This window comes from Helianthus annuus, chromosome 12 (assembly GCF_002127325.2).
Source record: "Helianthus annuus cultivar XRQ/B chromosome 12, HanXRQr2.0-SUNRISE, whole genome shotgun sequence".
NCBI lineage: Eukaryota > Viridiplantae > Streptophyta > Magnoliopsida > Asterales > Asteraceae > Helianthus > Helianthus annuus.
This window is the reverse complement of record NC_035444.2, coordinates 21229193-21301281: the sequence shown is the minus strand read 5'-3', so window position 1 is coordinate 21301281 and position 72089 is coordinate 21229193. Positions and strand designations below refer to the sequence as shown.

Here is a 72089-nt window from a genome sequence, read left to right as displayed (position 1 = left end):
ACCGTTTCCGAAAGGGTGCCCATATCCATATATATAACCATCAGAACATATTTTTCTTTTTTTCACTTGGTTTTATTACCGATCAACAAGCCCTTTAACAATTATCAACCTCTTTTTAGCAGCAAAGCGACGTTTAAAAAACCCACACCGTTACATGGTTCATATTGACCACCGATTGTATTAACAAAAGTTTCTTCCTTGTTCTTTCATCCCCTTCTCCCAATTCCCCCCCCCCCCCCCCCCAATTCAATGTATTACGCCCACAATGAAGAATACACATGAACAACGGTGCTAAGATGACTCAAAGCGTCACTATAATTACTACTACAATCGATTAGGTCTCATCATTGAAATCAATTCTTCACCCTGGACGATCAGATGACAGCAACCCTAATTCTCCCCGATGAAGAAGACGAACCGTACAATCGAGTAAGTTTTCATCCATTTATATCCAGTTTCATCCGAAAAAGTATAAGATTAGGGTTTTAAGTGAATATATTGTTCAATCTTCCAATAATTTCTTAATCGTGAGTTAGCGTCAGGTGGAAATGATAACAGGGTTAGTGATTACGTTACTTATCTTCTTGAAATACTATGAACATACGACTGCTATGAAAGCAATTGCGTGGTCCCACATATTTTTGGACTTCTGGCCTCTGGTGGGGGTATTGCTGATCGATGTATTCGGTTTTGGAACACAACATCCAATTCTCATCTTAGTTGCATGGATACCAGTAGCCAGGTGATCTTTCTCAATTATATCTTATTCTATTTTTTTCAAAATTTTCAAGCTAAAGTTATCATTATGGCCCTCGTGACTAAAAGAATTGCCTGAGTAATGTGTGTGTATATTTATATATGGGTGTTGGTGCATATTGTGTATGTTCGCCACTGTGCGAATAGGCTAGATAGAGCGTGTGTTGAATATTGTATAGAATAGTGAATAACGGATAAGGTTCTGTTAGTGTCATAGTCCATCCGGACGGATGAACAACATGTTCCTCCGTTAATTACCCCATCCGAATAGGTTCTGATATTGTTATAGTCCATCCGGACGGATGGACGCTAGCTCATTCGGACGGATAGGCTGTTGCCTATAAATAGGGATGTGGGGTTCCCATTTGGACAAGCTTTTGTTTCCCTATGGGGAGATGCTGTCAAACTGGTTTCGCAAGTCTGTAACTGTCATATTTCAATAAGAAACCAGATTATAAGTAATTGTTCGGTGTCGTTTCTATCTTCTACTCATTTCTTATCACCAAACCGATCATCTCGGGACCAAAGCTCCGTCAAACTCGGCGTTTCCTGGATTATCAAGTGGTATCAGAGCTTGGAGGCCGGATTCAGAGAAGATTATCACGAGATACCAGAGTTCTACATCAGATTCTTACCGATTTTGATCTAACTTTCTCTACTTCTACTCACTTCTCAGTTTTTCTTGACTTTCTCATACAAAAACACAAATAGGACATCGAATTCACAGACAAATTCACCTGATCTTTGGACAGTATGTGCGAAATGTGTTTTTGAACAATCCTTCAAAGTTTCAGATCATAATTCAAACTAAAACTTGTTAAAATCAGTAAAAAACCATGAACTTCGGAACTAAGTTTGCTTACGTCATCGCCCATCCGGACGGATAGACTTTTCAGTATTGTAAATTGTTCAAGGTGTTTGCTCATCCGGACGGATAGACTTGTTCATCCGGACGTATAGGCTTTCAAGTGTCCATCTGGGTGATATTTTCTCATCCGAAGATTAGTCCATCTGGATAAAGTTCATCCCGAGATCTTGTCCATCCGTGAACAGTCCATCCGGACAACGGCCATCCAGACGAGTATTGTGTTAAGTTTGATTTCAAAAGTGTTTGACTTTCATTGACTTTTCAGGTATTTTCAAAGATAGTAATCATGTCTGACGAGTTCTACAATGAGTTTTACGATGCTTTCACCACATCAGCACCGGCGTCTACTTCCAACCCGAAGAATGTTTCAAGTGTCATTTCCGAGAAACTAAACATAGATAATGCATATGGAAATTACTAAAAGCCGCCAAAACTTATGAACATCGAGGAATACAATCGACGCGCTCTGAGATTTATCAATTGGCTGAAGGCTGATGCGTATGAGAGTTGGAAATATTTAGAAACCGGGTATACTTTTCCAGCAACTCCACAAGGAGAAAGAATCCCATTTACAGCTTTGGGGAAAACCGATCAGAAGAATTTTGCTGCTGAACAAAGAGGGATCGCTCTTATTCACCGATCGGTTAGAGACGACATCATATCGTTGCTTCGATATGATAATACAACAAAAGGGTTGTGGGAATCTTTGAAAAAGAAATGTACTGGTGGGGACGAAATAGTTAAAAACAAAAAATCGTTACTTAAAAAGGAATTTGACTATTTCAATTGTATGAAAGGTGAAGGGGTTAAGTAGATGATTGAACAATTCTGTCACTTGAAAGTTGAACTGGATAGATTCGGTATTGGAAAGACAGATGAAGAGGTTAACGAAAAGTTGATCGATGCACTGCCAAACGAGGATGATTGCCAGTTTACGTGTTGATTCTGAAACATAATCTGAATTTGAGTACGGTCAGTCTTGATACTCTGATTGAGAAGTTAGAAGGGCATGAATTGGATATTAGAAAACAGAATAAGTCAAATACCTCTAACTATCAACAGAACGTGAATCTCTACTACCGAGGAAGTCTACTGTCACCAAATGTTCAATCACCGAAGATAGGGACGGCCTTCATCGTCTGATTGATATCCGTTGGTGCATGGCGAGTGTTATCCGACGAGCACAAAGATTTATGGAGATTACGGGCAGAGTGTGTGGGTGGTCTGAATACCAAACTGGGATTCGACAAGTCGAAGGTCACTTGCTTCAAATGCAAACAGAAGGGGCAATCCAAACGAGAATGCCAAAATCAGAATGTGAACGACACTATCAACCCATTCCATGAGGATTACTATAAGAAGGCTATCTACCATCGCAATAAGGAACAACCTCCGAAAATCAACCTTCTGCAGATCGAAGAAGGATCATCGTCAAAAGATAAAATCAGGGCGTTGATTGTCACACAGGAAGATGAGGGGGAATATGTTCAAACAGTGTCAAAAGCAAACCCGGATCATCAATCAAGGGGGAATCTATTGAAGATTTCAAGATGCCTGATTGAAGTTACAGAATATGAGAAGTTGTAGAATATTCAAACACAACTCAATGTTTTCAACGAGACGATTCGACAGTGACGGCCAAGGGGGAATCTGTTGGTGCATATTGTGTATGTCCGCCACTTTGCGAATAGGCTAGATAGAGCATGTGTTGAATATTGTATAGAATAGTGTATAATGGATAAGGTTTTGTTATTGTCATAGTCCATCCGGACGGATGGAGTCCATCCGGACGGATGGAGTCCATCCGGACGGATGGAGTCCATCCGGATGGATGGACAACATGTTCATCCGTTAGTTACCCCATCCGAATAGGTTCTGATATTGTATAGTCCATCCGGACGAATGGACACTCGCTCATTCGAACGGATAGGCTGTTGCCTATAAATAGGGATGTGGGGTTCCCATTTGGACAAGCTTTTGGTTCCCTATGGGGAGATGCTGTCCAACTAGTTTTGCGAGTATGTAATTGTCATATTTCAATAAGAAACCAGATTATAAGTGATTGTTTGGTGTCGTTTCTATCTTCTACTCATTTCTTATCACCGAACCGATCATATCGGGACTAAAGCTCCGTTAAACTCGACGTTTCCTGGATTATCAATGGGAGAGTTATCTTGAGAACGCTAAATATTATAAGAACCGTGAGGATGAATGAAAAAACCAATCAAAATCATTTTTTTCAATACAAACCTCGTTGTAATTAAAATACATCATTAAAAAATGAATTTACTCTTTAAATAGTTCATCTCCCCTCTCAAGATAACTTTTAATAAGTTTTTTACACATATGTAAATACAACAAATTTACGCATGTGTAAATGGCAAACTTAAACATGTGTAAATTTTCTTTATTTACAAATATATGTAAATTTAAACGTGTTGTATTCGAATAATAATGACAAGTGTAAACTTTTGTTTTTTAAATTGAATTGTCTTTTACCAAGTTCTCGCGGTTTTTTCATTCGTTCTCACGGTTCTCACAATAATATCTAGCGTTCTAGAGATAACCCTCCTCTATATATATATAACTTGCCGACTGGGAAAAAAATAGTAAAGTAACTTTTCTCATAACATGAGCTACAAATCATTACATGCCATCGTTGCAACCTATTGATTATATTGACCTTGGTTCACAAGATCCTCCTTTTCTGTCATTCTAAAGGGTAGTTTAGACATTTGGAAAATAAACTGCTAAACTTCTCATGTTGTTACAATAGCAGGTATGCAATCTTGTGTGGTCAAAGAATGTCAACAAACTCGTGAGCACCCACAGATACTCTCAAAACTAGATTATTGTCTGGAGATACCCTACTATGTAGAAGGTAATATTTTTAGAGCGGGTTGGTAAAAAAACATATGATTAGAGTTGGCAAAATGTGCGGGTTGGGTAAAGGGTCTAAATGGATAAATATCTATGCAGTTGCCCCATAAAAATTTATGACAAGTTTTTTAACACCCATTTGTTATCTGTAATGCAGCTCGCGACACTTACGGGCACACGTATAGAGTTCTCTACCTCGCAATCTCACCAGATGGACAAGTAGATTTTAAGTTACTTTATGATTTTTAAGTTTAGAGAGTAATAATCATAAGTTTAAAAATATTAGTTTTGCAGACGATTGTGACTAGAGCTGGAGACGAAACACTTAGATTCTGGAACGTGTTTCCATCACCCAAATCTCAGGTTACAAAAAAAGGGTTCATAAGTGACCTTAAAATAATATTTTTTGTATCTTTTAGCTAAAAAGTAACTAAAACATATGTATGATCCATGTTATGCAGAATACAGAGAGTGAAATTGGTGCATCATCTTTTGGCAGAACGCACATTCGTTAACCCCGTTTCACATTTGGGATTTTCAGGTCGCCGCTGAAGTCACGAAGTTCAAGAAAGAACGATTATAACTTAGGGTTAAGGAGTTTACCATGTTGATCAGCTTGATCATGCCATTGCAGATGCTGTAGAGCTTAGAGTTGGCTGTACTTAACTTGTTAACAACAAGATATTAGAAACAACGGAAAACAAGCACAATGGTGTAAACTAGCGTTTGATATATATTTACTTATGCCTATCTTTTTTATATACTTCACTATTTTAAGTACGTTATATCATAAAATCAAGAATTTTATAATCTTTCATCCAATTAGTTGTAAATATATATTTAAACCAGTTACAAAAGTGTCTATAACATCTACGGCTATTTTTTCGTTGAATGGAATAAAATGTTAGAAACCTGGAATGGGTTGTGGTTCGTAATAGGCATGATAATTGAATCTAATATCAGCCGGTACATCCGCCTAATTGAATCTGATATCAGTTGGGACACCCGCCGCAACGCGCGGGCTTTCCCACTAAAGTATTACGCACATATTCACGGATCATAAGAGTCTTCAACACATATCCAATCAAAAGGAATTAAATATGCGCCAACGGCGTTGGGTGGAACTGTTGAGTAACTATAACTGTGAAATCAAGTACTATCCGGGCAAAGCAAATGTTGTGGCGGATGCTTTAAGCCAGAAAGAACAAGTCAAAACATTACGAGTGCGAGCCTTAGAAATGACAATTCAGACGAACTTTACGGCTCGAGTGCACGATGCACAATAAGAAGCCCTAAAGCCGAAAAACATTTAAGCGGAATCCTTACGGAGAATTGAGAAACAAATGGAAACGAACAAAGATGAAACTTTATTTTTCATGGGAAGGATCTGGATTCCATACTTTGGCGGTCTACGAGACTTGGTGCTGGACGAAGCACACAAGTCAAAATATTCAATACATCCAGGATCCGATAAAATGTATCAAGATTTAAAGGAATATTATTGGTGGCCTAATCTCAAGGGAGATATTGCGTCCTATGTTGGGAAATGCCTAACTTGTGCAAAGGTCAAGGCCGAATATCAAAAGTCGTCTGGCTTATTACAACAACCCGAGATTCCCGTTTGGAAATGGGAACAAATATCAATGGATTTTATTACAAAACTACCAAGGACCTCATGAGGTCATGACATGATTTGGGTTATTATCAATCGGTTAACCAAGTCAGCTCACTTCTTACCAATCCGCGAGAAGGACAGTACCGAGAAGTTAGTTGAACTTTACCTTAAGGAGATTGTGGCACGTCATGGAGTGCCTATTTCAATAATCTCTGACCGAGATGGTCGCTTTGTATCAAGGATTTGGCAATCATTTCAAGCCTCGTTTGGATCTCGTTTAGATATAAGCACAACATTTCATCCGCAAACCGATGGTCAAAGTGAGCGAACCATCCAAACTTTGGAAGATATACTTCGTGCCTCTGTGATGGGTTTAGGCGGAAATTGGGATACTCACTTACCTTTGGAAGAGTTACTCATATAATAACAGTTATCACACGAGCATTAAAGCTGCCCCATTCGAAGCATTATATGGATGAAAGTGCCGATCACCGCTATGTTGGGCAGATGACAAACAACTTATTGGCCCTGAACTAGTCCAAGAGACTACCAACAAGATATTCAAGATACGAGACCGTATCAAAGTGGCTCGCGATAGACAAAGAGCTACACAAACCATTATCCTTCGAGGTCGGAGACAAAGTCTTACTAAAAGTCTCACCTCAGAAGGGCGTAGCTCGATCCGGGAAGCGCGGAAAGCTAAACCCGAGATACATTAGGCCTTTTGAAATTCTGGAAAAGATTGGTACAGTTGCTTACAAGTTAAAATTGCCAGAAGAACTCAACGACATACCGACAAATTTCATGTGTCGAATCTCAAGAAAAGTCCAACCAACGAAACAGTTATTATCCCAGCGGATGAAATTCACGTATACGACAAACTCCAGTTCACCGAAGAACCTGTTGAGTTTATGGACTAGAAAGTCCACAAGACAAGGAGGATTCGTATTAAGCTAGTCAAAATCCGTTAAAACTCACGTCACGGGCCCGAGTATACCTGGGAACGTGAAGATCAGATAAAGACAAAGTACCCCACCTGTTCTTCATTCATAGGATAACTCAAAGTGAATTTCAGGACGAAATTCTTTTTAATAGGGGGAGTATGTGACAAACGGCAACTAATTGGTAACCCTGTACAATCTAATCACTATTTTTATTACATAATCTCATGCATTTTATTGTAATTTAATTACGTAACGAGGTCGTACTTTATATAACAATGATAGGACAAGTTAAATATACTATAACATATATTGGTTTTCGTCACGACACGAAACAAAACAAACTATGTCCTAAAATTATTGGTAGAAAGTGTTGGGATCACTATTTACGGTTAACCTATTCATGTCAGCAAAGTTGCTAAAACGAAACAGAATTGTGAAAAACGACATACGAATGACATAACCGAGTCTATATATACATAAAAAACCCTAATGTGAGAACCTCACTTGCAATAATACATAACTTTATGTTATAACGCTCGAATCCGAAAATTGTCCGTTTCGGCTATAAAAGTAACAATTTTAAATCGTCCGCAACACTAATTCAGCATTTTCGGGACTCCAAAATTATACAAAATAATGACAAGCACCTCAAAACAATATGAGGATATCAAAAATACATAAAAGACATCATTTCCGGTATTACGACAAACAGTGCACAACTTGATCGGAAAGCAACCGATTGTCGAACCGACGAAGATTTCAATACCCGATAGCCTCGTACATTAATCTAGAGAGCTAGTTAAGCTTCATTCAGGATCCGTAACCCCTTCATACAACTCATGGTTGCGGAAATGGGACTTGTGGAAATATTCATCGGTTGAATATAAAAGTGCTGTTATCGGACTGATAACTAAACGAAAGCCGTTTATGCTATCAAAATACAACTTATACGAACTAGTTAATACCATTTAGCATCTTAAACCCCTAATTACCCCCTTAATGATGCAAGGCAACCCTAAACACCATACTTAATCTAATCCCCTAAATATCTATATAATTAAGACTTTTCATAAGAATATTACACTTAACCCCCTCCCCCCCCCTTATAATTTCGGTCAAGGTGGGCCCCCACCCACGTTGCCTCATATGGATGAAAGTAATGCTTGAAGCATGGCTTAAGGATTTGGTGGAATTATTGGAAGATATTTAAAAGTTATGATACACCATATCTTACATTACTTACATAAAAGAAAAATCAAAACCATAACACCCTCCTTGCTTTCTCTCCCTCATGGCTCCAACCCACCACCACAAACCACCATCTTCCACCCTTTAAACACCAATTTTACTCACTTTCAATCCATAACAAGATCATCTAAGGAACAAGCAAGCATGGAGGAGCATTAGGGCTTTCTTTGGAGCTTAATTGTCTTCTTAATCTTCTTCTAATTTTGTGCAAACTTGTAAGCCAACCTTTTACCATTTTTAAGCACATTATTATGTGTAGAATAAAGAAGTACATGTTGATCATCTTGAATTGAAAAATCAAACCTAAAACCCTAATCTCACCTTAATAATCTACTAACCATAACTTATTATGTGTTGATTATGTGTATTAGTGATAACTAGTTAGCATAATTGTTTGATTATGTTAAAGTAAGTTGTTTAAAGATGAGATTTATGATGATCTTGTTGTTTATTTAGTGTAGTATTTCATAAGTATGATGATCTTGCCATACGAGACTTGAAAATATGATTTAAACATGTATATGTTTAAATCATACAAGATCATCACATTGAGAAACTCATGAGCTTCATGAATGTATATATACATAAATCATATTCTTGATTCTTGAAAGTTGATCTTGAAAACTAGTAAACTTGATTTTTAAACAAGTTATATAAAAATGGTGATAAAAAATGTCCATAAAGTCTTGATATTTTTGATGATCTTGAAAGACATGGGGTTTTAGGGATTTCTAAAGTATAAGCATAAACATAATCAAGTTTATACAAAAATGCTCTATAAAAGATGAACTTGAAAAATCGGTTACTTTAAAGCTTTGGAAAATATGTGTAAGTGATATGCTCATGAAAAGTTGAAGGTGAAAGTATGTGATTTATTTCTTCTAAATGATTTTGTTAAACTTGATGAATTGGTGATGATTTTGGAAATTGAATTATGGTTTAACTACGTTTTTAAAGCGTGGGAAATTGAATGATGGTTTATGTCACACCCCCAAAATCCACGTGCGGAGTATCACCGCTTGGGAGCGTGACATGACCAGGATCAAGCCACCAATCATATTGAACATATAAATAAATAGTAAATGTCATCCATCAATACGAAAGGTGTTTATCAAAACCAATGTAAGTAAGTGTAGCGGAAGCATTAATGTAAGACCCAACATAAGTATTAATGTTTGAAACGTCATAAGCGTTTAATAAGTAATCACGATCCATTTGCCCACAACGACCTGCTCCTCCTTGTGCAAGCTCCATTAGTACCTAAGGTCCTGTAAGGCATGCAGCAGAGAGTCAACAACTAGTTGAGCGAGTTCACAGAAAGTAAATGCGTAACAGTAAGTTCATGAGTATCAAGTGGCTCTACTGGGCCGTTAGTACGTTCTATTGACTAGACTATTCATAACCATAAGTGTTCTTCACAATCCGAGAACAGTAGCAGGTATAAGTTCACGCAGGTCTTACGTTTGTATCCTTCACATCCGAGGATAGTAGTGAGTATAAGTCTCCTTCACAACCGAGGATAGTGATCAGTATAGGTATCCTTCACAACCGAGGATAGTGATCAGTATAAGTATCCTTCACAACCGAGGATAGTGATCAGTATAAGTATCCTTCACATCCGAGGATAGTAATATGGTAGTCTAGTCATAGTGTCAGTACGAATCTATTCAACCTTATCCTTTCAATCCCATTCCCAACACCCCGGGAATCCCATGCATTGGTAAGAGTGTGAACTCACCTTGGGTTGCTCGGCAGATACACACAAAAGGGTTTCTTGAACTAAAGGTGGTCAACCACGTCCTAACAGGGTTACCACACAAGTCAGGTTTTGACTCCAAGTAATGCACGTATAAATCATAGCAACACGTATAGCACGTAAACAGTCAAAGTATAACATTCACCACTTGTGCGTCTCGGATGGCTGGGCCATTGAGCTTGTGCGAGCCCAACCATCTTGTGCGATTCAATGTCTAAGCCCAACTACTCCTGGCCCAACATACAAGCAAACAGTCTAACATACATGGCCCAAATAAATAGTGCATGCGTGCCTTGTGCGATCCAGTTTGTGTTGTGCGATCGGACGAGCCCAACCCAGCAATTAACATACGGCCCAACAGTTAAGAAGTTCATACAACAATTTCGGCCCAAGCAAACAAAACAGTCAGCTTGTGCGATCAGGAAATACACACGGCCCAACTTGCATCTGATCGGGTTGTGCGATCAGGTTTGGGCTTGTGCGACCGGACACTTGGGCTGTCCGGCCCAACAGTTTGCGTGTTAGTGATTTGGGCCCCCTTGTGCGACTAGACTCCTTGTGCGAGTGGCTAGTCTTGTGCGCTCAGAAGGTCTTGTGCGACCAGCCATGATGTGCGATTAGTTTTAAGTTACCCGAATTACATGCTTAATTGGTTACAACACTTATCAGTTTCCAAGTTTATCATGATTACCAATTAACAAAATTCCAAACATTCAGTTACTCTAAAATCGATCAAACAGGGATTTTTACATTAAACCTCATGAACCCTAACATGATTAAACATGAACACCAATATATCATAAAACATATAATCGGATTAAACTTTATAATCTAACCCTATTACCCGAGTTCAACTATATCACAGCCGATTGATTCAAGCATCCCAATCCGAACATAGTATGAATCCCAATTAACCCAAACGTATATCTAATGCTCAATTGCTAACCGTTTTCATGAACATAATAACTAATCCAAACCGAACACATATATGGCCAATAATTCATTCATGCATTAACACTTATCATTCAACCGAATCATAACAATACATCACCATGTAAGTGTATATAACATATCATCATAGAATTTACGGAGGCAAATAGTTGTATACTAACCGATTAGGGATGACAAGGTTTGATCCGAATAACAAAAGATCTCCGATAGGGAAGATGCTTGCCGTCAAGTTGAGAGAGAGAGGAACCGAACTAGGGTTTGAGTGTGTAGGGTGTTTTGGTGAAAAGTGTAGGATGGTTACAACACCCTAGGTGTTATGCGTATAAGGAGAGTGGGCCGAACTCAATCATGGGCTGCCTTATGGTCCGGATACAAGTGATACAGCCCAAAGGGCTTGTGTGATCGAGTGTGCAGGTGTTGTGCGGTTCGAGTTTCATGTAACTTATATACATACACATAACGTATCATGTACACAATCATTAAAACACATATCACATAACATTCAATAATCATTCGCTTAGTCAATCAAGTTCACATATGTTACACAACGATAGGTCCTAAATACGAGTTGTCACATTATCCCCAACTAAAAAGAAATTTCGTCCCGAAATTTGGTATGCACTCACTGAGAAAGCTAGGTAAGTTCAATCGTTCGTTCACTGATTTTCCTGGGGTGTCACATCCTCCCCCCGTTGATCTGGAATTTCGTCCCGAAATTCCGAAGTAGTAGCTTTAGCCTCAGTAGTGGTTGCATTGGTTCCGAATAACTGGGGGTACTTTTCTGTCATCCTGTCTTCGCGTTCCCAGGTGTACTCTGGGCCACGTTTGGAGTTCCAACGAACTCGAACAAGAGGGATTCTCTTGTTTTTGAGGACCTTTACATCCCGGTCCGTGATTTCAACTGGTTCCTCGACGAACTGCAACCGCTCGTCGATAGTGAGTTCTTTGAAAGGAATGATAAGGGTCTCATCTGATAGGCATTTCTTCAGATTCGACACGTGAAAGACATTGTGAACTGCACCGAGTTCAGCTGGTAGATCTAGCTTGTAGGCTACTTTGCCTATTTTCTCTATGATCTCGAATGGTCCGACATACCGCGGATTGAGTTTGCCCCGTTTGCCAAAACGAACCACACCCTTCCAGGGTGAGACTTTAAGTAAAACCCGGTCCCCGACCTGAAATTCCAATGGCTTTCTACGCTTGTCCGCGTAGGCTTTCTGACGGTCGCGTGCTGCCGCCATGCGTTGTCGTATTTGTGCAATCTTTTCGGTGGCGTCCACTACAATCTCTGGACCCGTAATCTGACTATCCCCCACCTCTGCCCAACAGAGAGGTGACCGGCATTTACGTCCGTACAATGCCTCGAATGGAGCGGCTTGTATGCTGGTGTGATAACTGTTATTGTATGAGAACTCCACCAAAGGGAGATGCTTTTCCCAGCCGTTGCCGAAATCAATAACGCATGCCCTAAGCATGTCTTCAAGAGTTTGGATTGTTCGCTCAGACTGCCCATCCGTCTGAGGATGATATGCTGTGCTCATGTCTAATCGTGAGCCAAAAGATTTGTGCATCGCTTGCCATAGCTCTGACGTGAATCGTGCATCCCGATCCGAAATGATGGAGGTGGGCACCCCGTGCCTCGAAACAACTTCTTTGAGATAGATGTCTGCGAGGGTGGAGAACTTATCCGTTTCCTTTATAGCTAAGAAGTGTGCAGACTTGGTGAGTCGATCCACGATCACCCATATGGTATCATTCCCCCGCTGGGATCTAGGTAGGCCTGTAACGAAATCCATGGAAATTTCCTCCCACTTCCATTGCGGTATCGTAGGTTGTTGAAGTAGACCCACTGGCTTCTGGTATTCGACCTTGACTCTCGCACAGGTCAAGCACTTTCCAACGTACATAGCGATGTGGGCCTTCATGCTAGGCCACCAGTATGTTGTTCTGATGTCGTGGTACATCTTGTCCAACCCTGGATGTACCGAGTAGCGAGACTTGTGTGCTTCGTCCATCACAAGTTCGCGTAGACCGCCGTAAAGTGGGACCCAAATACGCCCCGTTAAATAGTAGGCGCCGTCTGCCTTCTGTTCTAATTGTTGTCGTGAGCCGCGTAAGGCTTCAGCTTTGACGTTTTCGGGTTTCAATGCTTCTACCTGAGCATTTCGTATCTGTGCTGGAAGGCTAGACTGAATCGTAAGCTGTAGCGCTCGCACGCGCCGAGGTAAAGTGTCTTTCCGACTGAGGGCGTCAGCCACAACATTGGCCTTGCCTGGATGGTACTTGATAGCGCATTCGTAATCGTTCAGTAACTCGACCCATCGCCGTTGACGCATATTCAAATCCTTCTGCTTAAGAATATGCTCGAGACTCCTGTGATCGGTGTAAATCGTGCACCTGGTACCGTACAGGTAGTGTCGCCATATCTTAAGCGCGAAAACAACAGCTCCCAGCTCCAAATCGTGCGTCGTGTAGTTCCGTTCATGAACCTTGAGTTGACGTGAAGCGTAAGCAATAACCTTTTCCCGCTGCATCAATACACATCCAAGACCATGGATGGATGCATCACAATATACTACGAAATCGTCCGTGCCCTCTGGCAATGAGAGAATAGGTGCGCTGCAAAGCCTATCCTTTAGGTGCTGAAAAGCAGTCTCCTGGGGTTCTCCCCAGCGATAGGTGACACCCTTCTGTGTCAGTAGCGTAAGCGGCTGTGCGATCTTGGAGAAGTCTTTTATAAATCGTCTGTAGTAACCCGCCAAACCCAAGAATTGGCGTATTTCTGTTGGTGTACGCGGTGCAGGCCAGTTCCTGATCGAATCTACCTTGGATGGATCGACATGAATCCCATCCCTGTTCACCACATGGCCTAAGAAGTGGACTTCACGAAGCCAGAAGTCGCATTTGGAAAACTTAGCGTACAGCTGTTCCTTCCGTAGGAGTTCCAAAATAAGGTGTAGATGCTGCTCGTGTTCCTCCTGACTCTTGGAGTAAATCAGAATGTCGTCGATGAATACTATGACGAACTTGTCAAGATAGGGTTTGCACACCCTGTTCATAAGATCCATAAATACAGCAGGCGCGTTCGTTAACCCGAACGGCATGATAAGAAACTCGTAGTGGCCGTAGCGTGTTCTGAATGTTGTTTTGGAGACGTCCTCATCCCGGACTCTCAGTTGATGATAACCAGACCGTAGGTCTATCTTGGAGTAGTAACACGACCCTTGCAACTGGTCGAATAAGTCGTCTATGCGTGGTAGAGGATAACGGTTCTTCACCGTTACCTTGTTCAGTTCCCGGTAGTCTATGCACATCCTGAAGGTACCGTCCTTCTTTCTCACGAATAATACTGGAGCTCCCCATGGCGAAGAGCTTGGACGAATGAAGCCCTTTTACAAGAGCTCTTGCAGTTGCTTTGACAATTCTTCCAATTCTGATGGAGCTAGACGATATGGTGCGCGAGCTATGGGTGCTGCTCCTGGAGTGAGCTCGATTTGAAATTCGACCTGACGATGCGGCGGTAATCCAGGTAAATCTTCAGGAAACACCTCACCTGAGGGTAGTCGCGAACAATTGGAATATCCTCCAATTCCTTTTCCTTTGCTGATGCGTCTGTAACGAGTGCCAAGATTGCGGTGTGACCCTTCCGCAAACACTTCTGAGCCTTCAAGAAAGAGATGATGCCGACCACTGCACCACTCTTGTCACCTTGAACTTCGAGAGGTTCTTGACCAGAACAGGGAATGCGAATAATCTTTTCGCTGCATAAGATCTCTTCCTGATGTTGAGATAACCAATCCATCCCTATGACGATGTCGAAGCTTCCCAAGGCTATGGGAATAAGGTCGATGGAGAAAACTTGACCGGCTAAGACGATACTACAACCCCTGACTATCTGTGTGGCTTCTAAACTCTTACCATTAGCTAGTTCTACGACGTGTTTAGTGTTTAGGGGAGTTAATGTACGTTTTAACAATTTACTCATTTTCAAAGACATGTAACTTGTATCCGCACCCAAATCAAACAAAGCAGTAACGTAAATGTTGTCGAGAAGAAACTTACCCATAACGACGTTGGGATCATTCCTGGCATCACCCTGCCCTAACACAAATGCACGACCCCTTGCCTCGTTGCCGTTGTTGTTTCCCCCGTTGTTGTTGTTGCCATTGCCCTGATTGTTGTTATTGTTGTTGTTGTTATTGTTCCTGTTCAGCTGAGGACAGTGCCTTTTTAAGTGCCCTTCTGCGCCGCAATGAAAACATCCTTTGTTGCCCTGTTGCTGATTCTGTTGTGCCTGTGGCTGCTGCTGGTTCTGGTTCGCAGGACGAGGGCTTCTACAATCCTTGGCCTCATGACCCATCTTGAGGCATCTTTGACAGCGACCCCTGTTACACTGGCCACTGTGGTGTCTGCCGCAGTTGTTGCACTTTCGGAGGTTCCCTCGATATCTGCCCTGCCTGTGACTACCTGAGGAATGCTGGCTGGGACTCTGATAACTGTCAGTCTTCCGCTGCTGGGCCTGAGACTGAACTGAATCTGATCCCTTGCTGGAATCCCCATCCCATTTTCTCTTACTGTCACTGGGAGTAGCAGGAGTAGCTGAAGTAGTAACGGTAGCAGTAGCGCTGATACGTTTAGGCAGTTTGTTCTGATCCACTGCCTGGTCTGTGATGCGGTGAGCGAGGCGTTGAATATCCTGGATGTTATCAAGATTAGCCGAAGTAACGTGGCTCTGGATTTCTGGCGCCAACCCTTTGAGATACAACTCAATGCGCTTAATTGGAGGGTCCACCATAGTTGGACACAGCACGGCCAGTTCGTTTGACCTTTTGGTGTAAGCTTCGATTTCCGATCCAGTCATCTTCAGATGGTACAACTCATCTTCCAACTTATGAATGTCTTCCCGAGTGCAGTACTCTCTCTTGATCAGTTCCTTAAAATCATTCCAGGGTGTGGCGTTAGCAGCTGCCAACCCTAAGATCTGAACTTGGGCGTTCCACCAAGTTAGTGCTATTCCTTCTAGCGTGCCAGTGGCGTATTTCACCCTGCGAGCCTCAGGGCATTCACACATCTCGAACACAGACTCGAGCTTTTCAAACCAGTGGAGGAGTCCAACTGCCCCCTCTGTGCCGTTGAAAGTACTTGGACGACAGTCCATGAAGTTCTTGAAAGTGCAGACAGGTTGCTGCGCGTGTTGACCTATTGTGTACGAATAGGGCAAAAATTAAATACAAGGGCTAGTTTAGGAGTGTAGGATCTAAAGATCCTAGTGTAAGTTATGACTACAGGATATACTACCTGCTTGAGCAGCTGCAAGTGCCGCAGCAACTTGAGCTTGAACGAGAGCCTCTAGCTGGGCTTGTGTCATGTTAATTCGTCCAGACATGATCTTCATAGTAAAAGTAGCGTAAGTGAGAATGGTTCGCGAGTAAGGCGATGACAGAAAAGTGTAAGCACGTAGGTATTCTCAGGCAATAGTATCATGTGTATCTAAGTGTACTACAAGTAAAGTTCTATACGTTTCTAGCAAGCAGGTAATAAACATAAACCTTATTACCTAGGATGTCGAGTCTTGCACGTGGAGCGAAGCGTCGTTGTCGATCGTTGAGAGCACTGTTCTGGTTATAGTCTGGTTTTAATAAAAACGTTTTCCCATATTAAAACCAAGTTCTCTATAACCAATGGCTCTGATACCAATCTGTCACACCCCCAAAATCCACGTGCGGAGTATCACCGCTTGGGAGCGTGACATGACCAGGATCAAGCCACCAATCATATTGAACATATAAATAAATAGTAAATGTCATCCATCAACACGAAAGGTGTTTATCAAAACCAATGTAAGTAAGTGTAGCGGAAGCATTAATGTAAAACCCAACATAAGTATTAATGTTTGAAACGTCATAAGCGTTTAATAAGTAATCACGATCCATTTGCCCACAACGACCTGCTCCTCCTTGTGCAAGCTCCATTAGTACCTAAGGTCCTGTAAGGCATGCAGCAGAGAGTCAACAACTAGTTGAGCGAGTTCACAGAAAGTAAATGCGTAACAGTAAGTTCATGAGTATCAAGTGGCTCTACTGGGCCGTTAGTACGTTCTATTGACTAGACTATTCATAACCATAAGTGTTCTTCACAATCCGAGAACAGTAGCAGGTATAAGTTCACGCAGGTCTTACGTGAGTATCCTTCACATCCGAGGATAGTAGTGAGTATAAGTCTCCTTCACAACCGAGGATAGTGATCAGTATAAGTATCCTTCACAACCGAGGATAGTGATCAGTATAAGTATCCTTCACAACCGAGGATAGTGATCAGTATAAGTATCCTTCACATCCGAGGATAGTAATATGGTAGTCTAGTCATAGTGTCAGTACGAATCTATTCAACCTTATCCTTTCAATCCCATTCCCAACACCCCGGGAATCCCATGCCTTGGTAAGAGTGTGAACTCACCTTGGGTTGCTCGGCAAATACACACAAAAGGGTTTCTTGAACTAAAGGTGGTCAACCACGTCCTAACAGGGTTACCACACAATTCAGGTTTTGACTCCAAGTAATGCACGTATAAATCATAGCAACACGTATAGCACGTAAACAGTCAAAGTATAACATTCACCACTTGTGCGTCTCGGATGGCTGGGCCATTGAGCTTGTGCGAGCCCAACCATCTTGTGCGATTCAATGTCTAAGCCCAACTACTCCCGGCCCAACATACAAGCAAACAGTCTAACATACATGGCCCAAATAAATAGTGCATGCGTGCCTTGTGCGATCCAGTTTGTGTTGTGCGATCGGACGAGCCCAACCCAGCAATTAACATACGGCCCAACAGTTAAGAAGTTCATACAACAATTTCGGCCCAAGCAAACAAAACAGTCAGCTTGTGCGATCAGGAAATACACACGGCCCAACTTGCATCTGATCGGGTTGTGCGATCAGGTTTGGGCTTGTGCGACCGGACACTTGGGCTGTCCGGCCCAACAGTTTGCGTGTTAGTGATTTGGGCCCCCTTGTGCGACTAGACTCCTTGTGCGAGTGGCTAGTCTTGTGCGCTCAGAAGGTCTTGTGCGACCAGCCATGATGTGCGATTAGTTTTAAGTTACCCGAATTACATGCTTAATTGGTTACAACACTTATCAGTTTCCAAGTTTATCATGATTACCAATTAACAAAATTCCAAACATTCAGTTACTCTAAAATCGATCAAACAGGGATTTTTACATTAAACCTCATGAACCCTAACATGATTAAACATGAACACCAATATATCATAAAACATATAATCGGATTAAACTTTATAATCTAACCCTATTACCCGAGTTCAACTATATCACAGCCGATTGATTCAAGCATCCGAATCCGAACATAGTATGAATCCCGATTAACCCAAACGTATATCTAATGCTCAATTGCTAACCGTTTTCATGAACATAATAACTAATCCAAACCGAACACATATATGGCCAATAATTCATTCATGCATAACACTTATCATTCAACCGAATCATAACAATACATCACCATGTAAGTGTATATAACATATCATCATAGAATTTACGGAGGCAAATAGTTGTATACTAACCGATTAGGGATGACAAGGTTTGATCCGAATAACAAAAGATCTCCGATAGGGAAGATGCTTGCCATCAAGTTGAGAGAGAGAGGAACCGAACTAGGGTTTGAGTGTGTAGGGTGTTTTGGTGAAAAGTGTAGGATGGTTACAACACCCTAGGTGTTATGCGTATAAGGAGAGTGGGCCGAACTCAATCATGGGCTGCCTTATGGTCCGGATACAAGTGATACAGCCCAAAGGGCTTGTGTGATCGAGTGTGCAGGTGTTGTGCGGTTCGAGTTTCATGTAACTTATATACATACACATAACGTATCATGTACACAATCATTAAAACACATATCACATAACATTCAATAATCATTCGCTTAGTCAATCAAGTTCACATATGTTACACAACGATAGGTCCTAAATACGAGTTGTCACAGTTTAACTACGATTTTAAAGAGTGGGAAAACGTCATAGTTTAGGGGAAACTATGACAAAATTTTCTGAAATTCTAATCATGATAAGTGGGTATTAAAGTGTGATTAAAATGGTTAATCACAATTAGGGATCTTAAACATGATTAGACAAACTTTTTGGTAAAAAGTTTAAGTGTTAAACTCCTAAGTATCTTTCTAAATACTTATGGTAATTTTTATAAGTTAAAAATGGAAACTTATAAATATATATTTTTAGGAAAATATATATATACTTAGAGAAATCACCAAAGTGTATATGTTTATGTGCTAAGTGTATGTATTTAGACGATAGCAGGATGATCTAAATAATACACAAATACATGCCAAGAAAATATGGGTAAGAAAACAAGTATAAAAATACTATATAAATACATGTACACTAATATCCTCAAAATACCAAGGAAATGCTAAGACATTGGATATATACATAAACCTTACTTATATTATATCCTTAAACGAATAAACGGATGAGCGGACAATTCGGACAATGGACGGATCTGTAAAAATATATTCCTAAGAAATAAAATATATTTCGGCCGACCAAATAAGACATATAAATTATTCGGTAAATAAAGGAATATATAACGTTCACCAACGACAAACGAGCATATCGCCATCACGAGGAGCTACTACGACATTTGTGCGATTTTCGACACGAATATATATATATATATATATGTCGGGATTTGGAGAAAACGGTAGAAAGTGTGAGAACGGTGAGAACGCTTATGGATCGTCCGATTAAAACAATCTATGGACTAGATTGGCGCGGTGGCGTTTTCGTAAATAACATCAATTTTATTACGTGTACGCGCCTCATTAAGGGTTAAAGCATCTTTACACCTCTATACCAAAACACCATACTGATGAATAAAACGCCATTACGGACCAAAACACATCGCTATATAAACAAAAACATCCCAGACATAAAAAACACACCCCAGAACCTGAAACGCCATATTTTCTACTATATACCATTCAACTTACAAACGCCAAAATCCCCAAAACATCAAACACAACTACTCAAAAAACGCCATATTTTCTACTATATACCATTCATCTTAGAAAACGCCAAAACACTCAAACATCAAATATTCCAAAAAATCGACGATTCTTTCAGATACACTATTTCCTCAGTTAAACGCCAAAAATGCCAAATATCGTTTCTTGTATATTCAAATATTGTTCTACGCCAAAGTTTCGGATAACGCATTCTTCCCTAAGGTGTTGTGACTCAAATAACGTTTTGCTGCATGAGATGAACAAATCATAAACAAAAAGATGTTGGGGTCAGACTTATGTCATTTTTTGTGTTTTGTTCTTGATGAATATTTTAATGGCATGAAAAGATGAATGACACTAATGAGTTGTTTGAAGATACATATTAAAAAAAAAAACTCATGTCATTTTGTCTTTCCAAACAGCCACAAAAACACAAGCATGGCTAAGCCAAACCACCAGCGAACATGATTCAAAGAAGAAAGAGACTGATGATAATGAAGATTTGGAAGATGAATGTTTTTATTTTTATTTTTTTAATTTTCTTTTTCTGTTGTTTGCTATGTATTTTTCAACTTAGAATAAAAAAATACATTATCTTAATAAAACGCCAAACAGTCATAATGCATATGAAACGCCATAAATGGAGTAAAAACGCCAAAAACTCCCAAACTATAATGAAAGTAATTTGCAGAAGTATTAATTAATAAAAGTTAAAAATGGAAAAAAAAGGCCAAAAACTACTTAAACCCATTCAAAAACGCCAAACTTGGGAGATAGAAAGTCTATGACCCTAAAAACTCATAAAAAGGTAAACAAAAACAGTAAAAATACGTAACTGAAAAGACGGCTACTTTTTAATATCATTTATTATAAATAAAATCCCGCCTAAACTACGCGCCAAAAACATTCTATAAAGACAGACTTCTCTGCACAAACAACTTATCACAAAACTAGAAACAAGCGCCATATTTGCTAGAAACCATTCGCTTTAAAAACGCCAAAAATAATACTTAAAAAAGCCACAGATGCAGAACCTGGATTCTGCTATATTGAGTATTGATTTGAATGAAGTTTCACTAAATGGATTCTTCTCTGAGTTGGGTATCTCTATAATCTTTTGCTGAATGAGATGGACAAATATTCAAGATAAAGAGAGTGATGACACTGATATGACATCATGTCACTTTGTTCTTGATGGATATATTGATGGCATGAAGGGATCAATACATTAGAGCAGGCGTTGGTCTTCAACATGTCATCAAACAAGTATATATCCACCCACCATAAAGGATGCCACAAAAAATAAGCATCTTATAAAGACGACCGTTATGTAGGAAAATAAGGATTTACATAAGACATTCAAAAACAGGTTCAAAACGCCAAAAAAGTTAAAGTAGAAGAGGCTGATGACAGTGAAGATTTGAATGAGAAATTAGATTATAGTTTTTATTTATTTTTTCATTTTCTATTGTTTGTTATGTAATTCTCTGTTGTTTATCATCTAATTCTCTACTATTTTAAAAAAAAATTGAGTATAAAACGCCAAAAACTACAAACACCAAAATGCCTGATAGTTTGAAAACTGTGAGAACGAATGCTAGCAAAATACGAGGTTGCTATATAAAACGCCAAAAACGCAAACAAAGTATAACTGGAAAAATCAACCCTGATTGACAGATGAAAATTGAAAGAAACAGTAAAAGAAAGAGACGGTATCATTATTGCCAAACATTATAGTTATATTAATGCCACTACATGAAAAATTGAAATTTATTTATTTTTTCAAAACGCCATAATTGCCTGTCACATTATAGGCCTATATCCTAAATGGCAAAACACTTGATATAATAAAATCAAGAAAATTACTGATATTTTTTACATTAAAATCCTGCATCCTGATCTAAAAAACAATAAAACACCAAAACAATACTTAAAATGCCAAAATATTTACTATGATTCTGATCTAAAAACAATAAAAATGCCGCGTATTTATTAAACGCCAAAAAATGGAAAGATGAAGTGACATGCGTTAAAAAAAATATATGAAAGGACAAAAAAGCCCTTCCGCCTTTCTCTAAGCGGCGTAACACGTGTTAGGCCAGGAAGCGTTCTCACACTTTTGAGCGTTTTCTCCTGATCTCGTTTCTATATATATATATATATATATATATATATATATATATATATTTATAGTAAACGACTACGACGACACGTCTAAAAATAATGTATCTTTAGACACTTAACGAATATATATATTCACGATAACAAAATCCGGAAAGTTAGAATGTATAGTTGCTAAGGGATTTTATATAAGTATACAAACATACTTAAAATTCACACTTAGTAAATAATACAAGAATGCAAGAACATAAATATTATGGTCTGTCTTGAACGTTCGTTAATGAACTAATTCATCTAAAACAAGTTAAAACGTGTAGTAACCCTGGATCACACACTCTATGATGGACAATTGATGAGTTGAAATGGCTCCAAACACTCCTATTTATAGTGGACAATGGATGATGGTGGTGGATGATGGTGTTATGGTGGTGGTGGGTGAAGTGTGAGAGAGGTGGTGTGCCAAGGGATGAGTTGAAATGGCTCCAAACACTCCTATTTATAGGCTGAACAGAAGCTCGGGCACGGCCCCGTGCTCGCTGGGCACGGCACCGTGCTCGCTGGGCACGGCCCCGTGTCCATCCTTGTCTCTCTCTTTATTAATTGTAATTCACAATTACAATAAATGCGCCTGCAGGAAGTTGACCACGCCCCCGTGTCCGCTGGGCACGGCCCCGTGGTGGGCAGTAGAAGCTTCTAAAGGTTTGTCTTTTCTGCTGCTACTTGGGCACGCGTGTTCAGTCTTCTGTTTTCTTAGTTTTGCTTGGGAAGATGCTGTTGAGGGGTCGGGCATTCCACTTTTGTTCCTTTTCTTGTATTTATGTTAGATTTAGCTGTCTTTTTGCTTCTTTTGTTAATTTGAACTCATTTAATCCTGAAAATACAAAAGGAAGACAAAAGCATACTTTTTCCAACATTAGTACTAAAAAAGGGTTAGTTTTATGCCACAATTGATATAATTTATATGTTGCATTTTGCACATATCAAATACCCCCACACTTGAATCTTTGCTTGTCCTCAAGCAAAACTCTTTATAATGTGGCTTTATTCACTCCCAAATGGAATGGGTAGAAGAGAAGGTTTTTGGGCTTGTCATAGAGTGTCGGGATTTCCAAGATTCTTTATTGAGGTTTTATTTTTATTTATTTACAACCCTATTCGGCATGATTTATTAAGAACGTTTCTTAAGGTAAATTACTTATTAGGGCATAACATACCTTTTTAAAATCTCATTTATATACAAGTTCACATACCTCACAGGGGATCACTCAACACTCGGCCGAAGGTGTATTTTTAGTGAATCACTCGAGAGCGGCATGGAACTTACTCCTACCATAAGCTTGCCAAGCAATTAATCCTCCTCCTTTTTAACTATATACCTTTGTAAATATCAAGAGAACTTTATGGGTGAATGATGACTGTCGTAAGGGTCATGCAAAAACCTAAATAAGCTACGTAGATAGCGTAAGTAGGGTATCGTATCCACGGGGAATTTGTGGTCAGTGTCGCGTTTTTAACTAAGAACTAAATTAACTAAGTTGGGGGTTTGGTGAATTTGATTTTAAAAAGACAAGAACTAGTTACGAAAGTTGTGATCAATGTGAGAAAAAGTAACTTCCACCCGGAATCCCAATTACCCGTTTAACATAGAAACCTGTTTACCGATTCAAAACACCACATAGATATGGCCTCGGAATTAATGAATTTGATTAGTTAATACGGATAGTTTTTAAGATTCACTATGCAACCTAATAACACATTTGATTGTATCAATTACCCACCAATTTACCAACCCGCTAACAACGCAAGAAAGTTGCCAATACGCTTAATAAATGACAAGTAATTCAAACACAAGAAACGTTTACCAATAATCCAACACAAGTGGTCAAGCTGTACCAGTTTACAAGAATCAGAAAAACAAATATTTATGTCAAACTGCGTAAACGTTCATCCGGGCGGAAGTCACGTGAGGCTTAGCCGTGCATGATAGTCTTTGCCACTTCGGTTGTCATCCCGATTAGGTTAGACTTCCTAAACTAGCTTGAAAGATGACGCGTACGGCTGAATTTCGTCCCTGATGCTCGATGTGCGACGGCTGCTGATGAATAATTCCCTAAAGTCTCCTCACGTTCATCTATATATATGATTGGCGACTGATGTCCTCAAAATACTTTCACCGACATTTGTTTTGTATTAGCAGTCCAATCAAATATTGACTTGGGCCTTCACAATCCCATTAATTAAACTAATAGCCCATCTCGCTTCTAACTCCCATGTTGAGTTCAACAATTATTCTTTCAACATTTTATATATCAATCCTTTAAATTAGGAAAAGCATGACCACTTTTGTCTATTTCCAAAGCATATAACGGTTGTGATGGAATGCCATGAGAATTGGTATGAAAAATCCCCTTTTTTTTTATCAATTTTAACCGACATAATAATGTTTCTCGATTGGATCATGTCTGCGCGTTGCGGAAATATTCTCAACACCCCCCGCGTGTCGCGGGCTTGAACCAATTGACTTCCTTTTGTTTTTCGTGTGATGTTAACTTGCCGAGCCCGTATTTTCAACTCACTTCTCTCGTTTAACCTCGTTTATACCTGTTTAAACCACGAAATACCATAAACACTTAAATATATAAACATATAACATTTAACATGTTTAACTTACTAAATCTAACATGAATATAATTATAAATTACTACACATTTTAACCCGACATCAGTGAAGGGTTAGGCTTGGGCTAAAGGTGGGTGGTTGGGTTAGTGGTTAGTAAAAAGGGCGAAAGGCGTAACAAACGTCGGTTTGAAAGACTTTTATTTATTTTTTATATTTTTATTTTATTTTGATGAATTGTTCAAACAAAGTTGTTTTTGATAAACTTTGTTTGTTTATTTGGTTTCATCAAAATATATAAAAATACAGATATTTTTTTTTGTAGTAGTCATAAGAGAACCGAACGTTGTTTACTAAAAAAAAGGGTTAAAAATAAAAAAGTTTAGGTGGGTAAAAAGGGTTGTTTTGGGTTAAGAAATGAAAAGGTTTAGGCTCAAAGGGGTTAACTAGGGGGATTTTGGGTAGGTGAAAAAAAAATGAAAAATAATGGTGTAGAATGAAAAAAGGGTTAGTCCTAATGCCTCCATCATTTACTTACTCGGGTTTAAGTTGGTAAGGACCGGGAATGTATTGTTGTGGCAAGTTCTAGAGTCGTACAAACCAAGCGGCTATTCACACAAGAAACGAAAAATGAGCATTTAGTGTAAAGATATATATTTGTATGCTCGTTAAAGGCTCAAAACTCACTTTTGTGGGAAAAGGGTTTTTTTATGTGATCAAGTATATATAATCAAATTTTAACTAAGTTTGTCATGCCTTTTCATAATTTTCTTATGTTGGTTCTTTTTATCACGACGCTATCGGTTGTAAACTTGTAAAAATATAACCTTGTTAAGACTTGAATTCCCAACTTAAACTTAGACAAGTAAAAAAAATGAAAATTTTTGGAAAAAATTTGGGGTGATTAGCGGTTCTAATAGAGTTTTGTGTAAGGCTTGTTATTAGGACTTGCAAAATTCAAGGTTTTAGCATCCCCCTACACTTAAATTACACATTGTCCTCAATGTGTCCCAAAAATAAGTTTTTAGGTTGATTGAATGTGTAAAATGGTGTTAAAAGCAAAATTTTATGTTATTGGCAGTCTGGACACGGCCCCGTGTTGGTTGGACACGGCCCCGTGTTCAGGTGCCAGTAACGAAAACTTACAGAAGTTGAACACGGGGGCGTGTTGGTTGGGCACGACCCCGTGTTTGATAAAAATCTGCAGAAAACTTAAACAAATAGCAGGTCTGGGAGGTGGGCACGGGGGCGTGTCGGCTGGACACGACCCCGTGTGGACAGTCTGCAAGGCTGAAAAACAGGTTTCTTTCTCCGGTTTTCCTGTCCTGGCTTTAGTAGTACTAATGTTTAGCACTCTAAGCCTTGTTTGTACCTGTTTTAGCAATAAATACCACACCAAACAATACCAAACGTCCTAAATTACCAAGTCAAACATCCAAACCATCAAGTTAAAAGTAAAAACAAAAGCAGAAAATAAAAATAAGTTAGGGAAAGTAAATTGTTCAACACTTCAGCACGCAGGCCGGAAATTGTTTGATAGAACACCAACTGTCCACTCCTACTCCTTCTTCACCCTCCTAGTCCATGTCTTCATCACTGTCATCACCTCCTCCCCCATGACCCGCCATATACTCCTGGATGCTCCCGATGTCGTCTTGGATATCGGTGATGTTTCTTTCAATGGCTCCGACCCGGTGGTATGTGTTGTTGGCAAGGTTGTAGGTGCTCCTGGTGCACATAAGGTTTTCTTGCAAAAGATCATGTAAACTTTGAATGTTAGGAAAACCACCTCCTTGTGAGGAGGATTGGCCCGGATCACCATGGGGTTGGTATTGGTATTGGGGAGGTGGAGCGTGAAGGACTAGCGCCTCTTGTGGGTTCCATGCATGGCCTTGCATCCTCTGAAAGCTTACCGATCCGTCTTCCGCCTCATAGATTAGGTTCATAGCGCGACAAATGTGCACATCGACCCGTCCTGACCATGGGCTCCTCTGGAAGGACCTAGGGATGTTCGTGAAGTGCTTGAAGAGGCGGTACACCCATCCCCCATAGAAGATAGGGGTTGGTGCATGAGCAAGCCGGTTTAGATGCATGTTCCAGAGTAGGAGAAATGGAACATCGAGGGGTCTGCGGGTGTGAATGCAGTGGAGGACTACCAAATCTCTTAACCCAACAACGCCGTTGCTGTCATGTCTCTGACTAAGAGAGTAAGTAAGGAGCCTGTGAATGTAACGATAGAGCGGATCCCTTAGATTAGTGCTCTTAGTACTGCTCGGATTGTAAAACCCATCACCAATCTGAGCCCATGCAGTCTGGCGTTCATTCTCATCAATTTCTCGCATTCCCCCAGTGTTTTCCTCATTCCACGCATCCTCTTCAGTATACAACCCCACTACTGCCCCGAATTGCGCCATGGATATAGAGTACCTTGTTCCCCCACAACGAAATTCAACCGCATTGTCATCAAAAGGGTCGGTCCTTGAATGGAAAGTGAAGGTGCTGTAGAACTCCATGGTGCATTCGTGTACCGACCGGAGTCGAGTGGTTAAGGCAATCCTTAGCGGGCCGGTAACGAGATTGTTGAAGTGGTCAAGTTGGTTCACCATGAGTAGTAGGTCCGTGCATGCTTGCCTTGGGTATTCTTCAGGTCTTGTTTGAAGTATATCATATCTGGCCCTAGCATCGAGCTCATTAGCGTTGAATCTTGTGAACTTCTTCGACATCTGAAAGAATACACCAAAAGTTAGCACGAAACAGTGAAATTTTCGAAAAAGACTGCAAACAGTGAGCTGGACACGGCCCCGTGCTCAGTGGGCACGACCCCGTGTCCAGGCGTCTGTTACTCAAAAATTGCATTTTTCGTCCCGGTCCCGAAAATCTGAAAATTTTTGGCCAAGTAGGTGCGGTTTCCCCCGAAAATGAAACCCCAAGTGCCTTTTTCCCAAAACAAACCATTTACCCCTTCAATTTTATCTTTTTCGGTTCAAAACAAGGGTTTGGGGTTTTTATGAGAAATCGGGCAAATCTATCAACAATACAAGTGTATTTACTTCCTATTACACTAATCTAAACTAATGCTAATAGATTATAACAAAAATTTGAGGTTTGATTCGGATGAACTTCAAGAACCCTAGATTTTTTTCCCAAATTTTTGATGTTTTAACTACATGCAAGTAACTAATCTAACTACTAATGATGATAGAATCATACCTTGATGTTGTTAGAAAGAGAGGAGACGTCGAAAATTTGCGGAAAATCGCCTGGACCAGAGCGTTTTTCGGGGAAACGTGGCGTGTGGAATGAAACTGTTGTGAAAAAGAGGGTTTTATCCTGACAGTTGCGCGGACACGGCCCCGTGTCCAGCGGACACGACCCCGTGCCGAGCAAAGTTTTTTTTTTTAAGTGCACGTGTGAGTGCCTTGTTTTCCCAGAAACTTGGTTCGAAGACTTACCGATTTCGATGTTTACCCGCTTGTGTGTAACTTACCAGGTATGATGTTGATGCCTTTATTCGTCAACCGTTTGGAGCGAGATTTCTTCCTCTTCATCCTCAATGGATCCTTGATAGAGTTTCAGCCGTTGGCCATTGACTTTGAATGGAATTCCATTTCGAGATTTAATTTCTACTGCACCGTAAGGAAAAATATGGGTGATGGAAAAAGGTCCTGACCACCTAGATTTTAGTTTACCCGGAAATAATCGAAGTCGTGAATTAAACAATAGAACCTGGTCTCCTACTCGAAATTCATTAGGTTTAATGTATTTGTCGTGTAAATTTTTCATTCTTTCCTTATAAACTTCCGAGATAGAGTATGCATAATTCCTTAGTTTGTCTAACTCATTTATTTGACAAAATCGATTTTTACCTGCAATATCTAAATCTAAGTTTACATTTTTTATTGCCCAGTAGGCTTTGTGAGCTATTTCTACAGGTAAATGACAACTTTTTCCATAGACGAGCTTATATGGGGTTGTGCCTATAGTGGTCTTATAAGCAGTACGAAAAGCCCATAAAGCATCATCTAATTTATCGGCCCATTCCTTTTTATTTAAACCTACGGTTTTTTCAAGTATTCGTTTTAAACCTCTATTAGTCACTTCGGCTTGTCCGTTTGTTTGAGGGTGATACGCTGTTGAGACCCGATGATAGACCCCATATCTTGCTAAGATTTTTTCGAGTTGATGGTTACAAAAATGGGTACCTCTATCACTTATTAATGCTTTAGGTGTTCCAAAACGAGAGAATAATTTTTCCATAAATTTTACCACTACTCTTCCGTCATTTGTTGGAAGTGCTTCGGCCTCGGCCCATTTAGACAAGTAATCGACTGCCACAAGTATATATTTGTTTCCTTTTGACGGTGGGAAAGGTCCCATGAAATCGAGTCCCCACAGATCAAAAATTTCACAAACGAGAATGCCATTTTGTGGCATTTCATTTTTGGAAGAAATATTACCTGATCTTTGGCAAGCATCACATGTCTTGACAAGATTTTTCGCATCTTTGTAAATGGTCGGCCAATAAAATCCTGAATCAAATACCTTCCGTGCTGTACTAGCGGCACCATGATGTCCTCCATATGGACCTTCATGACAATGGCGGAGAATCCTTCTTTCTTCGTTTCCATGTACGCACCTGTAACACCTCGAAAATTTACGTCCATTAATGCATTGACACGTGTCATAGACTTTGAATATGTGAAAACATGCTTTAGAGGGACTAAAGTTGACAAACAGTGAAAACTATGGAACGTAAGGGTCCAAAGTGTCAACAATGGATAAATAGACTCTATAATAATCCTACATGGTGTTTATAACCCTAAACGGATAGATCATGGATCATACGAAGCGGAAAATGCACGAAAGTGAGGAATTACAAACTACAGGGACTAAAAGTGTCAACATGTTGAATTTATACCTCTGAGTGATCTTTTGGCAGCCCCAAAGCTTTGTAATGATAGAATATACTCACTAGAATATGTGGTAAAAATTTCATGAAGTTTCGTTACCGTATGAGAAAGTTATGGCCAAAACCGTACTTGAGGGGTTAAAAGCGTCAACGTCGATTTTCATGACTTTTCGGGTGAGCGCAAAGTTAACCGAGGACTTTACCATGTTGGTAAATGTCCCAAGGTTCCTAAAAATCAGATTTGAGGGTCTAAGGGTCAAAATAAATGGCCAAAACCTCGTTTACGAAGACCAGGGACTAAACTGCAATATTTAACAAATGTTTGGAAGCTGCAGACCACAGGCAGCCCGCCTGGGCAGCCTTAAGCGGGCCGCGACCCACTGCCCAGCATCAGATTCGCGAACAGTAGCCATTTTGGTCCGATTTTTGAGTTGTTTACAGCTTGCACCACCTCCAAAACTCACCAATTGAATTACATGCAAAGTAGGACACCTGTGGACTTCTCATAACACCTGAATCCCTTTATAATCAGATCAAAGCTTCATATTTTGGGTCTTGATTTAGAAAACAAGAACACTTGAACCTTCAAAAATTCACAAGAGATATTCAGGAGCTTTCTGGACGACAAGGCACCTTCATAGTGATATCTAAGCTTCATTAGGACTTTTGTAAGCATTCATAACCTTCTCTAATTCGTTCTAGCTTAGATTATTAGCCGAAAGTCAATCCGTCGTAACTATAGTTTGACTTTTTGATTAAACGAAAATGGCTCAGTCATTTCTCAAATTGAAAGTACCTACAAGTTGGTATTTATGTGGGAAACAAACCCTCAAAAGGGTATTTTCTGATTCCCACTCTAAGCATGATTATTGTCGAGTCAAAGTTGTTCTTAGAAAGTCAACAGAACTTGTTTTTGCAAAATATAGCATAAATAGTAATGTAGATTACATGCAATCAGTTTGATCATCAAAAATAACTTTGTAATGAATGTAAGAATATGTTTTATCATGATCAACTCGACAATCTTTAGTATAAACTCGGATCGGAACCGAAAGTCTTATAAAATGACTTTTTCTTTGACTTTCGATTCGGATCCGTGCATGCATGTTTGAGATCTGCATTGGAGCTCAGTTTGGACCATTTTTATTTAAGATTAACTCTCTGGAATTTTTACAACTTGAGTCCATGCTTAACCGATTCATATGCATGTTTCCGATTTATGCTTAAAGTTGACTATTTTGCCCTTTTTGCTATAAAACGTGATTTTTGGAAAAGTGAAAGAGTAGAAACCTTTATTACTAATTTATAAACTTGCACCGAAAATTTGATATCAGTTGGAGGTCCAGATTTAGAGTTATGCTCAATATCGTAAAACTAAAGCTTTATGTTAAATAAACGGCGTAATTAGCGTATAACCTATTTAAGCCCACTTTTTATACCAAACTTTTTACCAACTGATGTTATATAATATTTTGGGATTTTTGAAGATTTTTATTTAATTTTTGGCTGATCGTATCATAGGTCTCTAAGTTTAATTCGGTTAATACCGGTTTTGACCTTTTAAGCCATAAAATGAGTTTTATGAATCTTTTTGACCCCAAATCTTTTTCTACTGATTTTATTTGTTAAATAAAGTATTTTGAGCATTCTGGAAATATAAAAATATCAGCTTTCCTTTGAAAACCCGGAAACGGCTCTAAATCGCCTTTTTAAGCGTTTTTAACGCATAGTATGTACTATAACCATATTAAACATATACGGTTAATACCTACTGATGTATTTAGCATATTTTTATATAATAACAGTAAGAATAAGTTTTTGAACTCAGGTTTCCAGTTTTGACATTTTTAGTCCTTGTGGAATTACCAAAATACCCCTAAGGTGCATAGTTTGATTTTAAATGATAAGTTTTGTATATGGGTCACACCCTACTGTTATAATATATCAAATTAAGTATATTTACTGTATAAACCAGACCTGTAACTCAGATTTCCAATTTAACTCTTTTATAATCTTTTAAATGACCAAAATGCCCTTATAAGGCATAAATTGAGTTTAAATTCATTCGGGGCATAATAGAACATAACTTGCTGATATGATAACATATTTAAAGCATATTATCTCAGGGAACTTGCATATGACTCTTATGGTTACCCGTAACGCTCTTTTAGCGTTCGGTTCGGTTTATGTAACTAGTTTGCATAAATTGACCGAAACGGGTCAAACGTTATCATTTTTGTCTCAAAATCCAGAATGTATTTAGCATACCCAAATTATACAAGTATTCAAACTTGTCGGGTCTAAATCACATTCTATCCGGTCTTCGCTTAATCGTGCGCTTGAACCGTATCGTCCTTAAAACTAACCGGTCTAAGCTTAGGCTTAAATAAAGACCCGTTAGGAATCTAATAGGTTATTATAAACCTTTGTTCCAGAATAGGAGGCCCAGTAAAAGCTACCTTCACTTGCTAATTGTGATCAATACTTACCAAGGTAAATACTTTTAACTTATTTTCCCTATACGGGCTTGGGGTAAGGTATATAAAATACCGCTTGGTCCGGCATCGAATTCTTTAATCGTATAGTGGTTAAATTCATTGAGATGACCTTGTTTTGAATGTGTTTTATTACTTGAAGCCTTTGGGGGGTTAATGACCATGTCCCGGATATCCTTGGCATCATCTTACGAGATGGCCACGACCTGAGCACGGGGTGTAGGCGTACACCCGTCAGTGTATAACTCTATATTGTGGTGTGTCTATTAATCTTTAACCCGGTCTACGGATCGGGCTACTGAACGCGGAGTAACATGTAAATCCATTACAAGATTATATTGCATAATTATCCAAGTTATAAAAATATTTTATGCCATGTGCATTTAAATCAATTTTCAATCATTTTCAAAATGAGTCAGTTAATTTGTATTTACCAGTGTAAACTGACGTATTTTCCCAAAAGGTTAAGTGCAGGTACTACACGTACTAGGCTGGCTGTCTTCTAGAGCGTCCACAATAAGTCTCGCAAGCTTGGACGACAATAAAACTGTTGAACAATATCATATTTTATTTTGATCCGCCTGTGGATCCGTTTCAACTACTAGTGATATTTAATATTACATTTATTAAAGTTGAAATGAATCTATCTTTGCTTCCGCTGTGCATTTATATATTGTGTTGTTTGTCTATGATGATGCCAACTACGTCACTATACTCCCCACCGGGCCCACCGGTGACACGTGGAAATAGGGGGTGTGACAGCACCTTCGGATGAGTTGGTCAGCACACATTTTGAAAAGATAAGGGTCTTCCCAAAAGTAATGCTTTACATCAGCAAAGAACATCTTTCTTTGGTGATGTGACCATCCTTTGGTGACTATACCGCTAGCTAAGTAGTTAGCGTCGTCGGCATACCATGGTTCTTGTCTGTATTCCACCATCTCCAGGGATTCTGTTGGAAATTTTTCGTTGATTTGTTCGTCCCTGGTTGCCTCCAAAGCTGGGTCTTTTAGGCGCGAAAGATGATCTGCTGCTGTGTTTTCTGCTCCTCTTTTGTCTTTGATTTCAATATCAAATTCTTGGAGGAGTAGAATCCACCTGATCAAACGGGGTTTGGCGTCTTGTTTCTTGAAGAGGTATCGGATAGCTGCATGATCTTTATAGATTACAGTTTTAGAAAGAACAAGATAAGAACAAAATTTATCAAAAGCAAATACCACAGCTAGTAATTCTTTTTCAGTGGTTGTGTAATTTTCTTGTGCATCATTAAGTATTTTACTAGCATAATAAATTGGGTGGAAATGCTTTTCTTTTCTCTGTCCCGAGACAGCTCCAACGGCAAAGTCACTTGCATCACACATGATTTCGAAAGGTAGTTTCCAATCGGGCGCTATCATGATAGGTGTATTGACTAGCATTTCCTTGAGGGTTAGAAATGCATGATTGCAATCCTTGTCAAAGATGAAAGGCGCATCTTTTTCAAGTAATTTTGTTAGAGGTCTTGAAATTTTTGAAAAGTCTCTGATAAACCAGCTGTAAAATCCGGCATGCCCTAAGAGACTTCTGATTGCTCTAACGGAGGATGGTGGAGGCAATCGAGAAATTGTGTCAAGCTTTGCTCGATCAACTTCCATTCCTTCGCTCGAGATCTTGTGACCGAGTACTATTCCCCCTGTTACCATGAAATGGCATTTTTCCCAGTTAAGGGTGAGGTTAGTCTCCTCACATCGGGATAGCATTCGTTCGAGGTTATCGAGGCATTGGTCGTATGAATCTCCAAAGATAGAAAAGTCGTCCATGAAGACTTCCATTGTCTTTTCTATCATGTCATGGAAAATGGCCACCATGCAACGTTGGAATGTTGCGGGGGCATTACATAGACCGAATGGCATGCGACGATAAGCAAAAGTTCCGTAGGGGCATGTGAAAGTTGTCTTTTCTTGGTCTTCAGGTGCTATTGGAAATTGAAAGTAACCTGAAAAACCATCCAAGAAACAGTAAAATTTATGACCGGATAGTCGTTCTAACATTTGATCAATGAAGGGCAAAGGAAAGTGGTCCTTCCTCGTTGCTTCATTTAATCGTCTATAATCTATACATACTCTCCATCCTGTGACGGTTCTCGTTGGTATTAATTCAATATTTTCATTAGTTATTACCGTCATACCTCCCTTCTTTGGGACTACTTGGACTGGACTTACCCATGGACTATCGGAGATAGGATAAATAAGTCCGGCGTCAAGCAGTTTGATGACCTCGTTTTTAACCACTTCTTGGACATTTGGATTTACTCTCCTTTGTGGTTGTATCACTGATTTGTAGTCATCGTTCATTAGAATTTTGTGCGTGCACATGGAAGGGCTTATTCCTTTTATATCTACAAGCTTCCAAGCGATCGCATTTTTATGTTTTTTCAAAAGTTTAATTAATTTTTCTTTTTCTATACTATTTAATTTAGACGAAATAATTACAGGAGAACCACCATCTTTGTCTAGAAAAGCATATTCCAAACCTTTTGGAAGTTCTTTGAGCTCAAGGGGTGGGTCTTTAGGAGACTCCTTATTTTGGGGCTCATCTTGATTAAGAACTTTAAAGGTTTGTTCTATGGCGACCTCTTCTTCAACAAAGTGGTCAATATTTTTCATTATATCAGGTGGCCCATCGTCATCTTCAATTAGGGGGTCATTGTTGCCAAAAGGATATTTCATTGAACGCTCAAGATCTATGCTCCTTTTGAATGTCCCTAATTGAAGAGGTAGATTATTAAACTTCCGGTTTTTCAAAGCTTCATGAGTTTTTACAAATGGTCTTCCCAACACTAGAGGAGCGTCATCGAGGATGACAAAGTCGGTTGGAATAACCAATTGATTTGTTTGAACTAAGACGTCCTCCACTACACCGATTGACTTAATTACTCTCTGATTGGATAGAAAAATGGGTATTTGAAGTGGGGCAAAATCACTAATACTCAATTTTTCGAAAAGGTAATTAGGCATTATGTTAACACAAAGATCCTTATCAATGGTGACGTTACTAATAAACGAATTTTGAAAAAAAAATGGAACCGGTGTAATGTTAATTTCAAAAGGGTCTTCTTTTATTAGCGAAGTTTGATCATTAGTTAACTTAACACTTACCATTTCTTCAATTTTTGCGTTAGTGTTTAGCTCCTTTAAAAACTTAGCATGAGTTGACACTAAACAATGGTTTTCAAAAGAAGGTGACAAGAGATTAATTTCTTCAAAATTAGACTCTTTTTGAATTTTAACGTTATCGACCTCACCTCTTTCGTTGTTTAACTAATGTGTCGGTTTTTCACTTATTTGTTCTTCCATTTTTACATTTTCAACTATCGTTTCTTTATTTAATTCTTCTCTTGCGTGGGACTCCTCTTCCCTTGCGCGAGATTCTTTTATGTAACGTTCGATAGTTTTAAGTTTTTCTATTATCCTATCGGCCACTTCGGTGATAGAGAAAGGATCGGGATCCTCAAAGCTTGAATCCGGTTGTTCGATCCTTGGTTCCTCATAGTACCCATATGATGTAGATGGTTCGCACCATTGTTCTTCATTGTAAGCGTATGATGGATAAGGGTCGTAATTTTGTTCTTCATAATACTCATATGAGGTGGGTTGTTCACGCCATGGTTCCTCATAATAAGTATATGAAGGCGGTGGCTCATATCTTGACTCCTCAAAGTATGAGTATGAAGGTTCATACCTTGGTTCATCAAAATATGAGTATGAGGGGTAAGGTTCATACCTTTGGTCTTCATAGGATGTGTATGAAGTCGATGGCTCGTACCTGGGCTCCTCATAATAGTTGTATGAATTGGATGGTTGAAATAAGTTACAATATTGTACCGAGTGCGGGTTACCACAATTAGTGCAATAGTCTCTCATGTAATCATCCTCCTCATAGGTGTAGTTGTAGCCTCCTGAGTATTGATCCATAGGAATCACTCAACAGACCACAACTGAGTCTCGGGACCAGAAAACAGAAATAAAGATGGAAGCAGAAGCTGGACACGGCCCCGTGTTTGGTGAACACGGCCCCGTGTTCAGGGTCTATATCTGGGCGTTTTTAATTAAAGTTACTGGTCTCGTTGAGCACGGGGGCGTGTTCAGTGAGCACGGCCCCGTGTTCAGTCTCTGTATCTGGGTGTTTAACTAAAAATATGCAGCACGGGGGCGTGTTCAGTGAGCACGGCCCCGTGTTCAGGCTACTGTAAATGCAAACTAAACTAAAATGCAGAAAAATGTGCGCGCGGTTTAAAAAGGTTTTGAAAAACAGATTAGGCCGTCGATTTTAAGCTTTCTTAAAATCCTTGTGTCCCCGGAAACGGCGCCAAAAACTTGATGTGCGTTAGGTGTAATATATTTTAGGTATGTATTTTAAGCCCTTTTTACACTTTTAGCCAAGTTTTAAATTTATAAAACACGATATTTACTAACAGTAAACACACATATGGGCAAGTGCACCCATCGTGGACGTAGTATAGTGTTGGTAAGATACCGAGGTCGTCCAAGGACACAAGAGCTTTTAGTACCGGTTTATCCTCAACGTCTAATCAAATCAAAATGTTAGAAAAATATTTTTAAAGTAAGAAAATAAAATTAACTAAGATGCTGAAAATAAAAATAAAAACAGATAGACAAGATGAATCACTTGGATCCGACTCGTGTGTTAGTGTAACCTTTGATTATTTTCGCACTTTTGCACTTGTTTAAGAGATTATCTTAGTTATTATAGTAGGCCCCTCTTTTGAAGGCGACGTTACCCTCAACCCAGTAGTTTGAGTCAGCAAGGATACAATCCTAAAGGGTCGGATTATTGAAAGATAATTAATTAAGTTATTAATGCATAATGTGGTAGGCCCCTCTTTTGAAGGCGACGTTACCCTCAGCTAAGTAGTCTGAGTCAGCAGGGATACAGTTCTAAGTAGCTGGGTTAAAGTTTTAATAGTAGTTTAACTTATGAGGGGGTCAAAGAGTTTGGACCCCCGCCATCCAATACCTTTGGGTATTGAAGGAGGTCCTACTAAATTTGACCCAGGTCCTTTGCAGGATCTATACACTGAACAATGGCAAGACTCTTACCAAACCGTTCCCTTAACCCCCGACCAGGTAGCCAACATACCTCCATATAGACCGTGGAGATATGAATGGTGAAAATCTTTTATTTTATATAGACAGTAAAATAATGCCAAGACACCACGGACAAACGATAAGGAAGAATCACCTTCAACATAAGAAACTAGTAATTAAAGTCATTAATACAAAACCAATTAAAAAGTGCAAAAGATTAAAAATAAAAAGTACTACACTAAACACTTGTCTTCACCAAGTGATGTAAGAGACTTAGGCAAACATGGCCTTTGATTGTCAAGAACTCTTACGATCAATCTTGGATCCCGAGACGACTCACACACTCTATGATGGACAATGGATGATGGTGGTGGATGATGGTGTTATGGTGGTGGTGGGTGAAGTGTGAGAGAAGTGGTGTGCCAAGGGATGAGTTGAAATGGCTCCAAACACTCCTATTTATAGGCTGAACAGAAGCTCGGGCACGGCCCCGTGCCCGCTGGGCACGGCCCTGTGTCCATCCTTGTCTCTCTCTTCATTAATTGTAATTCGCAATTACAATAAATGCGTCTGCAGGAAGTTGACCACGCCCCCGTGTCCGCTGGGCACGGCCCCGTGGTGGGCAGTAGAAGCTTCTAAAGGTTTGTCTTTTCTGCTGCTACTTGGGCACGGCCCCGTGCTCGCTGAGCACGGGGCATGTTCAGTCTTCTGCTTTCTTAGTTTTGCTTGGGAAGATGCTGTTGAGGGGTCGGGCATTCCACTTTTGTTCCTTTTCTTGTATTTATGTTAGATTTAGCTGTCTTTTTGCTTCTTTTGTAAATTTGAGCTCATTTAATCCTGAAAATACAAAAGGAAGACAAAAGCATACTTTTTCCAACATTAGTACTAAAAAGGGGTTAGTTTTATGCCACAATTGATATAATTTATATGTTGCATTTTGCGCATATCAGACAGCTCCTCAACCGTCGCTAGATGCCTATACCAGCAACCGAAAAAACCAAAACCTTCACTACCTTGTTGCAACCGATCCTTAACCTTGCATTTCTTATTCCGTTCTAGCTTATAAAGACACGGGCATCTGATTTTTAACAACACCGACCCAAGCCACTGATCCGTCCAAAAGCGGGTCTCCTCATCTGAACCCACTACTCCCCAAATAAGTTGATGAATCTTCTTACCATTAACTGAACATACCTCTAAAAATGATGCAATAATCTTCCAACATCCAGGAATGTCCCTCTTTAGCGGAAGGAAGCACCAATTCCCTCTTCCATCATGGATCAACTCAACAACTTTATGCCATAAAGAGTCTTTCTCTACCTTAAATCTCCAAGCCCACTTTGCTAGAAGCGCCGTATTAACATCCAACATTTTAGAAATACCCAATCCCCAATCTTTCTTTGAAGTAGTTACCACCTCCCAGGAAACCCAATGAATTTTTTTAACCTTATCCGAACCGTTCCATAAAAAGTTCTTCATCAACCTTTCAATCTGCTCAACCACTTTCGTCGGCGCCTTGTACAGTGATAAGAAATAAATAGGCAGACTCGTCAGCACCGGCTTTATAAGGGTCAATCTACCACCCATGGAAAGCTTCTTAGCCTTCCTGGACGATAGCCTATTCTGGACAGTCTCAATAACCGGGCTCCAGTCACATATCCGATTCATGGTTGCACCAACTCTAATCCCAAGATAGTCAAAAGGAAGATTGCCCACTCTACAACCCAGGATGGTCGCCATACTTTCTACCTCCACAATGTTTAACCCATTCCCAAATAAATGAGGCTTAGGAATATTGATTTTAAGACCGGAGCATAAATGAAAAACCCGAAGCACCCTCGCTACCTTCTCTATATTATCCTTGGACCATTCCCCGACTAGTAAAGCATCGTCCGCATAAAAAAAATGAGACAGGGGATATTCACCATTACCAACCCGAATACCTTTAAGGCTTTAATTTCACCCAAATTCACCGCTTTAATAAGCAAACAATGGAGAGCTTCCATCACCACCAGGAACAGAAACGGGGATAACGGGTCCCCTTGACGAACCCCTTTTTCACACTGGAACTCAAACGTAGGTGTCCCATTAACCAAAACAGCCGATCTTGTCGACTCTACTTCACCCAAAGACGCCATTTCCCCGGAAAACCCATTTGATCTAAAATATATAACAAGAAGCCCCAGTTGAAATTATCGTAGGCCTTCTCGAAATCAATCTTCAACATGAAAGCTCGTTTCCCCGACTTCTTAATCCACGCAATCGTCTCGTTAATCATAAGCGGCGCATCCAAAATAAACCTTCCTTTAAGAAAAGCAGATTGAGTATCCCAAATCTCCGAGCCCAAAACACCTTTAATTCTCGAAGCCAATACTTTGGAAATCACTTTACTTATAATCCCTACCAAATTAATGGGCATGTAATCCTTTAATCCTATTGGAGTTTTAGATTTCGGGATCAAGGTGATAAAAGAAGAGCTACAACCTCTACTAATCACCCCTGACTCATACAAATGGACAAGTAACTTCACAAAGTCCTCCTCAAATAGGCTCCAAAAGAACTTTAGAAAACGAAAAATAAGCCCGTCTGGACCCGAAGCCCTATCCAAACCACACTCAAACACAGCATCTCTTACCTCCTCCCTAGAGAACCTGGCAACCAACTCTTCACCACTGCTGGATTGGAGTTTCTTGATATTATCACAAGTGAGGCCTGGTCTTCAAGCTTAGTTACTTCTTACATGTAAAGAAACAAACAAAATTATTAAAATTGAACAAAAAGGTTTTAACTCATCGAGTCACGAGTTGATAAAATTGCATATGGTTTAAATATGTTGGCCCGAGGCAGCTTAATCATATTGTTATCTTAAACTCGAGTTAATATTGACTCGATTCAGTTGAACCATCTATCCTTTAATTTCTCACAACTTAACAAGATAAGTTAAGAAAACAAGAATTTTAAAGTCATTTGATACTCATAAAGAAGGAAAGTAATATCATAATTATTTTTTACTAAAACTATTATATAATAATAATAATAATAATAATAATAATAATAATAATAATAATAATAATAATAATAATAATATTTATTATACTATAATAATATAATATGTTCAAAAGTCAAAACGATGTATGTGTAGATGTTTCATGTTTGTAGCTACAAGTCCCCAACTAAACACGCGTGTTGGAATTTAGTCAATAATATTTTTTTCGTTTGACAATCAGGTGATGATGGAGTGGTAATCTAAAGATTTGGTGTTTTAAGAATAAAGGGTATGGAGAGGATTGGTTTGAAGGGGATGAGCCGCTACGTCAGCGTCACGTTACCGGCTCGTGTGGGATGGGCCTCCTTTATATTTAGGGATGGCAATCGGACCCGAACCCGATGGGTAAACCCGAAACCCGAATCATTTGGGACGGGTTTGGGTCTAGTAATCGGGTTTGGGACCGGGTATGGGATTAGTTTTATTTTTTTTCACGGGTTTGGGACGGGTTTGGGATTTGATGATATACCCGTTAACCCGACCCGACTACCCGATAAAGTATACCCGTTTACCCGACCCATTTACCCGATAAATATACCCGTTTACCCCTATATTTTTTATATATAAATATACATATTCTCTTTATAATTTTGGAAACTCAAAAGTCACCCCCATTACCTCAAAATCTCAATTTCCCAATCCCAACGTAAATCTTTTTATTTCCTAATAAGACTTTTAAGTTTCCAAAAAATTGGTGTCAACAACGAAGAAATCAGACTAAACCGCCATTGGTATATCAACACATTCACACTCACCTCATACGTCACACACGCCATTTGTCATATAAGAATTGGATTTTTTTTACATTGAGGTATTTTATTTTATATACTTTGCCATTAATTGATATATTTTCGTAATGATAATGCTTTAGTAGTTACCCGGTGGGTTTGGGTCGTGTATACCCAACGGGTAATTTTTTAGATTAATGGGTTTACCCAAAACCCGTGGGTATACCCGATACCCGATGGGTATTTACCCGATAGAAACCCGACGGGTTTTGGGACGGGTTTGGGATAGGTTTATCTAATCGGGTTTGGGTTTGGGATTACCTAAACCCGTCCCAAACCCGACCCATTACCATCCCTATTTATAAAAGTTAAAAAATACAACATAAAACAACATAAATAAAGTCACTTCATAACATAAAAAAAAATTACATTTCCTAAAAAAAAACATTACCGAAAAAAAAATTACATTTCCTAAAAATAAAAAAAAAAACCTACGACGTCCATTTCACTACTCGTCTTCGTCTTCATCCTCCTCACCGTCCGCTACGTTAACGTTGTTCCAAATATGTTCTACCAAATCCTGTTGAAGGTTTGCATGTGTGAAGTCGTTCGTTAGCGAGAACGAGTTTAAATCCTGTTGTGGCGGATCTACCGGGACAGTATTCCCGATAGATGCATTCTCATCATACTCACAAATTGCCCGACCTTCGTCTTCAATAATCATGTTATGAAGCAAAATGCAAGCGTACATACAAAGGCGCAACCTCTTCGGTGTGAACGCACGTGCCGGTTGTTCAAGGATGGCCCATTTTTTTCATAAGACACCAAAAGCACGTTCGATGTCTTTTCTTGCAGCTTCTTGACGCTTGGCAAATTTTTTCCTTTTTTCGTCATCGGGATGTGGAATAGTCTTCACAATTGTAGACCAAGACGGATATATCCCGTCAGCAAGATAATACCCACGTCTATACTCAACCCCAGAAACTGTAAAACGGGTGTCCGGACCTGTTCCATTAACGACATCGGTAAAGATCGCCGATTGGTATAACACATTGAGGTCGTTGGGTGAACCAGGGAGACCAAAGAAAGAATGCCAGATCCACAAATCTTGTGATGCCACGGCTTCAAGTATCACGGTTGGATAGCCGTGATCACCGCGAGTATATTGGCCGCGCCACGCAGTCGGACATCTATGCCACGCCCAATGCATACAATCAATACTACCGAGCATTCCCAGAAACCCGTGCCGTGCTTCATGAGCTTCGTACAACTGCTGAACATCATACACGTTTGGTTTACGCAAATATTTTTTGCTATAGAGTTTCACCACATTACGGCAAAACCCATACAAACATTCCCGCGTAGTTCTTGCCGACATTTGTAAGTACTCGTCCAAAGCGTCGGCCACTGTCCCGTACGCCAGTTGGCGAATGGCCGCAATACACTTTTGTAACGTGGTGAACCCTTCATAATTTCGAGCATCGGGTCGTTGCGTGAAAAACGGGTCTAGCCCCACCAAATCATCAGCAATCCGTGTGAATAACCGACGACTCATTCGGAATCTGCGTCTGAATATCTCGGCATTGTAAAGGGGTGCATCCGAAAAATAAACGTTCACCAATTTCTCGTGCGCTCCTTGGCGGTCTCTGTTACCCGTATCCGCCTGGTAATAACACTTTCAGACGAGACTTCTTCCTCTTCGTCTTCCTCTTCCTCCTCGATAAGAATCTCCGCCGCCCGTAACACAGCGTTTGCGAAAAACATCTCCTCTTGCTCATCCGAAGACGAGGACCACTAAGAATTAGATGGCATTGTGGATGAAAAGGTAATTTTTTTTTATAAAAGTGGAGAGAAAATGGTATAAAAATGAGAGGGTTTTGGGTTGAAAGTGGGGAAAAATGGTGAAAATAAGTGAGTTTTTAAAGAAAAATGGATTTTTTTTTTAAATTAGCCGTTGATCAACGGTAGTTTTTTGAAAATTGTGAAAGGTGCTTCGTCTCATTCGGCTGTGGGGAGCCGTTTGGGCCGAGCCGACCCTCAGGGGGGCGGTGTGGGGGACCGGCGCCGGTCCTAGCCGGGCCTAGCCGGCCCCCATACCCTTTAGTCTAAGCGACCTAAGTTTGATTTCTGTCCTCCCTATTATTTTCTGCGGCATCTGTTGATGATGGAAGACTAGGCGAATAGGTGGAGATCGCTAGTTCGATCTTTGAACTGAGTGTGTTTTACCTTACCGCACCATTGTGCATTCGGGCGAGTGTTCACGGGCTTTGTCCCTAGGTGAGGGTTCTCCCCGGTTCTAAGACGAGTGTATCCCGATATAGTAAATTTCGCCATTAACCCATTTAAAGGATTTGTTAGCCGTTCAAAAAAAAAAAAAAAACTATTTTTTTCCTTTCATTTTCATCAATCAAGTAAAATATACATTCCTACTTTGTATATTAGATTTATTAAATCAATGGTCGTTCAACAACTTTCAGTCTTTCACGATGCATAATATACTACTAAATTAAATAGTATACACATTTGACTAAATAAATTGAATATATTTTATGCACGGGGGCTACTAAACGTACCCCCACTTGTTACTTTTTATACCCCACTTTCCATAAAATCACATTTAAACTTGTCATATTTACCCCCTAAACAAGTCATGTTTTTTTGAAGTATTCTTTTTTGTTACAAAACAAATTCAAAAGTGTAAAAATATATTATAGACATGGTTGTAAAACAAGGTTTCCAAGGCCGAGTACTCCCCGAGTAGTCGCTACAAGGTAGGCTACCGAGGCGACTTTCTTCGACTCCGCCTAATTACTCGGAGTCGGTTAAATGCGGTCAACCTCGGCCAGAATTGGATCTAGTAGGTCAACTCGGGCCTAGTTTGACTTAAATAACAATAAAACATAATTTCTATGCCTATCATATTAAAGAATAAGTATCATTTTCACGTATTTTGTTATAAATATTAGTAAATTTGTGTTATTTGACATATATTTAATCTCCAAAAAGTAATTTCTTTTTAATTTAACATGTCCGAGTACTCTCCGCCTAGACCGAGTACTCTCAACTCCCCGGTCTACCGACTAGGGAGCGCCTAGCGACTTTTACAACCATGATTATAAACGTTTTAAAAAAATGTTTATTTAAAAAAAACATATTTTTTAAAAGATTTTCAGATATTTTTTACACTCTCTCAAATAGTATTTTGATTATGTTTTCCTTTATTGAACATCTTTACAAATTACAAATAACGTTTTTCATATAAAAACAATAATAAAAAAGTTTTGAATTTTATTTTTTTTTTAAAGTCTACATTATATTTTTTCCGCGTCTAGTATTTTAAATGTCTTATATTTATTATTTTTAATATGTTAAAATGTTTTTTTTGGAATGACTTGAAGTGGGTATCTGATGCGTGGTCGAAAACCGATGATTATTCGTAATTAAGTTTATGTTTTTACGTGACTTTTGGTTTCGAATGACCTACTTTTGATTACAAAAAAATCCACATATATTTTTGAAATCAACCAGTTTGATATATTTTTTAAATGAAGAAGAGAAAAATATTTGTGAATCAACCCTATCCATTTGTTTTGCTTTAGAAAAGTGTTCACTTCGATCCAAGTCTTAAACTGGTTTTAACTTGTTTATAACATATTCTTTACACTAATTAAATTTGAATTTATATAGATTGTTAATTTATAGTTTGATAAAATAATTTTAGTATCTATTGTTTATTTATTCACTTGCATAGATGGCCTGTAAACGCTATTTTAAAAGATTTTTTTTTACTTTTTTGATAAATAAAAATTGTTAATTATTTTATAAACACGTCAAAAGTATTAAAAAATATAAAAGTAAGACCTTTAAAATACAAACTAGACGAGGAAAAAACATAATATAGACTTTTTTTTCAAAAAGAAAGTTCAAAACCTTTTTTATTATTTTTATAAGAAAAAATGTTATTATTTATTTGTAAATATGTTCAATAAAAAAAACATAATCAAAATACTATTTGAGAAAGTGTCTTTAGAAACAATACATGAAAACTATTAAAAAATATGATTTAAATAAAAATTAAAAAATAAATATTTAAAAAAACGTCAATAATCTTTTTTTACACTTTTGAATTTGTTTTGTAACAAAAAGAATATTTTTTAAAATGATGATTTGTATAGGGGGTAAATAGTAAAAGTTTTAATGTGATTTTATAGGAAGGGGGTATATTTAGCCTACCCCTTTATGCACTTCTAATGAGTTTTTTTTTTCTTTTTTTTTTACCTTTTTAGTAATATCATAAGCATAATGCAAACAAAACAAAATGGGAATTGACAATGTCTTTTTACCTAACTCCAAGTCTCAGAGTACGGACAGTCACATAATCTTTCTAGAGGGCTAAAAAAAAAACTTAAGATATTTTCTTAATATTCGACATAGGAGTGATAAGAATGACAAAATGTAATCTCGACATTCCATAAGAAGGTAATATAGACATTCCATAAGATGTTAAAATTCCCACGCAATTGGTAATCTAGACATTCCGTAAGAAGGTTTTACATGCAACTTTTAACCACATGTTAGATGACAAGGTTTTCGACAACCAAGCACTATCCATCTCCAAGCTAGAAAAAGAAGTAAAGACGACTGGATTCAGTGACGGATCTAGAAAATCTTCGTAGCGGTAACATTTTATAAAAAAAACGGTAACGAAATCGAAAAAATGTCAAAAAAAGATGAAATTTTTCCAAAATTTACACTACCGCCGGAGCACCAAGCGATAGCGGAGGCTACCCCTTCCCCTAAGGTAGGTACACCCCTGACTGGATTCATGTGGGTGAATAATATGCCGAACATCCTTGGCCAAAGTGGTGTAATTTAAGGTTTTCAACAACCAGGCACTATCTATCTCCAAGACAAATAAAGAAGTAAAGACAATTGGATTTCTATGGGTGAATAATATGGCAAATATTATTGGTCAAAGTGGTGTAATATCAATTGGAGACAACTAAAGAAATAAATACAACTAGTTGTTTACCATGCGCGCGCGTTGCGGCGCGCTAAACCAAATCGTTCTATAAGAATGACAAAACATGTCAAATAACAAAAAGTAACTCAAACTAAAACGTCACGTATTTTCGGTACCGGTTCAGCACCGGTATTCACCGATTTTTACCCTCAAATACAACCCCCGCCCAAGGGGCCACGCCGAAACCCAAGCCCACCCGGGGTGGTGACTTGGGCGTTTGTACCCAACCCACGACACAACCCCCGCCCCATACCCCATATTCTAATATTTCCTAGATCTTTTTTTTTAAACACATAGCCGTTGGCCAACAGCTAGCCTAAACGGCTACTTGTCTTGCCCAATGAGATCCCGCAATGTCATCTTGATAGCCCCGCTCAACGCCCGGGCTGAAACCCCCGCCCAAGGGGCCACGCCGAAACCCAACCCACCTGGGGTGGTGAATTGGGCATTTGTACCCAACCCACGCCACAACCCCCGCCCCATACCCCATACCCCATATTCTAATATTTCCTAAATCTTTTTTTAAACACATAGCTGTTGGCAAACGGCTAACCCAAACGGCTACTTGTCTTGGCCAATGAGATCCAACCATGTCATTTTGATAGCCCCGCCCAACGCCCGAGCTGAAACCCCCGCCCAAGGGGCCACGCCGAAACCCAAGCTCACCCGGGGTGGTGACTTGGGCGTTTGTACCCAACCCACGACACAACCCCCGCCCCATACCACATATTCTAATATTTCATAGATTTTTTTAAACACATAGTCGTTGGCAAACGGCTAGCCCAAACGGCTACTTGTCTTGGCCAATGAGATCACGCCATGTCATCTTGATAGCCCCGACCAACGCCCGGGCTGAAACCCCCGCCTAAGGGGCCACGCCGAAACCCAAGCCCACCCGAGGTGGTGACTTGGGTGTTTATACCCAACCCACGTCACAACCCCACCCCATACCCCATATTTTTATATTTCCTAAATCACTATTTAATTAATATATTTTCACTGTTCAGTTCAATTTTTATTAGTATATAATATAATTTTTATTAGTATATAATATAATATAATAATTGGATTTCTATGGCTGAATATCTATAAACATACCATTATCCTGAGTTGTACATGCTCTATTTCTAGCTTCTTGCTAGAATTTTAATTTTAATATAAATTTCGTCTGCCGTTAAAAATTTCTTTTGATAAAACTTCTCTCTAAATAGATAGGAAACGATTAAGTGTTGTATCATAAAACTCCATTTCATATTTTTCTAAAAGTGATCAAATGTGCTTCTAGCAAAAAGAGAATTCCTCAATGATGAGGCATACCTTCTTATAACATGTCAACCGACCTAACACCTAGGTTGGATTCTTCCAAATTTCAGTGGAATCTTACCATAGTGATAATCTCCATTCTAAGGGTGGTTGGTATGCTCTCGGTGAGTGGAGCGGGGAGCTCACTTTGCCGCGTGGTGAACCATTGTCAGCCCTTGTTCGGTGTGTGGAGAGTGTCCAAATCGGTGTATACTTACCGAGTGTTTGAAGAGGAGAGAGGTGGGAGTGAGAGGGGGTTAATGGTGGGTCCCCATTAACCAACCAATCACATTTTTTTAAATTGAGTGGGTGTTTGACCATTGCTGGTGTTTCAGTGGAAAATAAGAAGTGGAGTGGGGACTTGACATGAAATTATTGGGTATTGACCACTCCCTCCACCCTAAACTTTCTAGAAATATCTACAACTTTCAAATCTGGATTTCTTTCAATTTTTGTTATATATTCACCAATTGGCCTCTACATTTTTTTTTGAACGGCAAGATTTGGTTAAAAAATGCACTAACCAGGAGCAAGAAAAACACAAACAATAGTCAATATTAGCACTTGGTATAATTTAGTTAATGCAATTATCAAATACTTTCATATAGAGTCTTAACTCAATCCTCAAAATAACCGACATTTGACTTCAGGTGTCGAATTAATTAGTTTTCAACTTCAAACGTATTGAAAATTTAAATTAGGTATTCGCAATGGTTAAGGGACATTTTCCGCTTCATTAAGGTATATTTTCCGCTACATTAACATCATTAAGCCTTTTCAAAAAATGTGTAATGGTTAATGCCCCTTAATGCTGTTTCAATCATTACTTTGCAATTTTGTTCTTCTCATTTGACATTAGATCGTGGAGTGTGGTCTCGGGGAGGCATCAGGGTGGGTGAGGTGGCGCTTTTGCCGTGGAGAAGGGGAAGAAGGAGGTGGTGATGTGGAGGTGAGGTGGAGCTGATGTGAATGTTGGGGGAAGCCCTCACACACCCCACAACCTTATGCTAGAAACTTATCTCCTTCTTCATGCCCCTATAATGTTCACGGGACAGTGTTAGAAGTGTTATCAAGCTCATTCACACCCTTATAATGCTCATTATTCATGGTCTAAAGTCACGAAGAATGTTGGCTATGTAAAAGCTGAATTGTTATTTTTCAGAAATGGACTTGTTGAAATCAAATAAAACTTTATTTAAGGATAAGATAAGGAATTTCTAAACTGTTTAGACCATCTCCAATGAAAGATCAAGATTCTTGTAAAAAAGATTCTTACATCGTCTCTCTGTATACTCTCTTTCTTTATTTAATAACTTACGAAATGGGATCAAATACAAACACTTATGTTTGTAAGAACCGAAAGAACCAACACATAATTGACAAGTGTCCCTCAATAAAAAATTAGTTCAAGGGTAATTTAGATCTTTTGACCATATTTATTTATAACTAATTAAAAATAATTATTAAAACATCCATAAATCCATGCAAGTTTAATTCAAATCAAAGTTTAATTTTTTTAATCCATGATCTAGTAACTCTCCATGATCATACCAACTTGCAGGAACCACCACAAAAAATATAATCAGCACAACACTATATAATTAGCATAACATCCTTAATCGTTCTCCATTATCAGCACATCATCCTCAATCGTTCTCCATTATCAACATAAATGACATTAGCACAACATCCTCCATTGTTCTCCATTATCAGCACATCAGATGTGCTGATTATATCTACTTTTGGTGTTTGTTTGTATTATATGGTAATTAACACATTATCAGCACAATTATAAAACAACTTTTGGTAATTTTTTAAAAGTCACTTGGTACTCGTATTAAAGATTAAAAAATACTTGATTTTATGGTATATTTAAAAAAAATAATGAAGTATATAAAAGTTATTTTAGTTTAAAAAACCTTGGTGGAATTTGTATTTAATTGAAAATGGTCAAATGACTAGCAATTTTATAAAATTACCCCTAACTTGTTAGTACTATTTTTTAATTATAAGGGTTTTATTTATAATCAACCCCAACCTTTGATTTAAACTATCAATGGCTCAGATCTGTTCTTACGGTTCTTACAGTTAGCACTGTCTGTATAGGATCTCAACTCAATAACTTACTACTCACAATAAACATTCTCTCTCTACAAATGCATGCACTTAGAGCATTCACATCCTGAGAATCAAAATCTGTGTGTGGGGTTTTTAAAGTATAAAGAGCATAAAAAGTAGCTGTGAGTGGAGGAGAGAGAAAATGTTACTGTTCATATGTATATTTGGGGGAGACACTGTTCACCCACTATAATTTTTTAATATATATTGAAAGTGGTTGTGAGTGAATGAGAGAGAAAAATATAATGATAAAGGTATGAAAATTTTATTTAATTGAAAATGAGAGAGAAACAGTATTTGTTTTTAGTGGAAATATATTGATACAGCATTTGTTTTTTAGTGAAATGTATGTAAATTTTTAGGGAGCTGGATGTGAATGCTCTTAGACCATGCGTAGTCGTTTGGGTGAATAATGCCCCACCCTTAGGCGTTGTCCGCCACGTGTCGTTCTAGTCAGCAAAGGAGTGTTTTTCTAAAATGGGTGTAGTGGGGATATGAGCATTATGTTAAAAGGTGTGTAAAGAATTCAAAAAAATAAAAACCATGAAAAACTTGATTGGCCAAAGAAGGAGGGGTTAGATGTGACTGGTCAGCTTTTCCCCCATCCGGCGTTGAAAATTGGACACCCCATACGAAATTCGATGAAAAACGCCCACCGGGGCCGAGCCGGGGCGTGTTCTGGGCGTGGTTGGCGAAAAAAACACCCTTTAGGCAACGAGTACACATGGTCTTAGCAAAAAAACATTTCTACCCTCTCCCTACTCCCTCTCTCCCCCTTCAACTCATCATCTATGTTAAAAATACGCCTCAAATGCATTGGATCAGGTTTGGACGAACAACAAAAATCCAAGGGGCACCAGCCGAAAATTTTTAATATGAAAATTACATTTTTGACATTGGGACGGTTGCTCTTAGCCCTACATTCTGACACTAATTCACAGGCTTTTGACTAGAAAAAACAAAAATGTCAAGTGTATATATTCCATGTGTTGGGCGTTGGCTCAAAAAGTTTATATTCCATGTCTATATTAAGTTACTAACATTACTCTACCACAAAACAAAACAATACAAAACATTCTCCTTCCATAACAAAGTTACAAGTAACTAACTCACGACATGTTAAAAAAAGTAACTAACTCATGAGTAATGAGAGATATGATATAATTAATTACGACTGTAATCAATTAACATTTATACTATAAATTTCTATTTAAATATATACCAAACCTGTGATTTTTACTATCTTATATACTATACCATATCAACAAACAATTATGAATCATGTTTATACAAAATACAGCCGACTTTGTGAAATAAGATGATATGTAACGACCACATCACTAAAAGAGTGTCACAACTCACATCATCATCTACATTCTTTCTTCTTTCCACCTCTAGAAACGCTCAACCAGTGCCTCCAAATTAACATCATCACCTTTAACTACAAAATATAGGTTTCCGTTATATATTTATGTACATATTTTAGCAAATGTATATCGTTATTAAAACAAAATATCATATTAGAATGCGAGAAAATGTATTAACTGATTTGTTTTTTAAAAGTTGGCTTTTAATATGCATATTTATCAAATATTTGATAGAAGGAAAAAAATTATCAAATATTAGAAGGATTTTAAAAGGAAAAAAGGGAGGATAACATGTTACTATCAGAAAAAAAAAAATAGCAGTGCCACTTGTTTTTTTATATGTCATAACTTTATAATATAGTTATCTCATATAAAGCTGTTTTTTTATATGTCATAACTTTATAATATAGTTATCTCATATAAAGCTTATATAACTACAACACCCTATATAAACGTCAAATCAAAACCGAAGTTATTGGCAAGTGGGATGTAAGTTATGATCATTTTTTATGATTATCATGACTGGATATTTATATAAAATTTCCAAAATTAGTAATTCGTTTTTTTAATAAGATGGGTATTATTTTAGAGTCAGAATATACTAGAAAGTTTATTTGGGTAGCAAACTTAGCAAGTAATTTTAACCATCTATTAATTAAGTAATCAGTGGCTAAGATTAAATGAGTGATATTGAACAAAAAAAGAGGTGCGTGAGTTAGTTTGAGGGTATTCTAGTCTATCCAAGTCAATAGTTTCCCTCTCATTCAATTCCCCATCGTTTTTAAAATGTAAATTAATTTTTCATACGACAAAATTTTTCTATAAAAATTGCATCATAAAACGAGCGTTTTTTATCTTTAAAACGAGCACACTATTGCTTTACTTTTGATTTTTTTTTTTTGAAAACCCAGATGCGTAAAACGAAATGGATAGAACAACACACTATAACTCAGGTTCTAAAACGCAATCAGGTTTGGTCGTGTTTATGTTTTAACATGTTGATGCCTCTATTCTAATATGATCATGTTTATGTTTTAGCATGATCATGTTCTTTGCACTCAAATTCTAAAAACGTATACTCCATGTCTAAAACGCAATGGATTTCACATAGTCATGTTTCTTTTTTAAAATGGTCATGCTTTTGTTTTAACATGGTCATGTTTCTGTTTTAACATGACCATGCCTTTGTTTTGACATGGTCATGCCTCTATTCCAACATGTTCATGCTTATGTTTTTGCATGATCTGTTATTTCACTCCAGGTTCTAAAACGCAATGGGGGTTTTAACATGGTCATATTTATGTTTTAACACGGTCATGTCTTTATTCCAACATGATCATGCTTCTATTTTAACATGTTCATGTTCTTTGATGTTCTTTTACACTACAGTTCCAAAACGCAATGAAACCCAAAATCAAGATTTTGCACTTCAGATTCTAAAAAGCAATGGAGTTTTAACATGGCCATGTTTATGTTTTAACATGGTCATGCTTTTGTTCCAACATGACCATGCTTCTATTTTAGTATGATCATGTTCTTTGCACTCCAGGTTGTAAAACACAATGAAACCCAAAATCAATATTTTGCCTTGCAGGTTCTAAAAAGCAATTGAGTTTTAATATGGTCATGATTATGTTTTAACATGGTCATGCTTTTGTTCTAACATGACCATGCTTCTATTTTAGCATGATCATGTTCTTTGCTTGTAAAACGCAATGAAACCCAAAATCAATATTTTGCTAGGGATGGCAATGGGTCGGGTTTAGGTAATCCCAAACCCAAACCCGATTACATAAGCTTGTCCCAAACCCGTCCCAAAACCCGTCGGGTTTCTAGCGGGTAAATACCCATCGGGTATTGGGTATACCCGCGGGTTTCGGGTAAACCCGTTAATTTAAAAAGATTACTCGTCGGGTATACTCATCTCAAAACTCATTGGGTATCTATCGGGTAACTACTAACCGGTTACATTTTGTATTGTTATTATAAAAATATATATCAAATAACTATAATGTATACGGAATAGAATACCTATATGTGTAAAAAATGAATGTATCATATATATACATATTAATAATATAAAAGAAATTATATCGGGTATACAATTGGGTAAACGGGTACACTTTATCGGGTAATTGGGTCGGGTAAATAGGTATATCACTAAATTCCAAACCCGTGAAAAAAATAAAAACTATTCCCAAACCCGTCCCAAACCCGATTAACCGACCCCAAACCCGTCCCAAATGTGTCGGGTTTCGGGTTTACCCATCGAGCTCGGGTCTGATTGCCATCCCTATATTTTGCACTGTAGGTTAGTTTTAACATGGCCATGTTTATGTTTTAACATGGTCATGCTTTTGTTACAACATGACCATGCTTCTATTTTAGCATGATCATGTTCTTTACACTCCAGGTTGTAGGACGTAGTGAAACCCGAAATCAATATTTTGCACTGTAGGTTCTAAAAATCAATGGAGTTTTAACATAGGTTCTAAAAAGTAATGTAGTTTTAACATGGGTATGCCTTAGTTCCAACATGATCATGCATTTGCTTGTAAAACGTAATGAAACCCAAAATCAATATTTTGCACCATATGTTAGTTTTAACATGGCCATGTTTATGTTTTAACATGGTCATGCTTTTGTTCCAACATGACCATGTTTCTATTTTAGCATAATCATGTTCTTTACACTCCAGGTTGTAAGACGCAGGGAAACCCGAAATCAATATTTTGCACTGCAGGTTCTAAAAAGCAATAGAGTTTTAACATAGGCTCTAAAAAGCAATGTAGTTTTAACATGGGTGTGCCTTAGTTCCAACATGATCATGCTTCTTTCCTAGCATAATCATGTGCCTTAGTTCCAACAAAAATGAAAAGAACTCTAACTAAACCATAATGAGGTGAAAAATGCAATTGAGGTTTGATAATCTAAAACGCAATGAAAATAAAAAAATAACACAAACTCCGGTTAACGATGGTGGACGAAGAAAGAACTCCGAGACACCGTGGGGAAACTTGTTGCAGTGGCAGTGGGCAGTGGAGCGGTGACAGTGGATGGTGGAATGGTGGTTTCAGATCTGAAAAACCCACAGGTGGTTGAAGGTGGTGGTGGTTTCAGATCTAGTTTCCGGCAAGATGGTGGCGATCGTAGGTGGGGGTGTTGGTTGTGATGTGGTAGTTTATGGTTTTGAAAATGGTGGATTTGAGTATATGGGGAAGAGAAATGAATTGCAGATGCTGGGTTTTTTTTAAGATGGTGAGTTTTAACTAAAATACCCCTCGTTATGTTTTTTCAACTTTGTCATATCCTCCTCTTATTGCTTCCTACCCAAGCTAAACCTTCTATTTAATCTTTTCCATGTTATTTTATACACATGTTTATTTTGATGGTTGTATGTCACACCCCCAAAATCCACATGCGGAGTACCACCGCTGGGAGGCGTGACTGACCAGGATCCAGCCACCAATTATACTGAGCAATTTAATTAATAACATAAGTAATATTTACCAACCACAGGGTTAGCAAACATCATAATCAAAGTTCAAAAGTTTTAAGTTCAAATAGTAATTTAGGTAAGTAGCGGAAGCATAGACAAACAGTTTAAAACAAGTTCATAGTTCAAGTTTATTTAGAACCCAATGCATGGGTTAGACGACCACTACACATCCTCAAGTAGCAAGCTCCTGTCACTGGGTACCTGCAACGCATGCAGTAGGGTGTCAACAAAAATGTTGGCGAGTTCACGAGTTGTCCAGTTTTTAATTACCAAAAACTTGTTCCACCAGTTAATTTATCCGTTTATACATGCCATGGGGAGATACCCCATAAGTAAGCGACTAAACTGTTTTTCCAATACCGAATACTAGGTGACCGTACGTTTCCGCAGTGCCCCGTTTGTCAATGTTCTATCATCATTGACGGTTTGCCAGAGTACATTAATTCACGACCGATCCTCTACAGGCACGGTTGTGAGGCTGGTAAGACCTAAATAGCGCTATCAACTAATTACCCGTTCGCCTGGCCCCGACGACTAATCGGTATTAAGTAGTAGGGACTTGAGTGATAGAGTTTCGTTTAGTGTTGCTCGTTGCATTCCGTATAAACAGTAATTAACTAAGAGTCCCGTACAAGGGGAGAAAATAAGTTTGTATCCCTTACAAGGGATAGCGTTGTTTTAAGTTCCGTTTTCCCAAACCACCGGGAACGCATGCTTTAAAAGTTGTGAACTCACCTTGGGTTGCTCGGCAGTTTAGTTACTTGGTTAAGTATGCTGGTCACCACGCCCTAATATGGTTACCAGTATGGGTCAGGCTCGGATACAAGTAATCACGTATATCTTACACGTATCTAACACATAGCATGCATAACATATATTTATCTTTTAAGTTATTGGGCCCGTCCAAGTTCTTAAACAGTAACAGTTAACACATTGCCCACTTAACAGTTAACACATCCGAAAGAGATGAGAGGAGGTTTGTGGTTTTAGGGTTTTAGTGAGGGAGAGAGTGTGTGTAGGATGATGTGTGAGAATGTAAGGGAAAGGTGGATGATGAGTTTTTATACTTGATTTGGGTGGTGCACCCTACAAGGGTTTCGAGTGGGGCTCAAAGGATTTGCGGCCCAACCGACCCAACCATTTACTGTTCACTCGAGACCGAGTGGTCTCGAGTCATGGTCTCGGTTCACTAGTACTTATAAACACATATATATTTATTACATACACGTTATCAACACATAGCACATCAAGATAATTCACACCTTTCATTTAATAATTCATACGTACACACTGCTAATACAAGAGGGTTACTCGGGAAAACCTAGAGTGTCACATTGTACTTCTAGAGTCAAACATCCATAGAATGGTTAGAAACTTTTCTTACAAGATTGTTAGTACTAGCAAAAATTATATTGGCTGGGCTAAACCTGAAAGTGATAACTGAGTATAACCTGAAGAGATTATGGTAAATTACTTTCAAAGCAGGAAAGGAAGAGGGAGAGAGTGAGAGAGAAAGCGGTTGGTATAAAATGAGTTTTGTCTAAGAAGTAATGAGAATACGTCACATACACGTTGTTGGCTTTATAGGCAAAGAGTATTTGAGTGTATTTATACACGCAAAACACAACAAAATTATATGGTATAATTGTGTTGGTTTACCGTTTATAATTATGATGTTATTTTATAAAATTGTGTTCGTAATGGTAAACTAAACAACACATTTGTAATTATAATGGTAAAAAACAATTAATATAGGGTAATCTTATTGTAAAAAAGGTTAAAAGTGTGAGAAAGGTGAGAAATATTGAGGAGATGACATGTGTCCTCCATCTAAATTAATTCAAAAGGGTAAACAAGTAATTCTATAATTAATTCAGTTAATTCAAAACTTACCATAACCGCCACCTTAATTATAGAAACATGATTTTTTTAAAAAGTCTCTAAAAAACACTATGAATAACACTACAACCACCATTCAGCACATATATAACACCATTCAATAATTATATAACACCATTCAGCAAGTATATAACACAATTCAGCAAGTATATAACACCATTCAGTGAAGAATATAACACCATTCAGTAAAGAATATAACACCATTCAGCACATAACACCATTCAATAATAATCACACCTCTGTAAAGAATATAACACCATTCAGTAAATAATATAACACCATTCAGCACGTATATAACACCATTCAGTAAAGAATATAACACCATTCAATAAAGAATATAACACCATTCAGTAAAGAATATAACACCATTCAGCACATATATAACACCATTCAATAAAGAATATAACACCATTTAGCACATATATAACACCATTCAATAATCATTACACCTCTGTATCATCTTCTCCACTTCCGGCACCACCACTGCCGCTCCGCCGCTGCTGTCGTGTAGAGAGAAAGATCATCTGGTCGTGCGGTGTAGAGAGAGAGATCGCTGCTGCCGCACCACCACTGCCGATCCGCCACCCACCACCGCCGCACCACCACTGCCGATCCGGCACCACCACCGCCGCTGCCGCTCGCCGCCACCGCTCCACTGCAATGTAGAGAGATAGATCGAAATTGTAGAGAGATAGAGAGCTCTGGTCGTGCGATTGGAAAGAGAGATCGAAATTGTAGGGATTTTGATTACATTTTCCTATTTTGAATGGATATAAAGACTTTATTACCCCTATAATTTTCAATTGAGTCCAAAAAAATAAAACAAATTTTACAATTTGGTCCCTATTAATCTAAACCATTAGATCAAAGATTTAATGGTGTAGATTCTTTCTTATCCTTCTCACACTTTTAATCTTTTTTACACGAACCTTTACCTATAATGATAAACATCACAATTTTTGCATAACACGTGTTATAGTTTTATGAAAAAAAAATTATTTAAAAAAATATAACAATATTATACTCATATTAAATATAATAAAATCTTGATTTTTATGGATAACTATTTAAATTAATAATAAAATATATAAAAGTTATTTCAATTTAAAAAAATTAATGAATTTAGAATGCCAACACATTCTCTAATTCTATACCATATTTTTTAATAATAGTTTTTTTATTTTTTTAAATAAATACTTCTAATCTTTTAGTTCTAAAGTATATTATATAACGTCCGGGGAAAAAGTAATACCTGATAAGAAAATCATACAAAGAGATTGTATGCATTACCCATCTCAAACATTAGGCCGAAGGGTATGGAGGCGCCACCAAGGCCACCTCATCCTCTATAGCGCCCCCCGGCGCCATACACCCACACCCACGGATTTAACTAGGGGCGCCATTGATGAGGCTCCATCATGGTAACGAGCGTTTTTGGCTTGATTGTGGTAGTTCGTCAAGATTAAGGGGGTGCTATAGGGTGTGAGAGGGCTTTATCCCACACCCTTCAAGTTAAGGGGAGAGGCCTTAAAGTCCCTGTGTGACATGGCGTTGATAAAGCCCCTTCCACATCCTCCAGCCTTAGTAACTTCTAAATTAATTTTAACCAATTTGATTGACAAACAGGGGCAGACCCAGGTGGATGGTAGGGTGGGCGGGCACACCACTTAAAAATAAAATTTAATGTATTTTTTAAGGCAAAAGACCCTGATCGCACCCTTTGAAAAATATGATTGAACCTCTCATCCGCACTCTAGGAAAATAGTTCCTGGGTTCACCCCTATTGATTATTGATAAAAAACTGATAGAATTTATACGAGGGGGGGGGGGGGGGTGGTTGAGGAGGGAGGTGATAAAGAAGGGCTTTAAATAAGAGGTAGTTTAGTTAACACTTTAGAGTGAATCCAAAGGCACAAATGTACAACTGTCAACTGGACCTGTTGTAACACATGATCTGCCCATGAAAAAGGTGGATAATCCCATTCCAACAATGCCAACAAAACTGATAAAGAAAGAAGCTTTAGGGACACTAATGTCATTTCACCATCTTAATAAAGAAAAGCACAGTTCATTCTCTCTCTCTCTCTACCAGAATCAAGAAAAACACTAGCATATATATCTCCAATGATCCAGTAAAAGCAGACAGATTTTTTTTAGAGTTAATTACTGTTTTCGTCCCTGAGGTTTGTCAAAAATAACGGTTTCAGTCCATTAGTTTAAAAATTGCGATTTCAATCCATTAGTTTCATTTTCGTAACCATTTCAGTCCACTAACTTAACTCCATCCATTTATTTTGTAAACTTTGAGTTAACTAACTAATTCAGGGACGGTTTGCGTCAGTTTTAGAAACACAGGGACTTAAGTGTAAACTCTAAAACATTAAAACAAAAAAAAATAGTAAATTCCAAAAAATCAAAAAAATTCCAAAAAACCAAACAAATTCCAAAAAATTCTAAAAAATAATAAAAATTCTAAAAAATCCAAAAAATCCGTTTCGGCGCAAACTGTTTCGAACCCGAACCGTTTCGAGCTGAACCGTCCGTACCGTTTCGAGCCGAACCGTTTCGACCCGTACTGTTTCGAAGCCGAACCGTTTCGAGCTGAACCGTTTCGAACCGAACCGTTTCGACCCGTACCGTTTCGAAGCCGAACCGTTTCAAGCCGTACCGTTTCGAACCGAACCGTGCCGTTTCGAACCGAACCGTTTCGAGCTGAACCGTTTCGAACCGAACCGTGCCGTATCGAACCGAACCGTTTCGAGCTGAACCGTACCGTTTCGACCCGAACTGTTTCGAAGCCGTACCGTTTCGAAGCCGAACCATTTCGGTTCGATACGGCACGGTTTGCGTCGAAACGGTACAGCTTGAAACGGTTCGGTTCGATACGGCACGGTTCGGTTCGAAACGGTTCGGTTCGAAACGGTACGGCTTGAAACGGTTCGGTTCGAAACGGTTCAGCTCGAAACGGTTCGGCTTCGAAACGGTACGGGTCGAAACGGTTCGCGTCGAAACGGTTCAGCTCGAAACGGTACGGACGGTTCAGCTCGAAACGGTTCGGGTCGAAACGGTACGGGTCGAAACGGTTCGCGTCGAAACGGTTAAGCTCGAAACGGTTCGGGTTCGAAACAGTTCGCGCCGAAACGGATTTTTTGGATTTTTTAGAATTTTTTAGAATTTTTATTATTTTTTAGAATTTTTTGGAATTTGTTTGGTTTTTTTGGAATTTTTTTGATTTTTTGGAATTTACTATTTTTTTGTTTTAATGTTTTAGAGTTTACACTTAAGTCCCTGTGTTTCTAAAACTGACGCAAACCGTCCCTGAATTAGTTAGTTAACTCAAAGTTAACAAAATAAATGGATGGAGTTAAGTTAGTGGACTGAAATGGTTACGAAAATGAAACTAATGGACTGAAATCGCAATTTTTAAACTAATGGACTGAAACCGTTATTTTTGACAAACCTCAGGGACGAAAACAGTAATTAACTCTTTTTTTTATCAAACATCATCTTTCAACAACACCAACATCCCACCAACAAAGATTTTGTAGCAAAATTCACCTTCTATCATCAACTTGTTGGAAAATTTCACATGGCTTTTTCATTTTCTTTCACTTTATGATGATGGTGATGATCTTGAATAGTTGAATATCCCCTTGTTCAGTTCTTGATGAACCATTGATGAAATGAGGATAATTGGAAGAAAAATATTCAACCCAAGTGAGAAAATTGAACAACAAACCATAAAGTTGAAATCTTTTTACAATTTCCTCACATACCCAGAAACATTTTCTTGTTAAATTATCAGCATTGTAAAGATGAGGAAACATGGATGGCAACTTCCCTATCATCCTCTTCAGGTATGTGAAAAGTTCTTATTTTTTATGCTTATTTATTCTTCCAAATTTCATGGTGTTTTAGAAATTGAACTTTTTGGCTGCTGCAGGTGGTAGCTGTTTCTGTATTTTTGGCATTGGGTTTTGGTTTCTATGTGTTCTTTGCTCCTTTTGTTGGTAAAAAGATGTACCAATATGTTGTAATGGGGATCTACACTCCTCTTGTAAGTGCTCAATTATCAGTCTTTATTATGTTTTTTTTTTTTCAATTTTGGTGCCAATTATCAGAGATCTGTGTCTGATTTTGTGTTTATAATCTGATCTTGATTGTAAAATTCAACAAACTTTATGTTTTTGTGAATTTTGTGAATAATGTTATCAGATTGTATCTGCATTTGGATTGTACATATGGTGTGCTGGTGCTGATCCAGCAGATTCGGGTGTTTTCAAGTCGAAAAAGTACGTTAAGACCCGTAATAACAAAACAGGTGGTGGAATTAAAGAATCTAAACTTGGTGGTGTATCAACATTATCGGTACAAGATGCGAATGCTGCAAGTGTTGGAGAGAAACATTCGATCAAGAACCGTAACGATCAAGATTCAAGAACAGAAGATAATGCGTCTGAAACTGTCGAAAACGTGTCGAAACGGCCTTGCTTTTTGGCGTTGATTCCTTGTGCTTTGATGTGCCATTGCTCGAGTTCAAACGATGAATCTTCTGAACTTCAAACGAGCGAAGATGGCATGTTTTATTGTAGTTTGTGCGAAGTTGAGGTAATGTTGCTAAATTTGTAACGATTACCGCAAACATAACTTGGCAATAATGTCTGTTTTTTTATAAAAATGTCAGAAATTACTAATAGAGCATCGAATAACACGTAAAAAAATGGTTTTCTGCAGGTTTTCAAGTACAGTAAGCATTGTAGAGTTTGTGACAAATGTGTCGATCGGTTCGATCATCATTGCAGGGTATGTAAGAATTAAGAATCATGATATCGTGAACACTCTCCGTATTTCTTTGAGAAGACGTTTGATTCGTTACAATTATAACTATTTTTGCAGTGGTTGAATAACTGTGTAGGCAAGAAGAACTACAGGAAATTCTTTACTCTTATGATCTCTGCTCTTCTTCTAGTAAGAACCAAGTCTTGATTATTTGATCGTGTTGACTTTTCCGTCGATTTTGCCTCATAGTCAAACATTGACATGTGTTATTCGTTATGTGATTCAAAAATGTAGCTCATACTTCAATGGTCAACTGGAATTGTGGTGTTGATATGTTGTTTTCTTGACCACGAGAGATTCAACTTAGACATTGCTACCAAGCTCGGAAGCAGTTTCTCATTGGTGCCTTATGTTATAGTCGTGGTGGGTGCTTGCTTAATTCTTAAAAGTCAACAACATTACTATATGAGGTCAAATTAACGCACGTATATATACCCGTATACCTTTATTGTTTTTCTGGTTACTGTGTTTGTTTTTTGTTTTTGCTTAGTCATTAGTATTTTCTTGAAAACTAATAGATTCACATTAAATTCCATGTTCAAAACGACCTCGTTTGACCCGTAAAAGTCAAACTGAAATGCCTGCCTTATTTTCAAAACATGAGAAATTATGAACTCAATCCGCCTAAACTGTCTAGACTGTGAAACGTCTAAAGTACCCTTCATCATCGACAACAATAACATTTGTTGAAATTTTCGTGTGACAGGCGGTGTGCACTATTTTGGCTATGATCGCAACGCTGCCACTTGTTCAGCTATTCTTCTTTCACATTCTTCTAATAAAGAAGGTGAGTTTCACATAAGATTATTACGAAAGTTTACTCTAGTTAAATTACAACTTTGCCATGTGACAGGGAATCAGCACATATGATTACATCATAGCATTAAGAGAGCAAGATCTGCAAGAAGTTGGTGGTCAACAAAGTCCTCAAATGTCACCCGCAAGCTCTCTCACCGGTTTAAGCAGTGTCAGCTCGTTCAATAATTTCCGTCAAGGAGCTTGGTGTACGCCCCCACGCCTGTTCGTTGAAGATCAGGTATTTCCAATTTTTGTAAATTTATAATGAAAAGAGTAAAGTACACGGATGGTCCCTGTGGTTTGCCTTAATTTTGGACTTGGTCCCTAACTTTTCAAAAGTACACGGATGGTCCCTGCCGTTTGCACTTTGTAACGCATTTAGTCCCCAACCAACAAATCTAAAGGTTTTAACACGTCCAAGTTAGGGACTAAATGCGTTACAAAGTGCAAACCACAGGACCATCCATGTACCTTTGGAAAAAGTTGAGGACTAAATGCGTTACAAAGTGCAAACTACTAGGACCATCTGTGTACTTTTGGAAAGCTAGGGACCAAATCCAAATTTTTGGTAACCACAGGGACCATCCGTGTCCTTTAGTCTAATGAAAAACTAATATTTTTATTTGACCCGTCACAGATAAAACATTTATTGCCGATGTGGCAGTGATCAATAATTTAACACCATGTATCTTTTTGCAGTATGATGTAGTTCCAACCGACACCGGTTCAGTTAGCTCATTAGGGAAGAAGACAGTAGACGAGCCTATCAAGAAAAAGAACACCACAGCTGTAAAGATCAGCCCGTGGACGTTGGCCCGTTTGAATGCAGATGAGGTATCGAAAGCTGCCGCAGAAGCCCGAAAAAAGTCAAAAATCATACAGCCCATTTCAAGAAAAGAAGCCCAACAGACCGGCCCGTACGGGCTTGAAAGGGACAACAGCGTTGGAAGCAGTGAACGTCGGATGTTCTCGAGACTTGACAATAGCCAAAGAAGAGGAAGCATGCGTGCCCGCCTTCAAGAACATTTGCAGCACGTAGAACATCCATCACTGAGCAATAATATCGGAAATGATAGAATAACGGGCCAGGGTTTCTCGAGTTTGGCCCCTTTGCAGATCGAGGCCCGTAGTGTTTTCCAGCCCATGGGTTCGACCAATATTGTAGAATCCTCACCAGACACTACTAGTAGCTTAGACTCACCTGATATTCACCCGGTGAGGATCTCTTCTGGAGCCGATGAGGCTAGGAAACCGGTCTCGGTAGCTCAGGAGATGGCTGGGGTCATGCCACTGTCTAGATCCACTAGTGGCGGTTATGACGCATCGGGTGGTGAAGATAGTGACCGTGTCCCGTCTTGGTTGGTTCAAAGATCTGGAAACTGGAGTGCACGGGTTTTTGGCGGTGAACTAGATGAAAGGGTTGCAAGATTCAAGACGGCATCGTCTTCAACATCTACTTATCCGAATGAAAGAAAGATATGAACTCATTTCGTGATTCTTTGATCGGTGTTGGCCTGTTTTTTGCATCTTTTTCATGGCCTGTTTCTTTCTTTGAACTCCATGAGACTGCATGTGTTCCAAGAATGAAACAACTCCATGAAATGCTTCTTGAATCTCTAATAGATCTTGCTCAATCAAAATGTTGCCGAAACGTTTAAGCTGTAAAACTTCTGGTTTTCGTAACCAGACACCATACTCCTTTGTGCCACTCGGATATCGTAGCCTGTGTTTTATAGAGTGTGAGAAACTCCAAGGCGACAAGGTCCCACAGCCGAGGCGAAGGCTCGCACATCACTAACGCAAGGCGGACGTCGCGGACATCACGCACGCGAGGTGGATGTTTTCACTAATGCAAAACATATCACCCATAAAAGAAAATAAACAGCATATGCTAAAACTATGAAAAAAAGTATATTCTTTCTAGTAACATATAACTATATCAAAAGTTTTGTAATAATAAATAAAATAGGTTACTGTATACTGTATAGCATTAACGAATTATACAAAACATATTATATAAACAGAGAGATTTAAGTATAAATATTAAATAAAGATATGTATTTGTTGTGCAGTGAAAAACAGGGGTTCTTTTATTTATTTATTTTTTTTAAACAGCAAACCTCTGTGTAAAAATATAGAAACGAGTCAGTAAGAAGCTGTAAAACCCGGAGTTACATCACAACATCTCAAACATTAAAATCTCTCCACATCTCCCAATTTAAATGGCCTTATTTCGAGCTACATCTAATCCACATAAACGAATTTTCTTTGACTGTGTCGACCGTGTGGGATAACGGGATGTGATGATTGTTGAACTCTTTCTCGTTCGACGCCTTCCAAATCTCCCAAATGGTGGTTAAAAACACCGCCTTAATAATCTTTTTCCAGTCCTTAGATCCAACCATTCTAGAAGCCATGTGAATTAAGTCAAGGACCAGGGAGTTTCAGGCACACTAATACCTCCCACCATATAGATCTAACCATTCTAGAAGCCATGTGAATTAACTACTGAACGAAAAGTTCGGGGTGTCGGGCGCCGCTTCCCGCCCCCACTATGCTGCGCTCCTGCTCTTACATACAAACATGTAACCCCTAACTAATTCCACCAAAAATACTTTGATAACAGTTTAGTTCGGGCATCCGATAGACCATCCGCAACCCATGTTTATACGGTAAACGAGCTGCAGACGTGGTAAGGAGAGAGCGAACTTGCCGTCTGTGGCCACATGCTGTCCATGTTAATGCAAGTGACATAATTTCTTCACGAAATCAAGCAATAAACTCAAAAAAAGGGTTCTATCTAGTCTCTAAAGAAGTAGATCAAACAACATAAAAACATCACAAGATTAACTGAATCATTTGCTTCATTACAAGACATTCAATACATATGTTCTAAAAAATATGCATCATTAATCAATTTCACACATATTACAATATTTCATAAATTACAATGACAAGAAACCACATTGCATTACATAAAAGATTCACTTGAGTAAAACAACCATCTAACCTTAATCACATCAAGCTGCTACAACACTAACAACATGAGGAACCTTCTCATCATCCGAATTCAAACTCAAATACTCATAATCAAACCCTTCAGCAACCTCAATAGCCAATTCACCATGCAACGCCTTACAATAATTATACAACACAGTATTCGCCGCAGTAATCCGAAGCAAAAACATCATTAAAATGAACGAACCAAGCATCGTAAAACCGACAAAACGCATATTTACAGAACACATCCCCACTATAAACGCACCAAAAACACCAAAATACAACATAACCAACAACGAAACCGATCGCATCCCCTTAACCAAATAGGAGCTCCTCATCAAAGCCACAAATCCCCATTTCGATTCTACAACAACCACCACAAAAGCCAACGACCATTCCACGTGAAAATATGTAACAATCGCGATTAAAACCGCACCCATGATGGCCGAAAACCACATGAAGTGAACTGAATTGTAATCTATAACAAACCCTACGTTATGTAGCAACGTAAGAACTGTTGCAATGAGCATGAAGAAGGTTATGGAGATCAAGAATATAATAACATAAGCTATGATCGCGGTGAAAGCAAGTGGGAGGAAGGAGAAGGTTAACGACTTGAGGGTGTCTAAGAAGTTGACCGGATGATTGAAGAAAGCATGGTGTGTGGTGTAGGTGATGGTGCATATGGCACATAGGGTGAGGATGTGAATGATAAGGGTGTAGAGGATATACGATGTTAGATGTTTTTGATGGTCTGAATGATGGATGGTGAAAGGTTGATCGCAGAGGTGGTGGTTGAGGGTGGGGGTGATGATGAGAGAGAAAGAGAGAGGGAGGAAGAGGAGAGAGAAGGTGAGGAAGTGGGTGTATCTGGATAAGATGATCCGCTTTGACTCGGAGAGGACGCCGGTGAAGTTGAAGGTGTGGAGTTGTGGTAGTTCCATGGAGGTGGTGGATCACGGTGGTGGTGAGATCTATGGGTAGTTGGCAAAGGAGTTGTGTTCCGGTGTTTGCTTGTTTACCATGTAAAATGTTGACCAAGTAGAGATATGGTCTGTGGGTCAGGTTTGCTTGAAATTTGAATGTCTACCTAACCCCTCGTACGCTTGGTTATAGTTTATGACCATGTGCAGTGGGGCGTTTAAAAAAAAAAAAAAAAAAAAAAACGCTGAATCACACCCTTATCCCATTACATACCGGCGTTATCGGGTGTTTTTGGGGAAAAAAATTCAATTGGCGTGATTTGAAAAACGCCGGAACTCTATTTCTTTGCCCAATTAAACCTTGTCATGTGTGTATACTTAGTTTTAATTAAAAAACAAAAGAAATTAGTTTTAATTAGAAGGTGATTTAAAAAGAAAAGTTGCAGGTTGTTGTTCTTGTGGGTGAAAGGAAGAAAAAGAAGCTTTTTCATTTTAGTCCTTGCATTTTGATTATATTTAAAAGTTGCAGGTTGTTGTTCTTGTGGGTGAAAGGAAGAAAAAGAAGCTTTTTCATTCTTGTGGGAGGAGATGGCGACTACGATCACTACGGTGGCAAATGAGACGCTAGGGGTAACAACAGGAAAGACCAATGGGCATAAGGAGTCCTGGTGGTGGAATGAAGATGTGCATGCCAAAATAAAGGCTAAGCAACAGAGTTTTAGAGATCTTTTGAGGTGCACAGTTGAGGAGGAGCGGCTGAGGGTGAGGGAGATATACAAGAAGGCAAAAAGGGAAGCGAAAAAGGCGGTGACCGAGGCAAAAAATACAGCCTATAAACAAATGTATGAACGTTTGGAAACGAAAGAGGGGGAACATGATATGTTCAAGATTTCAAAAGTCAGGGAGCGGAGAAGACAAGACCTAGGAGTGGTAAAGTTTATCAAAGGAGAGGATGGAAGTGTTCTAGTCAAGGCACATGACATTAAGTTGAGATGGCAAACTTACTTTCATAATCTTTTCAACGACGGTAGGGCATACCAACAAGATAACAGCAATCCCAGGAATCAAAGACGACAACAGAATAATTGCTACTGCAGGAGGATCACGCATGAAGAGGTGAGGATGGCACTTAAGAAGATGGGAAGAGGCAAGGCAGTAGGTTTGGACAACATACCGATTGAGGTGTAGAAGTGTTTGGGGGAAGAAGGAGTCCGATGGTTAACAATTTTGTTCAATAGTATTTTCAAGACTGGAAAAATGCCAGATCAGTGGAGGAGTAGTGTCGTGGTGCCTTTATACAAGAACAAAGGAGATGCTCAATGTTGTGGGAACTACAGAGGAATCAAACTGCTAAGTCACACTATGAAGCTCTGGGAGAGGGTAATTGAAACTAGAATTAGAAGAGAAACGCAGGTTTCAGTAAACCAATTTGGATTCATGAAAGGGAGGTCAACTACTGAAGCGATACATATTCTAAGGAGATTGATGGAAAAATATAGAGCGAAGAAGAAAGATCTATATACGGTGTTCATCGACCTGGAAAAGGCATATGACACTGTCCCACGGCAACTGATTTGGGATAGTTTGGAGGGACGAGGGCTACCTGGGAAGTATATAGATATAATTAAGGATACATACGATAGATCGGAAACTAGTGTCCGCACGCCTGTAGGGGATACAAACTTCTTTCCTGTGGAGGTAGGACTCCACCAAGGGTCTGCGTTGAGCCCTTTTCTTTTTGCGGTGGTCTTGGATGAGTTGTCCAAGTTGATCCAGGAGACAGTTCCGTGGTGCATGCTTTTTGCAGACGATATTGTGTTGATTGCAGAAACTAAACAGTGACTGAACGCGAGGATAGAGGAGTGGCGAGTCGCTCTAGAGGGCAAGGGCCTAAGGATTAGTCAATCTAAGACCGAGTATCTACACTGTGATTTCAGTGGTGTAGCCGATGACGATGACACCCAAATCACCATTGAGGACCAATTGGTCCCGCAGGCAACTAAATTTAAATATTTGGGGTCGTTTGTACAAAGGGATGGTGACATAGATAGTGATGTAACCCATCGCATACAGGCTGGCTGGTGTAGATGGAGGGCAGCCAGTGGAGTATTGTGCGATAGGAGGTTCCCAACTAAACTAAAGGGGAAATTTTACAGGGTAGCAGTTAGGCCAGCTATGCTTTATGGAACAGACTGTTGGACTATCAAGAAGACACAAGCGCGCAAGATGGATGTAGCAGAGATGAGGATGCTGAGGTGGATGTGTGGACACACGAGGTTGGATCGGATAAGAAATGAGGTTTTTAGGGAGAGATTAGGAGTGGCTAGTATTTCAGATAAGATTAAGGAGGGGAGATTGAGATGGTTTGGGCATGTGAAGCGGAGGCAAACGACAGCACCAGTTAGAGTAGTGGAAACTCTTACTGTGGAGGGGAGGAGAGGAAGAGGCCGACCCAAACTGACATGGGAAGAGCAGATTAGGCATGATTTACTAGAGTCGCATCTTTCTGAGGACATGGTCCAAGATAGGACTTCGTGGAGGCGTAGGATTAGGGTTAAGGACTTCTAGAGGATATTGTAGGAAGGTCTTAGGTGTATTTTAGGACTTAAGTTTTTCTTATTCTTTAAATGACTTAACCGGTGATTGACTTCTTGTGTACATGCCTGAATGATGTTCTATGCTATTATACACGATTTACATTATACTGTGTCAATCTGATCACTAGCTTGGTGTAGGTGACTTCTTTTTTCTATATTCTTTGACTTGATGTGTTGGTTTGCTGTTCGTTTTGGAGCCGGGGGTCTCTTCTGAAAGCAGCCTCTCTATCCCCAGGGATAGAGGCAAGGTCTGTCTACATCCCACCCTCCCCAGACCCTATGAGTAGCATCGCTATTTGTGGAATTTACTGGGTATGGTTGTTGTTGTTGTATTTAAACTTCAAAAGTCTTTAAAAAAGGATTTTGTATTTCAGTCCCTAAAGTTTTAATTAGATTTTGGAAATGTAATTTTTTTCCTTAGTTTTGCATTTCAGTCCCTAAAGTTTTAATTAGTTTTGCATTTTAGTCCCTAAAGTTTTAATTAGTTTTGCATTTCAGTCCCTAAAGTTTTAATTAGTTTTTTTTTTTACTTTTGAATAGGTTTTTTTATTTCTAGTGTTGTATTTTTTTAATTTAATAAAGTATTTTAAGTTTTTAATTAAAAAAATAATTGTGTAATGATTGGAATGGGCGTTATTGGACATTATTCTCACTACGGCACTTTTGCAATAACGCCAAATAATGCCCCCATGCTGACTGGACTGCCACATGGCAGAAAACGCCCCATGGTGGGGGCATTATTGAGCTAACCACTACGCATGGTCTAAATACAAGTGAAAAACTTTATTTCACGTTACTGTTACGTAAATAGTAGGGTATATAACTGTTAACTAACAAAATTAATACACAGATAGGAAACGTGAAACACCGGATGAACATTGTCGAGCTCTTCGGAAATTCAAGTCTATACGTCACTCGACAAATTCTCTCGAGTATCTTAAATGGTCCGACGTATCGAGAAGCCAATTTTCCCTCCTTGCCAAAACGGACCACTCCCTCCTAAGGGGATACCTTAAGAAGTATGTGATCATCAACTTGGAACTCTAAGGGTTTCCGATGCTTATCAGCGTATTTCTTGTGTGGTCTCTAGCTTTGAGGAGGTTTTCTCGAATTTGTAAAATCTTATCCGTTATTTCTTGTATGAGTTCGAGACCAGTGATTTGGGATTCGCCGATCTCATGCCAACAGATAGGTGAACGACATTGTCGACCATATAATGCTTCAAATAGGGTCATTTGGGTACTAGAGTGATAACTGTTATTGTACGAGAATTCAACCAACGGTAAATGTGCATCCCAATTATCACTAAAATCAATGACACAAGATCGAAGCATATCTTCGAGAGTTTGGATAGTACGATCGGTCTGACCATCATTTGAGGGTGGAAAGTCGTACTGAGGTTGAGTTGGGTGCCCATAGCTGTTTGGAAAGTTTGCCAAAGGTGGGAAGTAAAACGACCATAACGGTCCGAGATGATATCAACAGGAATTCCATGACAACAAATGATTTCCTCGGTGTAGATACGAGCTAAGACACTAATAAATTAAAAAATAAAGGGGATAATGGTTTGGGTCATGACCACACCCTTAGGGTAGTGGTTTTGAATGGTGAATTAAAGATGGATGACATGCGCCTATGTGGAGGGTTATGATGGTCATGAAGGTCATGACCACACCCTATAGTCTAATGGAGACGAATTCACCTTGGACGCATATAATCAATCACAATCAACATCAGTCGCACATAAATCAGCCTTGCACGAGATCAGAAGCATAGTGGACGAATTTAGAAGCTTTCTTTGCAAGAAATCAAGGCTAAGAATCATTGAATTGAAGATAGAATCTTGGAAGTCAAGGGATTAACAAGTTTTGCTACTCGATTTCTTTTATTTTCTAGTTTCTTTGTTCTTATGTCAATGAATTCAGTTTATAAACTTTGTTTGATTGTTTTTAAAACTATAATGCTTGGCTAAATTCTTAAACTATCTAGGTTGATGAATCTTGAATAAAGTATGGATTTTTATCGTTTGCTAGTGTGTTATATGGTTTTATCATTGTTGATGCAGATTTTGTGTCCGATGCTGTTCGAATAGTTTAGTTTTTATTTTATGATGATTATATAATAGTTAGTGAAACAGTCAAACGAATGTGTATTGACCCGCTCGTTTGAAGTGGTCAAACGAGAGGGTTATGTGTTTGACCGTGTGTGTGTGAAAGTGAAGTGGGTGTGGCTATAAATACCACCCCTTTGGTTCATTTGCACGAGAGAGAGATAGAGAGTGAGCTCATTTGAGAGAGTTCACAGTGAGTTGTGTGGTTTGGGGGAGAGATCACCACTTGGTCTCTCCCCTGATGTATACTCCTTTGGTATTAGTTCGGTTAGCTTGTAATCGGGCCGATTTGTAATGTTATACTACCGGATTAATACAAAGAAGTTGTTTGTTTGTCTTTAATCTCTCCCGTCTTGAACATAATTACTCACTAATCATGGTTTCGGTCCCGAAACACGGTCCTACAATTGGTATCAGAGCCACGGTACCCGATTTAGTAAATCTAACTGTTTTCTAAATCACATGTGCTCTAGATCCGTGTTTATTGTGATTTTTGTTCAAGATGTAAAAATGGTGAAAATGAAGAAAAATCCAGATCTGGACCCGAATGATAGGTCTTTGCTGAAACGGATCACAACCGAGTGTTGGGTTTTATGTTTTGCACCTAAATAATCAAGTCTTCATCATCAAATATCACTTTTGAAGCGATTTCGGCAAATCTGGGTATGAACAATGGTTGTGTTCTTGAAGGGGGTCTGGCGGCTGTTTGAAAAGCTAAGGTTTCTTCACATCTGAATCTGACCCAAAAGTGAACCATGTGTGCCGAAGACTCCCCTGGCGAAGAGTCTCCCTTGCCGAACAATCAACAACCGACGAAGAATCCTCATTGTTCGTCGAACCGCTTCAGTCTTCGCCCGCCCCACTCTTCGTCGGACAATTTTCAATCTTTGTCGGCTGATAGAGTCTTCGTTGACCAAGGTTAACTCTTCGTCGGACCTTAATTCTTCGTCGGGCTTCAAGTCTTCGTCGGCCTGATATGTCTTCGTCGCCCTTGACAGCAAGAATCTTCGTAGGCAGGGGCAGAAGCAGTGAATGACGTCTGCTGTTGTGTATCGCAGAGGAGGATGTCAGTATCAAATTAATTGGCTGGTTTGAATGTGGATAATAGCAGGTGATTGACGATTGGTTTGAATTGTCGCTGGAAGTTATGGTGATGACGGCTGTTATCTGATGTGGATGTTCAAGTTATCGCAAAAATATAAAGAGGATTGGGTCTAAACGAGCTGTTATGTTGATGTCTGATGATGGTGGTTGGATAAGAAGTTTCATCGTAGAAGAATATGTTGAAGGGTGAGCTGTACAAGGATGATGTCGGCTAAAGGTAAATGTCGACTGGACATGTGCATTGGCAGCTAGGTCTTTATTTGGGCTTACATATTGTTTGTTGGGCTCACCTCAATATTTTTAGACCTGATTGTTAATCGGGCCATATGAATTCTTTTCAACCATAAGATCACTAGAAGAGTATGATGGGCCATTGCTTTAACAATTTTTATTTGGGCCCACTTGACTTGAGATGGTATTTGGGCTTTATACTTGGATTTTTTTTTTTTGG

General features: G+C 38.9%; 4 protein-coding genes across 8 annotated transcripts; 2 read left to right on the top strand and 2 right to left on the bottom strand.

Moving 5' to 3' along the window:
- The first annotated feature begins 250 nt into the window (after positions 1 to 250).
- Positions 251 to 5263, top strand: LOC110894296 (protein FIZZY-RELATED 2-like). 4 transcript variants are annotated; one of them, XR_002566240.1, is made up of 6 exons: positions 251 to 429; positions 543 to 742; positions 4401 to 4505; positions 4662 to 4723; positions 4799 to 4867; positions 4966 to 5263. XR_002566240.1 is itself a non-coding variant. In XM_022141501.2 (5 exons), the coding sequence occupies exons 2-5, from the start codon at positions 4406 to 4408 to the stop codon at positions 5017 to 5019; spliced, it is 285 nt and encodes a 94-aa protein (XP_021997193.1). In that variant the 5' UTR covers positions 251 to 742; positions 4404 to 4405; the 3' UTR covers positions 5020 to 5263. The 4 variants fall into 4 exon arrangements, 3 of the variants coding, with proteins under 3 accessions (XP_021997193.1, XP_035836718.1, XP_021997192.1); XM_022141501.2 differs by having other exon boundaries at positions 251 to 742; positions 4404 to 4505; XM_035980825.1 differs by having other exon boundaries at positions 251 to 742; positions 5046 to 5263.
- Positions 5264 to 41873: 36610 nt separating this feature from the next.
- On the bottom strand, positions 41874 to 42614 carry LOC110892538. Its single transcript, XM_022139695.1, has one exon. It carries the CDS (start codon positions 42612 to 42614, stop codon positions 41874 to 41876), a length of 741 nt encoding a protein of 246 aa, XP_021995387.1.
- Positions 42615 to 59754: 17140 nt separating this feature from the next.
- Positions 59755 to 63571, top strand: LOC110894297 (probable protein S-acyltransferase 22). Of its 2 annotated transcripts, XM_022141503.2 has the most exons (10): positions 59761 to 59984; positions 60073 to 60124; positions 60211 to 60324; positions 60483 to 60875; positions 61002 to 61070; positions 61164 to 61235; positions 61341 to 61469; positions 61813 to 61893; positions 61960 to 62142; positions 62604 to 63571. In XM_022141503.2, exons 2-10 carry the CDS (start codon positions 60083 to 60085, stop codon positions 63384 to 63386), a joined length of 1866 nt encoding a protein of 621 aa, XP_021997195.1. In that variant the 5' UTR covers positions 59761 to 59984; positions 60073 to 60082; the 3' UTR covers positions 63387 to 63571. The 2 variants fall into 2 exon arrangements, with proteins under 2 accessions (XP_021997194.1, XP_021997195.1); XM_022141502.2 differs by having other exon boundaries at positions 59755 to 60124.
- A 1353-nt stretch (positions 63572 to 64924) lies between these two features.
- LOC110892539 lies at positions 64925 to 65848 on the bottom strand. The gene has a single exon (XM_022139696.1). The coding sequence runs from the start codon at positions 65846 to 65848 to the stop codon at positions 64925 to 64927; it is 924 nt and encodes a 307-aa protein (XP_021995388.1).
- Between the last annotated feature and the right edge of the window lie 6241 nt (positions 65849 to 72089).

Coding starts and splice junctions, on each gene's coding strand:
- LOC110892538 (XM_022139695.1), bottom strand. CDS start 42,614: ATGAGTCGTCGGTTATTCACACGGATTGCTGATGATTTGGTGGGGCTA.
- LOC110892539 (XM_022139696.1), bottom strand. CDS start 65,848: ATGGAACTACCACAACTCCACACCTTCAACTTCACCGGCGTCCTCTCC.
- LOC110894297 (XM_022141502.2), top strand. CDS start 60,083: ATGAGGAAACATGGATGGCAACTTCCCTATCATCCTCTTCAG. Junction 60,325..60,482: donor TGGGGATCTACACTCCTCTT/GTAAGTGCTCAA, acceptor TAATGTTATCAG/ATTGTATCTGCATTTGGATT. Junction 60,876..61,001: donor GTAGTTTGTGCGAAGTTGAG/GTAATGTTGCTA, acceptor GGTTTTCTGCAG/GTTTTCAAGTACAGTAAGCA.
- LOC110894296 (XM_022141501.2), top strand. CDS start 4,406: ATGCAATCTTGTGTGGTCAAAGAATGTCAACAAACTCGTGAGCACCCA. Junction 4,506..4,661: donor GATACCCTACTATGTAGAAG/GTAATATTTTTA, acceptor TCTGTAATGCAG/CTCGCGACACTTACGGGCAC. Junction 4,868..4,965: donor TTCCATCACCCAAATCTCAG/GTTACAAAAAAA, acceptor CATGTTATGCAG/AATACAGAGAGTGAAATTGG.